General features: G+C 44.2%; 4 protein-coding genes across 4 annotated transcripts; 3 read left to right on the top strand and 1 right to left on the bottom strand.

Moving 5' to 3' along the window:
• Positions 1 to 31,627: 31,627 nt before the first annotated feature.
• On the top strand, positions 31,628 to 32,366 carry CLAFUR5_10931 (DNA polymerase delta subunit 4; the record flags this gene model as incomplete). Its single annotated transcript, XM_047910079.1, has 2 exons — positions 31,628 to 32,140; positions 32,196 to 32,366. 2 exons carry the CDS (start codon positions 31,628 to 31,630, stop codon positions 32,364 to 32,366), a joined length of 684 nt encoding a protein of 227 aa, XP_047765180.1.
• A 1,103-nt stretch (positions 32,367 to 33,469) lies between these two features.
• Positions 33,470 to 34,024, top strand: CLAFUR5_10930 (uncharacterized protein; the record flags this gene model as incomplete). The annotated part of the gene is made up of 2 exons (XM_047910078.1): positions 33,470 to 33,472; positions 33,536 to 34,024. The coding sequence occupies 2 exons, from the start codon at positions 33,470 to 33,472 to the stop codon at positions 34,022 to 34,024; spliced, it is 492 nt and encodes a 163-aa protein (XP_047765181.1).
• A 289-nt stretch (positions 34,025 to 34,313) lies between these two features.
• CLAFUR5_10929 (uncharacterized protein) lies at positions 34,314 to 35,616 on the top strand (the record flags this gene model as incomplete). Its single annotated transcript, XM_047910077.1, has 4 exons — positions 34,314 to 34,502; positions 34,561 to 35,083; positions 35,221 to 35,298; positions 35,375 to 35,616. The coding sequence occupies 4 exons, from the start codon at positions 34,314 to 34,316 to the stop codon at positions 35,614 to 35,616; spliced, it is 1,032 nt and encodes a 343-aa protein (XP_047765650.1).
• Positions 35,617 to 35,730: 114 nt separating this feature from the next.
• CLAFUR5_10928 (Putative sterigmatocystin biosynthesis peroxidase stcC) lies at positions 35,731 to 36,594 on the bottom strand (the record flags this gene model as incomplete). Its single annotated transcript, XM_047910076.1, has 2 exons — positions 35,731 to 35,893; positions 35,927 to 36,594. The coding sequence occupies 2 exons, from the start codon at positions 36,592 to 36,594 to the stop codon at positions 35,731 to 35,733; spliced, it is 831 nt and encodes a 276-aa protein (XP_047765649.1).
• Positions 36,595 to 72,089: the final 35,495 nt, after the last annotated feature.

The following is a 72,089-nucleotide window of genomic DNA, read 5'->3' as shown; positions in this document are numbered from 1 at the left end:
AGGATACCGGCTAATATCAAAGATATCCTTACGTTTAATAGCTTCTCCGGCTTTTATCGGCGCTTTATTAAGGACTATAGCAAGATAGTCCTGCCTATAGTAAAGCTAACTAAGAAAGACATACCTTAGTAGTAGACTAAAGAGTATTAAAGGCCTTCGATAGGCTAAAGTAAACGTTTACCGATATAGAAGGTACTGTCCTTATAATATTCGTTCTAGGGCGTAGAACCGTCCTTAAAATAGATACTAGCGACTTCGTCACTACGGCGGTACTGTCTTAATACGATAAGGGCAACATCTTAAGACCAATCGTATACTTATCTAAGAAAATAAGCCCGTAAGAATGTAATTACGATATCTATAATAAGGAGCTACTTACTATTATTAAAGCTTTTGAAGAATAGAGACCTAAGCTTATAGTAGGTAATATCGATAAAGAATCCGACTTCGAAAACCTATAAGACCCGAGCGGCCGCCCTATACTTATATATAGCGACTATAAGAACCTCGAGTACTTTATAAGTTCGAAATACCTAAATCGTCGACAAGCGAGATAGGCCGAATTCCTATCACAATTTTTCTTTAAGATCGTATATAGATAGATAGATGATTCATTTACCCGTTGTGGTGCCCTCCGGCCTATACGGGTTTATGTCTATATATGTTGCTGCATAAGGTAGGAAACCTGTTTCTAGGTAAAAACCTCCTCTCCTTCTCTAATAGCTTCCTTGCTATGAGTTCTTAGTTTTCCTTCCATTAGGGTGCACTAGTGTCATAGTGGTTAGCCTCTGACTACCTTGTCTGCAACCCTGGAGTTGTCCCCCTCTTCCTGCTCTCCTCCTCCTTCTTTCTCTCCTCAATCCATCTCTCTGTTTCCCTAGTAAGAGAGAACTGCTCCAAAAATCCTTAGTGGATAATCCACCTTGTAATTCTCTAGAGGTCTCCCTTATTGCTGATCATGGCTTAGAAGTTTCTATTCCTTGCCCTTGCCCTCTATTCACCTCTCCCTGTACTCCATTCTTTGCAAACCAGAAGTCTATGTTCGACATTCTGGGACAGGTAGCCGCATAGGCAACTCTTGTCTTCGATACCTGGGACTTTTCTCTGATGTAGGTATGCCCTGACTCCGATGTGTTCAGAGCGGATTTGTATTGCTATGCTTGCTTCTGACCTGGTCAGGTCTGAGTACAGTAGGTAGTTGTGGCTACCAAACTGTTGGAGTGCCTTTAGGGTTCCTGGCCTCTGTGGGGTTCTTGTCTATTCAGTCTTCTAGAGGAGTCCTGCCATCCTTTCAGCTAGAGACTGTTGCTTCTTCCCTTGGCTGGCTGCTGATCCTCTCCCTTGAGCCCTTCTGTCCTGTTCCTGCTGGGCTAGGTGCAGCTGTTCTATTAGTTCTTTGAACTTCTGCAGGTCCTGCTGCTTCTGTAGGGCTGGATTGGGTCTTGCTTGTCTGTGCCTTCTTGTGCACTAGCTCCTGATTTTGTTGACTGCCTTCTGGATTACTAGCTAGGCTGGGTATGTAGACGTCTTTCCTGCATACTGGTATCTCAACCCTTGAAGGTAGAGCTTGGCTGGTGGGGAGCCAGACTCTATTTCGACCACCCTTGTTAGAGTTGACTTGTATGCTCCAAGCACCTTTTTCAGACAGGAGGCTTGGGCTCTGCTGATGGGATCTGCAATTCTCTTTGGGATCTTGTCTTGGGCTGACCAGATCTGGGCTCTATAGAGCATGGCTGGCTTCACAATGGCCTTGTATATAACCTTTGCTTTCGCAAATGTGGCTCCCTATATAGAGGCTGTAAGCCTGTCAATTGATTGCCTGTTGTTGTCTGCTCTTGCCTATGCTTTCTTGACCTGTGGTCCCCAGCTGAGCTTTGGATCAAGCCATATTCCCAGCACCCTTAATTCACTTAAGGGTTCTGTTATGTGTCCCTGAATGGTGATTAGGGCTTGCATATTGTGTCTGTTTCTAGCTCTACTGAAGTGGATGAGTTGATACTTCTCTAGGGCAAATCTGGCTCTATGTTTCCTGGCCCATTCCTCACATTCCTTGTGTTTCTTCTACAAGATTCTGCAGTTCTCTTCTATGCTGTCTAACCAGGCTAGGATGTTTGTGTCATCCACAAACCCTGAGGCTGATGTGTTTCTAGAGTTTAGCTTTGCTGGCAGGTCTACTATAAAGAGGAGAAACAGGATTGGAGACATTGTTGATCCCTGTGGGATTCCTGTCTCTATAGGCATGCTGTCAGATTTGTATCTGCCCAGTCTTAGTCTTGTGGTTCTGCCTCTAAGGAAGGACTGGATGAACTGGACTGTCTAGTTAGGGATAGCCTTCTGTTTCAGGATTTAGATCAGCCTCTGGTGTGAGACATTATTAAAGGCTCCTGATATGTCCAGTGAGAGGAGTGTGGCTGCTTTGTTGTTCCTAAAGTGCTATAGGGTCTTGATCTGCTCTATAATAAGTTCTACAGCTGTTAGTGTTGATCTTTGTTTCCTGCCTCCTATCTGTTCTTCAGGAAGGATTCCATGTTCTTCAGCTAGGTTTGTCAGCCTTTCTACTATGATCTTTTCTAGGAGTTTGCCTAGTGTGTTGAGCAAGGCAATAGGTCTGTATGCCTTTAACTTTGTGTAGTCCTCTTTCTGTGGTTTTCTCAAGACTATAGTCAGTGACTCCTTGAAGTGTTTAGGGCAGTGTCCTTGGGCTATGCACTGTGAAAAGATGTTTGACAGTGCAGGGGAGATCTAGTCCTTGCATGTCTTGATGAACAAGTTTGGAATCCCATCTGGTCCTGGGGCCTTGTTTCCTGAGAGTCTCTTAATGATGCTCTTGATCTCTCCCTCTCCCACTATGCAGGATTGCTCTAGTAGTGTTAGATACACACTGCCCTCCAGATCCTGCAGGTCAGCTTCTACCTGTGTGCTAAAGAAATGTTTCCCTAATGCCTGTGCCTTTCCTGGGAGAGTGTGTTGGATTACTCCTTCCTGGTCTTCAATGTTTGGAAACTAGGGCAGCATGTTTCTGTCCTGTGTGGGTTGTCTTGCCCACTTTGCTAGTTTCCACATCTTCTCAGGATTCTGGGTAATGGATCCAACTGTTGACCTCCACTCCAGCATCTTGTCCCTCTTGATCTGGGCCTTCTTGTCTCTGGTTGCCTGGTTGTATCTGTCCCATGCTTCCTGGGAGTGACTCTAGGTAAGGGCTCTCCTGGCCTGCCTGGCTGCCTTGACCTTCTCTGAGCATTCCTTTGTCCAGAATGGCTTCTGGTACAGTGACTGTTTCTTTTCTCTGGTGTGGGCTGCTGCAGTTTCCTGCATTGTTCTAACCAGTTCTGCCACTGCTTAGTCTATGTCTAAGGCTGTTTCCAGTCTCCTGGTCTCTAGTCCAGCTAGCTTCTGTTCCAGGTCTTGTCTGATCTGTTCCCAGTTGGCTGCTTTCCAGGCTAGCTGAGGTTCTAGGTCTCCTTCCTGCTGTGTCTGTGTTTCAAACTCCACCTGACTTGGGAGGTGATCTGATGAGGACTCCAAGTCCTGGTTAACCTAGCATCTGGTGACCTTCTGCTGCAGATCATGTGATGCAAAGCACAGGTCAATGGTGCTTGAGCTTGCTCTCTGTGACCAGGTAGTTAGGCCCTTTAGGGTAACTAGGTGCATGTTGTTGCTTTAGGTAGTGGAGAGGAGTCTGTTAGCTAGGAAGTGATGGGCAGGTGCAAAGTCTGATCCCTATGTAGGATGGTGCAAGTTGAAGTCTCCCAGCACGATGTGTTGGGAGTCACTCTGCAAGATGTCTGGCAGCTGTTGTAGTATGCCTAGCTGGGTGCTGCTTCTGGAGCTAGGGGGTGGGTTGTATACACTGTGGATGTGGATGCTGCCTTGGTTGGTGTTGAGTCTGACTGAGGTGATGTCTCCCCCTTCCTGTTGGATTTGTTCCTAGCTGTCTGTTGCCATCTCTTTGCTGATGTACATACATGTTCTAGGGGTGCCTTGTTTGGCTAGGAGTGTGTGGTACCTTAGGTCGTTAGCAGTAGATGGTCTGTTAGATTTGCTATTAATCCAAGGTTCCTGGACTGTAATGACTAGGTGTTTCTTTAGGTCCAGTGCTTAGAGAAAGCTTCTCTGGACCTTGTGCTGGCTTTTGTTGACATTGTACTAGATAGTGGTAAGATTGGGTGTCTCAATCATGACTCATCTATGCTGGTCTCCTGCTGGTCTTCTCGTGCTTCCTGCTGCTGGCTGCTATTTGGGATTGTGGTAAGGTTGAGCCTGCTTTGTGACGGGTCTCTTCCTACAACTACAATTGATTTTGGTCTACCTATCGTAGGGTGGCCTTGGGCCTGTGTGGTCTCTTCTGTTCTGCCTCTTTTCAGAGGGTTGTAGACAGTCCTTAGGGGTTCTTAGGTGATTGTCCCTGTCTGGAATCTGATAGGGGTGTTGATCCTGGCTTCTCTTGCCCTCCTCTTTGCCTCAAACCTAGCTGTGCAGTCTTGGGACCAGGAAGGGTGTTTCTTTCCACAGCATACACATCTGGCTTCACTCTTTGGGGCTGTGCAATTCTGTACTTTGTGGCTACTAGCACAGTGGGAACAAGTGTCCTTTTGGCTTGGGCATCTAGTAGAGATATGACTATACTGTTGGCACTTGAAACATTGTAGTAGTCTGTAGGTGCTTCTATAGATTTCTGTGTCCATTCTTTCACATTCCTAGAAGATGCTCTTGTTAAGCACGGTGTTTGCCTCTTCTATAGTGCCTATCCAGAGCACTAGAGAAGACTCTCTCTTTGTGTCCTTTGTCTTTCTGTTGACCTATGCTGCTTTCGTGATCTGTAGCCCTGGGCATACAGCCTAGTTCTGGTCCTGCAGCCTCTTAAGGTCTCCTTCAATGTCAAACTTTGTGGTCATCCTATAGGCAATAACCATATTTTGTTAGTGTGAGACCTTAGCCGTCTTGCGTAGTTTGACTGTCCACTCCTTCTGTGTCTCTAGCCTCTTCCTGTCTTGCTCCTGTGCTGTGAACAGCTTAAGGACACCTCCCTTCTCTTTCCTGGCTCCAATGATGCCTTATATCCCAATCTTCTGTATGATCTCCTTGCCTAACAGGCCCTTAATCTCTTTCTGCTCTCGCTGGTCGGAAATGTAGACCTTGATAGCTGTTTTCTAGGGGGGAGGGTTTTGGGATGCAACTGCTGCCCAGGTTGGTTAGCTTAGTTTCTGGCCTTCCTATGTCCTCTTCTTTGCTACTGCTGCTACTGTCCTGTTAATGATCTGTCCTGTTTGGCTCCTTAGTGCCTTTAGCCCTCTAAGGAGCTCCAAAATCATCCCCTTAAGTGCTCTTTCTAGGTGCTCGCCATCTCCTGCCATTACCATTGTTTCTGCCTTCCTGCAGACCTCCTTCCACTCGTTACTCTCCTGCTCCTGGTCGTTTCCTGCGATCGCTATCATCGTGTCTCTAGCGAGGATCCTGACTAGTATATAGTCGTAAAATATATATAACGTGCTTCACTACCGAGCGGGCCACACCACCGAGCGGGCCACTTTTGCCAAGAACTGTACCACTTCCACTTTGATTACGACGGTATCTTAACACGACGACATCCTACAGAATCGTTACTAGGAGGACAATTCCTCTTCAGATTCTTCGCTATCTAGTAAGTCTACTTGATAGGTGCGTACGTTATGCCCCGACTCGCTATATCGCTTATAGCGTCGTAGCCTTAGTGCTAGCCGAACACTATCTAGCGACTCTCTACTCACTTCCTGCCTCCTAGTATCCTCTGGAGGTATCAATTGCGACGTATCATCGAAGGTTAGAGACCCTCTAGACTGAATGTACTTGCGCTTTCGTGCTTTTCGCTATATAAGGGCCTCGTTAGACTTACGTAGCTCACTAATCTCGCTTCGTATAAGAGCCATCTAATGTACTATCTCTCTACTCCCTTTCACAAGCTGATGCACCCCTTCCTATAACGAGTTTGGCGATGAACCTGCCCGGGCACGCATTTTGTTCGTTACTAGTATCGATTAAGAGTCGAATTCTTTTGTAGTTCGTAGTGTCTTCGACTCCTAAGGGGTAGAGTCCGGAGCTAGAGGGGTTAGCGTACGTAGCTTGACATTAAGCTTGTCTATCACTGCCTATAGATTGAATAGAACCAAACTAGCGCCTCTGAAGCTCGATAGGATATTCTCCTGTCTAAATACAGCGTCATAGGCTGCCCGGAAGGCGCGTAGGAACTCTACTTTGTCGATATAAGTGATGCGCTAGCGTACTAAGCCCGAGAGCTAAGCACCGTATACCTTCTTTAAAGGCGAATAGTAACCTACATCTAATGGCTAGAGTAAGTACGAGGCGTACGATAGTATATATAGGGCCAAGATCTTATATTCCTTATACAGATTCTAGAATGCCTTCGAGTTATAGCTCTCGTAGCTATCGATAATAAGTAGTCTCTATACCCTAGTCGTACGAGCTATAGTATACTTCTAGAAATGCTCTAGCTACCGTATACCGAACTTATTATTAGTCTAGCCGTTCTCTATTAGCCCGATTGTCTAGTCTAGACCTAAGTTGCCGTCTTAGTACTAGGTACTAATGTACTATTTGCCTATAAGGATAACGTAGGGTAGGAGCGCTATTCCGTCTATATAGATAGTCTTAATTACTACTGCCTATTCTCTATTACCCTATTAAACGACCTTCCTCTTTCTACTACGCCTTTCTGAACCCGTAACGACGCTCTAAGACGTAATGACACCTATTATAAACCCTATCTCGTCGAAGTTATAGGTGTCCTAGTTAAGGATGCTATACTTCTCCTTTATATTACGTATAAGTAAGAACTACCTCTCGATAATGTCTAGATCTTCTATTAGGGCTCGCTAACAATCGTATCTACGTATTATACGAACCTTTAGCTTACGATGCCGCCTAATGAACCTGTCTATCTAATTAAGACTAGTAGGCTTAAGACCCTTCTCTTATAGTAATAAACCGGTTATTGCTCGTATCCTAGCCTTTAATAGCGGGAAACCTCTAAGATCTAGCTCGAGTATATACTCAAGTATCACCCTCTCTTCTAGCTCTATAAGCTTCTTCGAATTAAGCTCGTAGTTACCCCGAGGAGGTCGTCTATTCAATCGATACCCTAGTATAGTTTGAGACGCGTCGTATACCTTTATAGCAAGTCGATTCGTAATTGTCGCGTCGCGTTTCGTAGCCTAGACAGCTAAGGTCAGTTTGGCCTCGTTTAAAGACAATATACGCTATAATAGTAGTTATATAGCTATATCCGTTAAAGTGGTACAGTTCTTAGTAAAAGTAGCCCGCTCGGTAGTATAGCCCGCTCGGTAGTATAGCCCGCTCGGTAGTATAGCCCGCTCGGTAGTATAGCCCGCTCGGTAGTAAAGCACGTTATATATAGGACAATTAGCTAGATTAGTTACCTTTTATAGAGTTTACCGCTAACGACTACGTCTCTAAGACTATAGGAGTAAGCCCGTTTATAGTAAATATTAGTAAGAACCTATAATACGCTAATACTAAACTTAACCTACTATAAGTATTACTACTATATAAGTAAAGGCTCGACGTATAATCTACTAACGTATTCGCTCGCCGTATAACTAACCTAAGATATAGACTTCGGGATTGAATAGTAATAGTATAAGTAAGCTAGGTAGATTATACTAACGATTACCGTACGATTATACTACGATACGAGGTCGGCGATCTACTCTACCTTAGTACGTATAACTAGCGAACAAAGCGACTATTAAAGAAGCTCGACTACCGCTACGTAGGGCTATACGCGATTATAGAAGTCCTACCGTACGATACGTATCGTCTAGACCTACTACGCTCCCTTAGTAATCTCTATAACGGGTTTAATACTAATCTACTCTAACTAGCCTACGCGCTAGTCCCTAGTTAAGTTTAGCTACCGCCTACCCTGATCGAAGTAGAGGATAATAATAGCGATAAGAGCGCGTAATAGGTGTTAGACGAGGTACTAGACGTTAAGAGCTCGCTACCGCTAGGCCTAGTACTTCGTAGTAGGAGGAAAGAGCGAAGATATAAATACCTAGTATAATAGGTAGGTTATAGTAAGCCTACTTAGGAGCCCGCTAAGGAGTTAATAGATACTACCGCCGCCTCTATCGCGGACTTCTACTATAACGATCCTACGAAGGATAGGCTACCCGGCTTTACGCCGCTACTAGGGTAGATTCCTAATAAGGATATACCTAAAGACGTCGTAAACGCTTCGTTAATAGCTACGATTTACCTAGTAACTATAGGAGGGCTATACGAATTAATTACGTAGGTACCTATAGCTCTTCTACTAGTTAATAACTACGAGCCTAAAACTAGTACTTATAAAGATCCGTAGGCGGCTACTTTAAAAAGATAACTAACGGTTAGTAAGATACCGGACTAACGAAGGAGACGGATAAGATAGAAGATGTTAAGAATATATAGGCCGTAGGTCAAGTATATAGGTATAGGTGTGTTATATAACTAGATCACGTGACTAGGGTTTACTAGCCTATAGGCTAGCAAACATCCGGATACCTAGTATCTACCTATACTAATACTAGCGATACTATATATAGATATACGCTATCCTATTAGGTCCTTCTTTGTCTTTCGTATAATCCGCCGTCTTCTACTACTACGTAACTCGTACCTATTTAATAGGTTATAAGCCCGGGTTAGTAACTCGGTATTTTACCCTCGATAAAGTCGTATTAGAGTTATTCCTCTTTAGAACAAAAGAAAGGCAGACTAGAGGCCGTACCCGCCTTATACAGGAAGCTATAGCCGTGCTATAGGTATATATAAGACGTAAAAGATCCTAGTAAGGTACTATTAGACTCCGAGTTAGGGAGCCTATACTAATACCTTAGATAAGTAGGCGAGCTTACTAAGAAGAGTCGCTCTCCGGACATCGCGTTCGTATCGATTAACTGTTTATTCTAAGAGAGTCGTAGTGTCTTAGAAACCCCCTCTACTAAGAGAGTTACGCTATAGTGTCTTAGTACTAATACGATCCTTACCGACCGACTTTCCTCCCCTTCCCGGCGGATAGCTATCCTCTCCGCTATTAACCTCGCGTTTAATTTATCCTATTTCGATCCGATCGCGTACGACCGAATACATCCTTTTACCTAAGGGTAGCTAACCTGTCCCTTAACTTATAAAAAAATAGAGAACGAGACTAGGTTCTTAAGAAAGAGAGTAGTACCTATTCTAATAAGAGAGAACTACGAAACATAGTTCAAGCTAATAAGAATATACCTAGTATTAAAGTAGGTTAACTAGGTCCTCGAAGACATTATTACGGACATTCCCGCTATAACCCTATCTATAGCGACACCCTCTATATTATCGGAGTCATCTCTTCCTTTAGATCAAGCGATAAGGAAGGCATTATATAGACGGTACAATATAACGGCCCTATATAGGATGTATATCTGTCTGTCGACAGATGATTAATAGATAATATACGAGATCCGGTATATAAAGGAGTTATAGGAATAGGCTAAAGCTAAATATAAGAAAAGACTTCTTACTACTAGAAGAAGTTTGCTTCAGCAATACACCAATTTCGTGATAATAGAGGACTAGTCTATAGATAACGCCTAGTAGGAGCTTAGCTTAATTGTAAGAAGGGCTGTTTTAATCTCGCCTTAGTTCTAAGACATTAAGACTAAGGACAGAAAGATCTAGCAACTCTTAGTAGCTCTACTAGACTCATTTAGCTCAGTTCGCGATACAATTAATGCCTCGGTGATTCTCTTACTACAAGACATCCTTATAATTCTTAGGGAGAAGCAAGAATCAATAATTTATTAAGGGACAGCTATATTCGCTAAGAAGGGCTTCTAGAGCACGCTTACGTACTATCTCTACGGTAGTGACTATTTTATAAGCAAGTGTCTATACCTTTCTATAGCTTAGTAGGCTATTAGGAATAAGGACAAACTAGCTAGGGTTACCTACCCTACTAAAAGATAACCGTTACTACCTCGTAGGAGGTCATTATTACTAAACCTTTATAATGTCCTTAAGGTAATAACGGACCTTATAAAGTAGATAAAGGAGAGCCGTAAGCCAAAGGCCGCCTCTAGTAAGAAGCCTATAAGGGCCTATATGACCTAGGAAGACGCATTAGACTCTAAGATACTATTAGAAGATAATGATATTGATAAGGTTACCTATTCTACTATAGAAGCTAAGGGTAAGTACCCCTCGTCCGAGTAGTTGCTTAACTCTTATGCTTCATTATATATAACTGACTAAGATTCACTATTTAGGACACTAAAGCCTCTTTAAAAGAGGAAGTGGATCAAGGTTAGGGGTGGCTATTTATAAGCTATATATATAGGAAGTGTAGTAATAGGTAGTCCTTCTAGAAAGCAAATTGTCTTAGAAAATGTCTTGTTTGTTCCTAGCCTTAGAGTTAGTCTTGTTTCGTAGAATTAGTTCAACTAATAGTTTGCTATCTAACTACCTAGTTTTACCCTAAAATCCTTATCTAGTAAACCCGTTGTCTAGACCAAACTTCGAGGAGGAGTACCGTTTATCTACTCGATCTCGGAGGTTTTAAGCTATAGTATACTAGTATACTCCCTTAAGAACGTGACGGCACCGCTATAGCTAATACTAAGTCCGAAGATTAGTAGGAGCTATAGTATAGAAGATATATACACCTTAGCAAGGGACTACTAAGAGACCTTTATAGAGTTACTAATAAGAAAGATCCTATCCCTATTCCTTCTAAACACCTAAGTTGTAAGGTATACTCCCTTACTAATATAAGGAAGTGTAAGGGACCTACTAAAGAGAGAAAAGGAGAAAGGCTAGCCCTTGTCTCTATTGATATCTATAGGCCTTTTCAGGGCGTAGTCTCTAGGCTAGGATACAAATATTAGCTTAAGATTATAGACAACTTCTCTAGGAAGAAGTGGGTAATCCCTTTAAAGGCTAGGAGCGACGCTCCTATAGCCCTACGGGATTAGAAGCTCTAGGTAGAACGGTAGTCAAGGTGCTTTCTATCTACGATCCGTAGTAATAGTACAAAGGAAATTCTCGCCTTACTAAAAGAGTAGGAGAAGGAGTTTAGTACTTAGATAGACACAAATAATGCCTACAACTCCCTTCAAAGTAGACCTATAGAAAGGTTAATTTAAGCCTCTAAGAATATAGTCCGGACTATACTTAAAGACTCTAGTATACTAGTTAAGTTCTAGCTAGAAGCTTTATAAGTATAGACTATAATTAGAAATAGACTACCTAATAGTCCGATTCAACAGTATTGCTCTTTTACTAGAAGAAGCCTTTACTAGCTAAGTACCGTTAGTCGACCATTTCCGCGTCTAGGGATACAAAGCTATAGTCTATATAGACCTAAGAGCCTAACCTTAAGGCTTAAGGAGAGACAAGTTAATGTACCGAGGGAAAGAAGCCGTGTTTATAGGCTACTTAGAAAACACTATAAAACAATAGCTATTCTAGGATCCCGATATAAAAGCTATAAAAGCGTATAGTCACGTCGACTAGTTTAAGAATAAGAAGGGGGGAGATATAGATCTTGATATCACCTTTACTAACTAGCCGAGTCGAGCGCTATAGCGCAATCCTATTAGGAGGAAGCCCTTTAGGGCGAAATTTTCCGATAGGGGATTATTAGAGACACCGGTACGAAGGCTAGGAGAAAATATTAAGGCGGTTTTAATACTACCGAAGGCCGATAACGGTAGATCTATACAGAACCTACCTAAGTCATTAACACTATAGTAACCGCTGTTTCTGTAACTCCCCCCTCCCCTAAAGGACATTAGGAGATACTAGAAGTTTAGAGATTAGGGTACTCTAATAAAAGAAAAAGAAGATGTCGTTCAGTTCGACCTATCTAAACACCTAGCGCTACCTTAGGTTCTAGGTAACAAGAGGTTAAGGGGGGACGGAGATAATAACTCTAAAGAGTATAAGGCTAAACACTATAAGGCTCTTATCGCCGAGATGTTCTATCTAGACCCTATAATAAGCTAGGTAGAGGAGATTCTAAACGACGTAGAAGAACATATATTGGCTACTATTAGGCAGGCTATAGCCTATTAGTAGGAAGTGCTAATCCTAAAGTCCTATAAGGTAGCCGTAGGAGACCCCGAATAGGGATATATATAGAAAGAGGTAATCGAGAACGAACTTATTGCCTTAGTAAGTAATAATACCTAGGAAGTAGTTATACCGCTAAAGGGTACGAATCTAATTACTTCTAGGTAGGTCTTTAATATGAAAAGAATGATTAGTAGAGCTATAAAGAAGTTTAAGGTAAGACTAGTTATAAGAGGGTTTTTATAGAAATATAGGGTTGACTTCGAAGAGACCTTTATACCTACTATTAGATATAATACTCTCCGAGTATTTATCGCAGTAGTATATAAAGGGATCTCGAGATATACCTAGTAGATACGAATAATGCTTTACCTAAAGTAGCCTTCTTAAAGACATCTATATAATCCTACCCCTAGGAGTTGAAGCACCTCTAAATATAGTATTCAAGGTCCTACGAAGCCTTTATAGGCTTAAGCAAGTAGCTAGAGACTGGAATAAGCTCTATATTACAAAGCTAGAGAAGATTAGATTTACCTAGTCCTAGGTAGATCTATGCCTACTTATCTATACGGATAGAGACCTTATAGTCCTTACCTATATAGATGATATACCTATCATAGCTCCGAAGCTATTAGATGTTTAGTAGTTTAAGGCTAAGCTTAGAAAAGTGTTTAAGATTAAAGATCTTAGTAAACCTACGAAGATCCTTAGAATAAGAATTATAAGAGACTAGTCCTAAGGCACTTTGAAGCTTAATTAAGGACACTATGTCTACGCTAACTTAGCTAAGATAAACATAGCTAGAGAGAAGGCTACGCTAACCTACTTACCTATAGAGAGCTACGAGTATTTAGTACCTACGGCTCCTATAGATAAGAGGTGTAACAAACAGGATTACTAGAGCTATAATAGTACCTAGATATAGCTAATGACAATAATAAGGCTAGACTTAGCATTCCCCCTTAGAAGAATTAGCTTATATATTGCTATTCCCTCGTAGTAGTATATAAAGGCTTTAAAGAAGCTCTCCCGATACCTACGGTCGTACCTAGACCTAGGTCTTATATATAGAAAGGGAGGGGCCAATCTCTAGGGATACTCGGACTCTAACTACACTATAGACAAAGTGGATAGAGTCTTAATTCTAGGATACGTATAGTTTCTTTATAGATTACCTATGTCCTAGATAAGTAGGAAGCAGAAGTCTATTATAACATTAATAATAGAAGCGAAGTTCATAGCTATAAACGTAGCCGTAAAGTAGTTATAATTTCTTACTACTGTCCTTAGGGAAATGGGGTGCCTAGAACTAGTGGGAAAGAGCTCTTTCTAGCCGAGTATAAGGGTAAGTAAGGGCACTGTTAACGAGCTAAGGCTAGTCAAGCTTATAGGTGATAACTAAGCCGCTTTAACACTTATTAAAGATGCCTATATACATAAAAGGTCAAAGTATATTAATGTTGTATATAACTATATTAGACATCTCTAGTAGTAAAAGAAGATTATAGTAGACTACTACTATATAAAGGACATAGCTACTAATAGGTTAACAAAGCCCCTTAATAGCTAGTAGTTCCAAAACTTTGTAAGGTAGCTCTAGCTTACGTAAAGGGATTGTAGGAGACTATATAGCCTAAGTAGGAGTATTAAGAACATATAGGCCGTATATCAAGTATATAGGTATAGGTATGTTATATAACTAGATTACGTAACTAGGGTTTACTAGCCTATAGGCTAGTAAACATCCGGACACCTAGTATCTACCTATACTAACACTAGCGATACTATATATAGATATACGCTATCCTATTAGGTCCTTCTTTGTCTTTCGTATAATCCGCCGTCTTCTACTACTACGTAACTCGTACCTATTTAATAGAAGATATAGAGGACGATATAGAAGATAATGTCGTATTTGTAGCGGTAATACTACGAGCTTAAGGGAGTAAGCGCGATTTAAGAGGGGGGGGTAGTATCACGGCCCTAGGCCTAGTAAATAGATAGCTAGTCTATAGATTATATAACCGCGCGTACTAGCGTAATACCTCGGCTTATATAGTCCTAGGTATAGTTTTTATAACCCCTGTTCTTCTACCTTTCCTTATTAGGAAGTATATATCTACTACTTAGCGTAGCTTATTACCTAGTATACCCTCTATTCTTAGCTATTACTACCTCGTAGCGTTCTCGTATACTCTTATATATACGTTATATATCCTTAGGTATAAGCTTAGCCTATTCTTAATAGTAAAATTAGGTCGACGACGAGAATCACCTATACGTAGTGTCCGCTACGAACCTCTCGTCTAGCTACGAGAGGGCTAAGTATTCTTACGCTAGAGCGTCGTAGGCGCGACGGGCGCGTAATATAGGCGAAGCCGCGGCGAATAGAGGACTACTAGCAAAACGGGTATAAAAACTATCCGACGAGCGTGTACTCGTGTCGGGAGCGAGTCCCTCTTCTTTCTACGTGTAAGAAGGGCGCGGAACCGTAGCCTATACGCTCGATAGGACACCTCTAGTATAAGTATAGAATTTTCACCTCCGGAGACCGTAAACCGAGCGGGCTAAGCGACGAACATTAGACGAGCGGACTATAGAACAACAACTAAGCGGACTATATAACGGCGTCGAGCGGACTACGAAACAATCTAGTATTTACTAGCGGGCAATACGGTAGGTAGGTAGATACGCGACGAAGCCTATAAGGGCCTATTAAATACCCGGTATAGGAACGAGGGTTTTGCCTAAGGCACTACCTATCCCGCTACATAACGCACCTAGTCTAATATAGTAGATTACGACGAGGAAAAGACGATAGCCTAAGCAAGGAAAAGACGGCTATTAGGACGGGGAAAAGACGTATAATACAAGTAGATTAGTTCTATAATCGGGGAGGATCGAGGGTAGGGTAATAAGGAACTTTATATTAGTTAGTAGGTAGAAACGTAAGGAGTACGCTACCCGGCGTAGTATGTGCCCCGAGCAAACCTACGAGGTATAGACGGCCGCTTTCTAGAGATAGGCTACGGTAACGCGAAGGGCGTCAAAACCTAGGGCGTAGTATATACTAGTAGCGACGGCTGACACTGTCTATATAGCCCGAGAGGACGGATACGTATATCGGTCAATAGAGAGCACTAAAGGGCTTAGGCCTATAGAGGTAGATATTGGCTTAAGGAGTAAATAGGGAGGGAGGGCGTAGAGGGAAGCTTTTGCTCCGGGCTAACCTCTCGAAACGAGGCTACACGGTAGTACTAGATAAGTAGGAAAGCGCGGTTAAGACTTGTTACCTTATCTCGTAGCTAGCTTACTAAATACGATTCCTTCCTTACCCTAGGACTAAGGGAGTTCTACCTTATTTAATCTAGATAGCTTAAAGCTCTCTTTACCCTATTTCTTCAGCTCTAAACGCCGCGGAGGTGCCTAGCTACATTAGGCAACTCCTAGGTAATAGTAGCCTAGGCTACGGTACTAAGGGCGCCTACGGCCCTATAGGCGAAGCCCCCCTAAGACAACTAGTAGCAACTTATAGAGGACGTAAAAAGTATAGAAACTGTTAAACAGGTACGAGTTGCGCAGCAGTGGAAGACGGCGGATCACACCAAAGACGAAGAAGGACCCAATGGGATAGCGTGTATCTACATACAGTATCGCCGGTGTTGGTGTAGGTGTTTCAGGAGGGACAGCTGTACTCAGGACTTGACTAGCAAGCCCTGATTACTAATCCCCCTAAGCACTCAATGTTGACCCTATGACCTGCATATTCTCAACACTCCCACTCAGGTCAGAAGGTCTCAAACAATCCCTTATACAAGCTAGAGCTGCCTCACAAAGTTTTGAAACTGCTGGCCATTGAGGGGCTTAGTCAGCCCATCAGCAACTATGTCCTTTGTGTGGCAGTAATCCACTGCAATCTTCTTTTGCCACTAGAGATTCCTGACATAGTAGTATGCCACATCAATATGCTTTGACCTGTCATGGACATGGGCATTTTTGACAAAGGTCAAAGCTGCTTGGTTGTCACCCATAAGCTTCACGGGTCTCAGCTCATCAACAGTACTGCTTGCCTTCATCCTAGGTTGGAATGAACACTCTCCAACCAGGTCAGGACACCTCATCTCTCTAAGGACTGCAGCAAGAAACTGTGACTACTTAGCTGCTGCATTCATGGCCATGAACTCAGCCTCCATTGTTGATGTGGCAACAGACTTCTGCTTCCTACTCATCCAGGACACAGGTGATCCACAAAGGAACCACACATGTCCAAGGATTGAGACTCTGTCTGCCTTGTCTATGGCATAATCAGAATCTGAGTATCCCTGGAGAATACCTCCTCCTCTTCTGTACATCAAGCCCAGGTCTGGGTATGATCTCAGATATCTGGAGAGTTTCTTCAAGGCTCTAAGATGTTGCTTTGAAGGGTCAGCAACATATGAGCTGATTCTTCCAAGGGGGAAAGCAAGGTCTGGCCTTGTCATTGTCATTGGCCACATCCAGGTACCATTGCAACTCTGGTACTCCTGTTTGTTGCACCTCTCATCCATAGTAGCTGAAGGTCTCAGATCCTCATAGCTGTCCATAGGTGAGAGTGTGGGTGTGGCCTTCTCTGGAGAGATGCCCATCTTGGCAAGGTTAGTTTGGATGTAGTGTCCTTGATCAAGCTTTACAGTACCTTGGGACCTGTTTCTTGTAATCCTCATTCCAAGGATCTTCTCAGGTTCCCCAAGATCTTTGATCTTGAACACTCTTCTAAATTCAGCCTTGAACCACTGAACATCTGACAGCTTTGGAGCTGCAATGGGGATGTCATCCACATAGGTGAGGACCATGATGTCTCTTCCTCTGTGGATGAGTAGGCATGGATCCACCTGGGACTAGGTGGATCCAATCTGTTCTAGCTTGGCAACACAGAGCTTGTTCTAATCTCTAGCTGCTTGCTTCAGTCCATACAGGCTTCTAAGGACCTTGAAGACCATATTTGGTGGAATTTCGACACCTGGGGGTGGGATCATGTAGATGTCTTCAAGAAGGCTGCTTTCGGTGAAAGCATTGTTCACATCCACCTGGTGCATCTCAAGATCTCTCTCACATACTACAGCCATGAAGACCCTAAGGGTATCATGCCTAACAGTAGGTGCAAAGGTCTTTTCAAAGTCAACACCATATTTCTGTGAAAACCCTCTTACAACCAGTCTTGCCTTGAACTCTTCAATGGCTCCACTGATCATTCTTTTCACATCAAAAACCCACTTAGATGTAACCAGGTTTGCACCCCTTGGTAGTACAACTGGATCCAAGGTGTTGTTGCTTCCTAAGGCAATAAGTTCTTTCTGGATTGCCTCTTTCCACATATGTCCCCAATTGGGGTCTCCCACTGCCTCCTTATAGGACTTTGGGATTGGCACTTCCTGCCGGTAGGCTATGGCCTGCCTAACAGCAGCAAATGCATATCCCTCCACATCATTCAGGATTTCCTCAACCCAGCTCATAGTTGGATCAAGATGAAACATCTGAGCAATCAATGCCCTATGATGCTTGGCTTCATGCTCAGCAGAGCCATCATCTTCATCCCCCCTTGACCTCTTGTTGCCTGCAAGCTGAGGTGGCTGTTGAGGTTGATCCTCCTGAACAAGTTCCTCTTCCTTTTCTTTTCTTGGAGTCCCCTCTACTCCAATCTTCTGGTACTCTCTAATGTCTTTTGGAGGTTGGGGAAGTTGCACAAACACTGTTTTAGCAAGGAAAGAATTTCCCTTGCACCATCACTACGGATTGCAGATAGAAAACACCTTGAGCTGTTCTCTACCTGAACCTTCCATTCCTTTAGAGCTGTAGGAGCATCACTCCTAGCCTTCAAAGGGACTACCCACTTCTTCCTCAAGAAGTTGTCTACAATCTCAAGCCAGTACTTGAAGCCAAGTCTTGAGACTGCACCTTGAAAAGGCCCACAGATGTCAATAGAGATGAGGGCCAGCCTCTCTCCTTTCCTCTCTGTGGCAGGTCCTTTGAACTTCCTCATGTCTGCAAGGGAGCAGACCTTGCAGTTCTGGTGTTCAGAAGGAACAGGAATGGGATCTTTCTTGTCAGTGACTCTATGCAGGTTTCTTAGCAGTCCCTTGCTAAGGTGTGCACATCTTCTATGCTATAGCTCCCACTGGTCCTGGGACTCAGTGGCAGTCATAGCCTGTTCCAATTCACACTCAAAATGTGTACCTAACTTGGACAGATCCAAGTCATGCTCCTATAGAGAGGCATATGCTTGAGGCATAGCTTCAAGCTGCTCTGAAACACTTTGAATGAATGGAACACCCCCTCTCAGCTTTGTCTGGACAACAGGTTTTCCAGGAAGGGATTTGAGGGTGAAACTGGGCGGTTGGACAGCAAACTGTTGGCTGAACTGATTCCAAGAGACAAGGCTAACTCCAAGGCCAGGAACAAACAAAACATTCTTCAAGACAATCTGCTTCCCAGAAGGACCACCCATCACTGCACTCCCCTCATGTGTGGCATGTAGGTAGCCACCCCCAACCTTGATCCACTTCCTCTTCTGAAGAGGTTTCAGGGTCCTGAAAAGTGAATCCTGGTCAGTCATATGGGATGAAGCACAAGAGTCAAGCAACCACTCTGAGGAGGGGTACTTGCTTTTGGCTTCCACAGTTGAATGGGCAACCTCATCAACTTCATCATCCTCTGATGGTGTCTCAGGGTCTGATAAGTCTTCCTGGGTTGCACAGGCTCTTCCTTGTAAGGTCCTTCATCACCACTAGGATGTCCCTCAGGCTTGGGGATGGGGACCTCGTTCTCGGTGGTGATGATTGTCTCTTTGCAACAGAGGTGTTTCCTCTGTTGAGCTTGTCCTTCCTGACAGCATGCTTGGCTCCAGAGAGGTGTGGGCAATCCTTGATCACATGATCACCATCACAGAGATGGCAGGTGATCTTGCCCTGGAAACCTCTTCCTACAAACATTGCTGTTTCCTTGGATGCAACTTCCAGCCTGGATTCATGTGACTCAAGCAGTTGTAGACAATCTTCATATGACAGTCCTGGCTAGGCCAGGATAGTGTTCTTGGTCCCAAGATACACCTCAGGCAGGGCTTGAAGCAGATGCTTCAGCTTCCTTGTAGGCTCTCTGTAGTGAGCCTCTGCTGGGTCAACTTCAGCAATCCTTCTTACAAGATTGCCAAGGTGGACCCAGGCCTGTCTGATGGTCATGCCATCTATCATTCTGAAGTTGATCAATTCTTGAACAACTGTCATTGCATATGCAGCATGAACCTTGCTGTACTTTGCCCTCATCTTGAGCCAGATCTCTCCAGCTTGTCTCATCTATTTGCTTTCCTCCCAACTGGACTGTATCTTGACTCTTCAAGTCCAGGTAAGGGATCTGATGACTCAGATGGTGTTGAGGAGCTGGGTGTGCTTGATAATAGATGGCCTCCATCTACAACCCAAAGCACATCTTGAGCTTCAAGATGGTCTTGTATCAATGAGAACCATGTCCTCTAGTTGTCCTTGGTTAGGATAGGTGCTGCTCTCCTCCTACCAAGGGTGCTGTGTCCGGTTTCCTCCATGCTTTTATATATAGGACAGGATGGCTGCCTACAGAAGAAAGGTATTCGTTCGTACGCGATCGGATCGATAGGAGGTGAACCGAACGCGAGGTTGATAGTGGAGAGAATGGCTGTCCACAAGAAAGCGAGGAAAGTCGGTCGTAAGGATCGTGTTTCTGAGACACTGTCTGTAGCTCTCTCAGGGGAGGGTGTTCTGAGACACTACGGCTCTCTCAGACGGAACAGTTAGTCGATGCGAACGCGATGTCCGGAGAGCGACTCTTCTCAGTAAGCTCGCCCACTTGTCTGAGGTATTGGCACAGGCTCCCTGACTCGGAGTCTGACAGTGCCTCACTAGGCTCTTTCACGTCTTATATGCACCTACAGCGCGGCTGTAGCTTCCTGTGCAATGCGGGTGCGGCCTCCAGTCTGCCTTCCTTTTGTTCTGAAGAGGAATAACTCCAATACGACTTTGTCGAGGGTGAAACACCGAGTTGCTAACCCGGGCTCATAACCTGTTAAACAGGTACGAGTTGCGCAGCAGTGGAAGACGGCGGATCACACCAACACCGGCGATACTGTATGTAGATACACGCTATCCCATTGGGTCCTTCTTCGTCTTTGGTGTGATCCGCCGTCTTCCACTGCTGCGCAACTCGTACCTGTTTAACAGAAACTAACGATTAGCTCCCTTACCGGTCTCTATAGGTAATGATCACTTAGCTACCTACGGCGCTTATACTGTCGCATCACCGAGGGTAATAAGAAATAAGGACGACGTCCTAGGCGATTAGCAAGGCCACCCGGAATTAACACCCCTATAGCTAGGCATCGGTCGCGGCATCAATACTAGGCCCCCGCCTAACGCACGATATAGTTACGATCCGTATTGTAGCAAAGGAAGACTAGGCCGAAGTTACGAAGCTATCGAACAAGGAGCTCGCCTAACGAATCAATTAACTAGGGGTAGTCGTAGTGAACTAACAGTCTAACGGTACTCTATAGATCTATACTAGCTCTACTACTACTAGGAGGCACCTAGAGGCATAGCTATAGTAGGCATCTAAGGTTACGGCATTAGTAAAGGTCTTAACGAAACAATTTACGATCCTAGTCTACGATATGCCTAAGGAGTTTGACCTAACTAACTAGGGTCACCTACGCGCTCTCTAAGAGGACAACCCGGTCACTCTTAACTCTCTAATCTAGAAGGCGACTTGGCTCTATAGGAAATGGCTAGAAGGCAAGAAGGCCTCGGCGCTAATAGTATAGCTATAAGACGCGAAAGCGGTAGATCTAGCGATAGAACAAGGCCTGATCTAGTAATATAGCCTTAAGATAGTAGAAAAGCACTCCTTATCCTTTCGTGTCCTCTAATACTTCAAATGCTAACAGTATAGACACTAAACCTACACGTACATAAATAAGTAGGCCTACTCGAACTATATAGGAGACTATATGTCTAGGGACTATATATCGACTACGAGACGGTACGCGAACTATCCGGGGCACTACCTATCGTATAGTACGGAATGCCTATAGCGGAAACTAGCGAAAAACAAGGCAATCATAAACAGAACCGTCGCCCTAAGATTCTACGGCGACCGTAAGGCTAGCCTATACCGGAACTAACTAGCGGCGGTCGGGTATAAGCGCCCTAGGGCCGAGAATAATATAAAGGATACGTAACCTAGGGCGTACGGGAGGCTACGTGCTCTACTAGCTACGGCGAGGGAATCTAACTAGGCCCGGCTCCCCTTTAGTACATAGCCGATAGGCGTAGACTAGGACGTATAGGGTAGTAGGACATAGGACGATATAGAGGAAATGATTGTCGATACTAATAACTAGCCTCGATACGCTTAGTATTATCTAGTATAACGTCAACTATAGCAAGGATATAGTCTAGAACCATTTCCTATACGAGGCGGACCCGCGCGTCTACTATGTCCTTACAATCTAGGAGCTATAAATTAACCCGTACTATAAGAGAATAACGACCTATAAGTCACTAGGCTATACGACATATCTACGAGGCGACGGCAGACCCCGTACGTGCTTCTATATTAGCAAGGACATACTAGAATCCGACTAGGAGGTAGTGTACTACGTAGACGAAGAAGGCGGGGGCGATATTACCTCCCTCTACGTAGGTAGTACCTAGATATACAACCTATATATATAACCGCTAGCCTCGAGGTCTAGCCGCGACCTAGGGGTCTGTAGACACCTAGATAGTACGCTTAAGAGACAAGGGTGCCACATCGTAGTAGGAGACTTTAATATATACTACCCTTCCTAGGAAAGCCTTATATAGCCGTACCCTATAGCCGACGAAGTACTCGACTTAATAGCGAGTAACGTAATTGCCCTTAATACCCCGAAGGACCTAGGCACCTAGAAGAGAGGGGGACTCTAAGGCACGATCGACCTCTCCTAGATCTTAGATAGCTACTACTATATAGTAACCTACTATAGGATCGAACATAAACTCGAGGCGTCGTTAGACTATATACTAGTTAGGACCTCTATTACGACATAGATATAACGTATACTAGCGAGAACCCCTAAGCCAAACTAAGGAAAGGCCTACTAGGCTAATATCTAGGCGTACCTTAATGACTCTAAGAGGCTAGTCTAGATCGCGTAGCAGCAATATAATAGTAAAGACGAGATAGACGAAGCAGTCTAGGGGTTAATAGACGAAATAAGAAAAGCGACCTTACTTTACGTTCCGCTTACCTAACTAACGATATAGTCTAAACTATACTAGACGCCGGAGTACACTACGGTAGTAAGAGAAGTAAGGAGAGCCCGCCGGGTGTGGACGAGTAGCTATAGCGAGGAGGCCTAGAACGTATATAGGGAGGTATACTAATAGAAGAAAGCTATAATACGGAGGGAGAAAGTAGTCGGCTAGAGGGCTATAGTAGAAGAAATCGCCGGTAAGCTAGAGAGGATGTAGAAGCTAGCGAAATGGGCCCGACAGGACCCTATATAGGGCCCCTCCTTCTCTATCCTAGCGCTATAATCGCCTAGTAGCCCGGTTAGCGACCCCGAGGCTAAGGCGCGTCTACTAGCTAGCAAGTTCTTTCCGCCCCTAGTCGAGGCTAATCTAAGCGATATAAATAGCTCTACTCCCCTAGCCCCTAGCATCGCGGTCTAATAGGAGGTGTCCGAGGGAGAAGTTGCTACTATACTAAGGAAGTTACCGGCGAAGAAAGCCCCGGGGCCGGATAGGATTCTAAACGAGCTACTAAAGAAGTGTAGAGATCAACTAGCCCTAGTAGTTATAGCGATCTTTAACGCCTACCTATAGACCGGATACTACCCGATAGCTTTTAAACAATCGACGATAGTAGTCCTACGTAAGCCGTAGAAGGAAGACTATACGTAGGTAAAGTCGTACCGCCTAATTGCGCTCCTTAACACTCTTAGGAAGGCGCTTAAGAAGCTAGTTATAACGAGACTCTCCGAGGCGGTAGAGGAACACTCCCTACTCCCGGACACCTAGATAGGTACGCGCCTATAGCGATCGACGCTATCCGCGATAGAACTTATCACCTCTTAGGTAAAGGCTATCTAGTATAAGAAGAGGGACAAGGTAGCTTCCTTACTTAGCCTAGATATATCGGGAGCCTTCGACTACGTATTATACCCGCGGCTACTCTATATCCTAAGGTCGAAAGGACTCCCTAAGTGGCTTATTAACTTCGTACGGTCCTACCTCCTAAACCGTAGTACGTCGATCCTAGTCGGCTAGTATAGAAGCCTATTTCAAGTAGTCTATACTAGAATCCCGTAAGGCTTAACGCTAGTACCTATTCTGTTCCTCTTCTTTATAGCGACGCTACTCCTAGCTCTAGAATCCTAGAATACCGCTACGAGCGGCTTCGTAGACGACACAAACATCCTAGCGTAGTCTTCCTCGACTAAGGAGAACTATAGGCTACTAGAAGAGAAGTACAAGATCTACGAGGACTAGGCTAGGAAGCACGGGGCTCGGTTTGCCCTAGAAAAGTACAATCTGATACACTTTACGCGCCGGCCACGGTTCTATAATATATAAGCGTCTATCTAGATATAGGGGCACACGACTAACCCGGCAAATCAGCTTAGAATCCTCGGACTATAGGTAGACCCGGCGCTACGGTAGAGGAAGTACGTATAGGTAATATTACGGAAAGCTAAACAGAATATAGCATCATACTAGAGGCTTACTACGTCTATATAGGGGGCGGACTTCCGGTAGTTACGACTTCTATATACGGCTATTATACGGCCAGTCCTTACCTATAGTAGCTAAGTATAGTCCTTAGGCGAGAGGGCCTACCTATCGAAGGGACTCGTCGCGCCGCTAGCGAAGATCTAAAACCAATGCCTAAGGAAGGTCACCGGGGTATATAAGTCAATACTAACGAGGATACTTAAGTATAAGACCGCTATACCGCCGATCGACCTATATATCTAGGGACTACGGACCTCCTACTTAGGCAAGTCGGTATAGTACCTAGTATAGAAGGTCATCGCTAGTACAGTCGTAAGGGCCCGCGAATTAGTACTAGCGTATAAGGGCATTCGACCCGGAAACGAGCCGAACTACCGGGTAAGGGACGAATAGCTAGTAATATAATAGGAAGGTAAGAAATCGTTTGTAGAGCAACTATAGAAAGAGAGATAGAACAACTAGGTTGTAGGGCATAGTAGACGCCCTTAGCTAGCGGGACAACCTAAGGAATAGTTAGCTACAAAATCCGCGGTTAAGTACCCCCCGAAGCTTATCTACTACCGCCTTACGAGGGTATAGAGTAGTATAGTAACCTAACTACGAAGCGAATATATCGGCCTCTAGGGGTACCTATTATAGAGGAAGGTTCTAGGATACACGAATACTAGCTACCCCTACGGCTATCGCTCCTAGAACGTACGGTACGTACTCCTCGTCTATCTAAGGTAGTCGCTAGGAAGGGGGGAGTAGATAGTAAAGGCGAGGAACCGGACGATTAGGGTACTTCTTAATAACGCTAAGGACCTACGGCGTATTACGAACTAGATACTAGAGAAGGGCTGGCTAGAATAGTACCGCCTAGTAGGAGTAGTATAGGAAGAGAGGACACGACGTAGCGCGACGAGACCGGCTAGGAGCGGGGGCTAACGGGGTAGTGATATAGACTACGTACGTTTAGAGGGAAAGCTAATCTAGATAAGGAGTAGTTAGGGGCGGGAAGGGTTTCTACCTATTCGGGTTTCCCTTTATATATAACAATAGATATATACCTATATAGGCCGGATAGGGTCCTAGAACAGGGGAATGACAAATCTATCTATCTAATAGTGAGATTAAAGGTAGTAACACCTTCTAAGATAGATATAGATAGCCGGAAGTAGTTAGCGTAAATATAGGGGCTATAAAAACTATACCCGGTGTTGAGAACATACAGGCCGCAGGACAAGCATGTGAGTGTGGGTGTGTCATGTGACTAGATCACGTGACTAGGGTTTGCCAGCCCATGGGCTAGCAAACATCCGGACCCCTAGCATCCACCTACACTAACACCGGCGATACTGTATATAGATACACGCTATCCCATTAGGTCCTTCTTCGTCTTTCGTATGATCCGCCGTCTTCCACTGCTGCGCAACTCGTACCTGTCTAACAGGTTATGAGCCCGGGTTAGCAACTCGGTGTTTCACCCTCGACAAAGTCGTATTGGAGTTATTCCTCTTCAGAACAAAAGGAAGGCAGACTGGAGGCCGCACCCGCCTTGCATAGGAAGCTACAGCCGTGCTGTAGGTGTATATAAGACGTGAAAGAGCCTAGTAAGGCACTGTCAGACTCCGAGTCAGGGAGCCTATGCCAATACCTTAGACAAGTGGGCGAGCTTACTGAGAAGAGTCGCTCTCCGGACATCGCGTTCGCATCGACTAACTGTTCATTCTGAGAGAGCCGCAGTGTCTCAGAAACCCCCTCTGCTAAGAGAGTTACGCTACAGTGTCCCAGCACCAACACTATCCTTACAACCGACTTTCCTCGCTTCCTAGTGGACAGCCATTCTCTCCACCATCAACCTCGCGTTCGGTTCACCTCCTATCGATCCAATCGCGTACGACCGAATACATCCTGTTACCTGAGGGCAGCCAACCTGTCCCTCAACTTACAAAAATGGAGAACGAGACTGGGTTCACAAGAAAGAGAGTAGCACCTCTTCTGACAAGAGAGAACCACGAAACATGGTTCAAGCTGATGAGAATACACCTGGTATCAAAGCAGGTTGACTGGGTCCTCGAGGACATCATTACGGACATTCCCGCTACAACCCCAGCGACACCCTCTACATCATCGGAGTCATCCCTTCCTTTGGATCAAGCGATAAGGAAGGCATCGTACAGACGGCACAATGCAACGGCCCTGTATGAGATGTACATCTGTCTGTCGACAGATGACCAAGAGATGACATACGAGATCCGGCATGCGAAGGAGTTGTGGGAATGGGCTGAAGCCAAATACAAGAGAAGACTTCTCGCTACTGGAAGAAGTTTGCTTCAGCAATACACCAATTTCGTGATGACAGAGGACCAGTCAATAGATGACGCCTGGCAGGAGCTTAGCTCAATTGCAAGGAGGGCTGTTTCAATCTCGCCTCAGTTCCAAGACATCAAGACTGAGGACAGAAAGATCCAGCAACTCTTAGCAGCTCTGCCAGACTCATTTGGCTCAATTCGCGATGCAATTGATGCCCAGGTGAATCTCTCACCACAAGACATTCTTGCAATCCTTAGGGAGAAGCAAGAATCAATGATTCATCAAGGGACAGCCATGTTCGCTAAGAAGGGTTTCTAGGGCAAGCTCACGTGCCATCTCTGCAATGGTGACCATTTTATGAACAAGTGCCCACACCTTTCTGCAGCTCAGCAGGCTGTTAGGAACAAGGACAAACCAGCTAGGGTTACCTACCCTGCTAAGAGACAACCGTCACCACCTCGTAGGAGGTCATCATCACCACACCTTCGTGATGTCCTCAAGGTGATGACGGACCTTGCAAAGCAGATGAAGGAGAGCCGCAAGCCAAAGGCCTCCTCTAGTAAGCCTGCAAGGGCCCATGCGACCCAGGAAGACGCATCAGACTCTGAGATACCATCAGAAGATGATGATGTTGATGAGGTTGCCCATTCCACTGTAGAAGCCAAAGGCAAGTACCCCTCGTCCGAGTGGTTGCTTGACTCTTGTGCATCATCACATATGACTGACCAAGATTCACTATTCAGGACACTGAAGCCTCTTCAAAAGAGGAAGTGGATCAAGGTTGGGGGTGGCTATCTACAAGCTACACATATGGGAAGTGCAGTAATGGGTGGTCCTTCTAGAAAGCAAATTGTCTTAGAAAATGTCCTGTTTGTTCCTGGCGTTGGAGTTAGTCTTGTTTCGTGGAATCAGTTCAGCCAACAGTTTGCTGTCTAACCACCCAGTTTCACCCTAAAATCCTTGTCTGGTAAACCCGTTGTCCAGACCAAACTTCGAGGAGGAGTACCGTTTATCCACTCGATCTCGGAAATTCTTGAGCCACAGCATGCTGGCATACTCTCTCAAGAACGTGACGGTACCGCTATGGCTAACACTGAGTCCGAAGATCAGTGGGAGCTATAGCATAGAAGATGTGCACACCTTGGCAAGGGACTGCTAAGAAACCTGCATAGAGTCACTGACAAGAAAGGTCCCATTCCTGTTCCTTCTGAACACCAGAATTGCAAGGTCTGCTCCCTTGCAAACATGAGGAAGTTCAAAGGACCTGCCACAGAGAGGAAAGGGGAGAGGCTGGCCCTCATCTCCATTGACATCTGTGGGCCTTTTCAGGGCGCAGTCTCTAGGCTAGGATACAAATATTGGCTTGAGATTGTAGACAACTTCTCTAGGAAGAAGTGGGTAATCCCTTTGAAGGCCAGGAGCGACGCTCCTGCAGCCCTACGGGATTGGAAGGTCCAGGCAGAACGGCAGTCAAGGTGCTTTCTGTCTGCGATCCGCAGTGATGGTGCAAAGGAAATTCTCGCCTTGCTAAAAGAGTGGGAGAAGGAGTTTGGCACTCAGATGGACACAACTGATGCCTACAACTCTCTTCAAAATGGACCTGTGGAAAGGTCAATTCAAGCCTCTGAGAACACAGTCCGGGCTATGCTTGAAGACTCTGGCATGCCAGTTGAGTTCTGGCCAGAAGCTTTGCAAGCACAGACTGTGATCAGAAACAGACTGCCTAATGGTCCGATCATTGATGGTATTGCTCTTTCACCAGAAGAAGCCTTTACTGGCCAAGTACCGTCAGTCGACCATTTCCGCGTCTGCGGATGCAAAGCTGTGGTCTATGTAGACCCAAGAGCCCAACCTCAAGGCTTGAGGAGAGACAAGTTGATGAACCGAGGAAAAGAAGCCGTGTTTGTGGGCTACTCAGAAAACACCACAAAACAATGGCTGTTCTGGGATCCCGACATGAAAGCAATAAAAGCGCATAGTCACGTCGACTGGTTTGAGAATGAGAAGGGGGGAGATATGGATCTTGGTATCACCTTCACTAACCAGCCAGGTCGAGCGCCACAGCGCAATCCTGTTGGGAGGAAGCCCTTTGGGGCGAAATTTTCCGATAGGGGATTATCAGAGACACCGTTACGAAGGCCAGGAGAAAATATTGAGGCGGTTTCAACACTGTCGAAGGCCGATAACGGTGGATCTATACAGAACCTACCCAAGTCATCAACACCACAGCAACCGCTGTTTGTGCAACTTCCCCCTCCCCCAAAGGACATTGGGGAATACCAGAAGTTTGGAGATCAGGGTACTCCAATGAAAGAAAAAGAAGATGTCGTTCAGTTCGACCCATCCGAACACCTAGCGCCACCTCAGGTTGCAGGCAACAAGAGGTCAAGGGGGGACGGAGATGATAACTCTGAAGAGCATGAGGCTAAACACTATAAGGCTCTTATCGCCCAGATGTTCCATCTAGACCCTACAATGAGCTGGGTAGAGGAGATTCTGAACGACGTGGAAGAACATGCATTTGCTGCTGTTGGGCAGGCCATAGCCTATCAGCAGGAAGTGCCAATCCCAAAGTCCTATAAGGCAGCCGTAGGAGACCCCGAATGGGGACATATGTAGAGAGAGGCAATCGAGAACGAACTTATTGCCTTAGCAAGCAACAACACCTAGGAAGCAGTTGTACCGCCAAAGGGTGCGAATCTAATTACTTCTAGGTGGGTCTTTGATGTGAAAAGAATGATTAGTGGAGCCATTGAGAAGTTCAAGGCAAGACTAGTTGCAACAGGGTTTGCACAGAAATATGGGGTTGACTTCGAAGAGACCTTTGCACCTACTGTTAGACATAATACTCTCCGAGTATTCATGGCAGTAGTGTGTGAGAGAGATCTCGAGATGCACCTAGTGGATGTGAATAATGCTTTTACCCAAAGCAGCCTTCTTGAAGACATCTATATGATCCCACCCCCAGGAGTTGAAGCACCTCCAAACATGGTGTTCAAGGTCCTACGAAGCCTTTATAGGCTTAAGCAAGCAGCTAGAGACTGGAACAAGCTCTGTGTTGCGAAGCTAGAGAAGATTGGATTTACCTAGTCCTAGGTAGATCCATGCCTACTTATCCATACGGACAGAGACCTTATGGTCCTTACCTATGTGGATGACATACCCATTGCAGCTCCGAAGCTGTCAGATGTTCAGTGGTTTAAGGCTGAGCTTGGAAAAGTGTTTAAGATTAAAGATCTTGGTGAACCTACGAAGATCCTTGGAATGAGGATTACAAGAGACAGGTCCCAAGGCACTTTGAAGCTTGATCAAGGACACTATGTCCACGCTAACTTAGCCAAGATGAACATGGCTAGAGAGAAGGCTACGCCAACCCACTCACCTATAGAGAGCTACGAGCATTTAGTGCCTACGGCACCCATGGATGAGAGGTGTAACAAACAGGATTACCAGAGCCACAATGGTACCTGGATGTGGCCAATGACAATGACAAGGCCAGACTTAGCATTCCCCCTTGGAAGAATTAGCTCATTTGTTGCTGATCCCTCGCAGCAGCATATGAAGGCTTTGAAGAAGCTCTCCCGATACCTGCGGTCGTACCTAGACCTAGGTCTTATGTATAGAAAGGGAGGGGGCAATCTCCAGGGATACTCGAACTCTGACTACGCCATGGACAAAGTGGATAGAGTCTCAATTCTGGGATACGTGTGGTTCCTTTGTGGATCACCTGTGTCCTGGATGAGTAGGAAGCAGAAGTCTGTTGCAACATCAACAATGGAAGCTGAGTTCATGGCTATGAACGCAGCCGCAAAGCAGTCACAATTTCTTGCTGCTGTCCTTAGGGAAATGGGGTGCCCAGAACTGGTGGGAAAGAGCTCTTTCCAGCCGAGTGTAAGGGCAAGCAAGGGCACTGTTGACGAGCTAAGGCCAGTCAAGCTCATGGGTGACAACCAAGCCGCTTTGACACTTGTCAAAGATGCCCATGTGCATGAAAGGTCAAAGCATATTGATGTTGTATATAACTATGTCAGACATCTCTAGTGGTAGAAGAAGATTGCAGTGGACTACTGCCATACAAAGGACATGGCTGCTGATGGGTTAACAAAGCCCCTCAATGGCCAGCAGTTCCAAAACTTTGTGAGGCAGCTCCAGCTTGCGTAAAGGGATTGTAGGAGACCATGTGGCCTGAGTGGGAGTGTTGAGAACATACAGGCCGCAGGACAAGCATGTGGGTGTGGGTGTGTCATGTGACTAGATCACGTGACTAGGGTTTGCCAGCCCATGGGCTAGCAAACATCCGGACCCCTAGCATCCACCTACACCAACACCGGCGATACTGTATGTAGATACACGCTATCCCATTAGGTCCTTCTTCGTCTTTCGTGTGATCCGCCGTCTTCCACTGCTGCGCAACTCGTACCTGTTTAACACCCGGGACTATATATAGCCTCGGCGTACCTCGCGCTCCTCTTTCCTACGTACCTAGCTACTTTGTATTAACACGACTATGAACCGCTATATAAATTACTATAATTACTTTATATCTATTAACTAGCCTTAGCGCTTAGGTAGACTTATTAGTAGGTACCTAAACTTCCTAGCCTAGTAACGACTATAGTAGTATTAGTAGTAATAGAGAAGTAAATAAGGTCTCTATTGTAGTATCGACTAAGTAGTAATTTATTCTGCTCGCGTGGCACAAGGCTTTGTTCTAGCATAGGGCTGCTTTTCAGCCGCACCTAGGGCTCAACGGCCACAAGCCATATTTAGATGTTTGGCCTGCCTTAGCGCCAACAGCAGATCATTGTCCAACGGATGGCCGACCGAGCCTACCGCTTGCTAGCACTTCATCAGCTTCGCCGCTCTTCAAGTGTTCGGAGCTCTCAGGATGTGGATCACTCCGGTATACTCCCTTCTCAAACACCTAAAGGCCTGCGAATGCTTATCGATAGTAATAATGACACTGGCAGCGAAGTTTTCCTTGTGTACTCTGGTCTGGCTCGTATCTTCAATGCTACTAAGCTCTTCCAAGGAGGCCCATTTGGAGAACGACCTCTGTAGCATGAGGCGTGGCGAATTAAGATGAAAAGGGCGGAGACGAAGATGAAGAACGACGCTCGTTACGTCCTTGCGGCGGCGTCTCATTACCTCAGACGCGCCATCTTTAGGGTATGGCATTGACGATATAGTTTCTCGCGGCTTGCAACAGAATATTCATTCATCGTTGATGTGATGTGAAAGGAAGAGGAAGCTGTTCCTGCCTGACGCGAAACATGAACCCATCGCGCCGTTGTTTCCATGACGACGTCAGAGCTCGGACATTTCTAAAGTGCTTGCAGCACAACCAATACCCATGACAATTACATCTCCGACTACAGACATTGGTTGCACTTATACACCACATACTCACCTCAGCATACCACCTAATAGCAGCAGAAATCATGCCTCCCAAAAGCCGCGAAGCCACTCGCCAATCCTCTCAACAATCCACACTCTCCTTCCACGGCAAAGATCGCAGCAAGGTCACCAAACCAGCCTCACCACGCAATGCGAAGGCTTCCAAGAAAGATCCCGCCCTCTTCGAAGATATCTCGCACACCGATGTCAAGACAGAAACAGACCCCGACGTTGATGAACCTACGACTGCAGAGGAAGTGATCAAGGAGCAAGCAGATGAATCTGTCAAAGACCCGATATCAACAAATGCCGCAATCAAGACAGAAGACGTCCTAGGAGGCCGCGCAGCAGAATCAGAGGTCGGCGCAACAGGTGGCGCATTAGGAGCGGGCTGGGAAGGCAATCAGGAAGCAGAGGCGAGGAAGATCACAGAAACGCAGATCAAGAGGTACTGGCGAGCGAAGGATCAGGAGCGGAAAGCGCCGAGAGTACATCAGGAAGATCTTACTGTGCATGAGAAGATCTTGAGAGAGTGGGATATGAGTGGACAGTATGGCGTAAGTTCAATGCATAGCATCCATCTGTGGGTGTTCGAGCTGACAATGATTATAGCCATGTATCGGCATAGCACGACTGAAGCGCTGGAAGCGGGCGAATATGCTGGGGCTGAAGCCACCGATGGAAGTGCTATCGGTGCTGTTGAAGAATATGGACGATGGAAATGCGAAGTCGCAGAGGGCGCATGTGGATGAGTTGATGAGCTCGCGGTTTGTGGAGACGTGAGGATTGGAACGTCGTAGTGATTTACGATGCACGAGACGGAGTTTTGAGGCGTTCAACGCACTGGCTACACAGAACAATGGTTGGATGATGGCTTCACAGACGGCGTTCATTCCGGGGCTTGGGCACTCTGTGTTCATAGGACGGTGTGCGAGTATTCAATCCAACTTGCTATCACGACTCGAATATGGCAAATCAGCTATGTCTTTCAACTGTCTCTTCCGTATTTGCGAAAGTCGTCGTCAATGGCAATGATCATACTTCTCTCAGTTGGCCGTCGACCGCCGCGCAAAAGCTCGGCAACAATTGCCCCGTCTGCCCGTCTTGCTTCACCTGATAAATGGTTCACGAAAATGATCCAATGATCACATTCGACTGACAGTCTGCCACGACTGCCACGCTTCCAAGATCGTCGATGAAGATCGCATACCTCGTGGGACACGATGCTCGTAGGCTCATACCCAATCTACAGATAGGTGGTAGACTTTCCTCGATATTAATTCCCTCACGCCATTAACGTTGCCCTGGCAGTAGTACTGATTGAGTAGGCCTAAGTTCAGTGGAGGTGTGCACAACGTGCGACTGTGCACCACGCGCAACAAACTTCTAATGCAGGGAGCCCTCCTGCCAGAACTAGCTTCAGCTTCATCACGTACGGGAACGAAGCCGAAATCAAGCAAATAGCTCAGACTCGCAAGGCATTCAGATCCCATGTAGCACGAGTACAGCACCGCGCAGCTCGACTGGCCCGACGAGATGCTTTTCTTCGAAACCAGAGCGTCTCAGCTGAGGGCAAGGGATCACGCGAAAGAGGCGGCAACATGGCAGAAGGAGGCGGGTCTGGATCGTTGCCAGGAGAAGGTACGAAGGGAGATTCCGAGCACACCTGCCAGCTCTGAGTGTATCAGCCGCGGGGACATCGAGTGAAGGCGCTGGAGCACATGGAACACATGAGCATTCGAGAACTCCACTACAGATAGTTCGGAGTGCCACTCCTAGCGCAGCACAATTGGTGCAAGCTGGAGCTATAGAACGGAGAGCTGTACGGGAGACTATGCTTGGCGACAGCGATCCTCGGACGTCTCCAACTTGATCTTCCGACGGTCATGGTAAGAACGAGCACTATTCAACGAACCCTACGATAAAGCTCTGGACCAGTAACAGGAAGGCAGGAACATTCCAAATGGATCGTATGGGCACAGTCGCCCGACTGGCAGCGCATCTTTGCGCCGGAGCTCGAACAAGGCACCGGCTCTTCAGAGCTCCTTGGACGCCTTTCAGAAGATCCAGCCCTTGTCGCAACATCAGCTTTGATCTCCACAGGCCACATACTCACGATCCGTCACTCACGTATGAGTCCTCTCATTGCACGCTGTATCTGGGAACTGCGCAGCTTCGTAACTCGGACAATCAACGAAGCTCTCCGAGACCCTGAGCGCGGTACATGCGACGCTCTCATCGGTGCGGTCCTGATCCTAGCCAAACACGAAGGACTCCAGGGCAAAGCTGACAGCTACCATATCCACATGCGAGGTCTTGTTCAAATGATCAATCTCCGTGGTGGACTTGTGAGTCTGAACAGGCGGCAGAAGTATCTGGAGAGTATGGTGAATTGGCAGGATGCGAATGTCTCTGCCGTGATGGGAAACACAAACACGTAATATTCGCTCTGCGACAATCCTTCGACTGATTTGCCAGAGGTGACGCTTTGTCCTGCGCTCTGGCCGCTTACGGATTATTCTAGCATTAAGCACCCGTCGGATGACTGAAACATGCGGGCCATGTGGAGAGGTACAAAATCTGAGCAGCTATGATCAAGCTTTGGAGTTTGACCGTAGAGATGGGACAACTTAGAGGACGCAACTTCACGCGCCATAAGTACCAACTCTTCTTGACAACATTGTCCAATGTCTGGCACGATACACTGGCTGGACATCGAAAACAAAGACTATGGCTTCTCCAATCTTGGTGCAGCCGGATGTTGCTCAGAGACAGCCTCACCTCGAACTCCTGCCGGCCGAAGTTTTCGAAATGGTTGCGGAAGTGGCAGATGAGAAAGACTTACTTGCACTGCGCTTGACTTCCCGTCAGTGCGCAAGCAAGATATTGAAGACGTACACCAAAGTCCATTTCACAGAGGTCGGTTCCCTGTTCCGTTATAACATCAAAAAAGTACGACTGACTGAGGGACGCACAGATCTTATTCAGGCCTCGAGACCTCGCCAGCCTGATGAAGTGCTTCCGCATCTCCGGGCATCCAGTCTTTCGCCATGTCGTGCGAACCATCACGATATCGATAGATCGCTGCGATCGCAAGGAGGACAATGTTTGCCAAGTCATGCATGACTCTGACTTTGAGAGAAAAGGGCTTGGCCTCTTGTTCGAATGCCTAGCGCGCTACACCAAAACCACCGCACTCCGTATCGTTGCGCGAGAGCACCCCGTGGCTACCTCTGATCCCCGAGATAGTGGGGATGTGCATCCCTACTATCCCGACTGGAATTTGAATATGACATGCAAGAGGGTATTCGTAGACATCATGCAAATTCTGCAATCGACACCGCTTAACATCACATCTCTGGATATTGCCACTGGGACAAACTGGGGTTTGCCAATGCTCGAGCTGAATGACGCTGAGATGGACTGTCTGATTAGCTTGTTGGCACCACTGGAAAGGCTGTCGCTGACTGTGTGGCGGAGTATCTGCTTGATAGGACAAGGTGAGTCAAAAAATCCGAGAGGGGCCCTTGGACAATTGGTTAGATTGCTGACTGCTGCAGACTGCGAGCCGGTCAATAAATTGCTCAAAGTACTTGGGAACTCCAAGTCGCTGAAGGATTTATCGATACATGTTCAGAGTATGAGGAGATCGATCCTCTCGAGCTGATTCTGGATGATCTGCCGTTCGTCGCTCTGGAGCACTTCCAACTTCAAGGTAAGAGCCCCTCATGGCACGAATCCACCTGCCCACACCTTGAAGGATTGATTCCATGGCTTATTTTCCACTATAGGTAAACGCATGGAGGTGTGGACAGAAGTTGAGGATCTCGCCTGCTCCTTAAGTTCACACAAGAAGACCCTCGCGCCACTCCATCTGCGGGACATAGCCGTGAGTGACCGCACTTGGATCATCGATGAAGACATGGCGGAGCAGGGCGTTGCGGCGATTATGGCAAAAAAGTTCGGTTGCGATCGGATTATGGCTGACGCCGAGACGGATGAGGTGTTTTGGGATATTGTAGTGGGTAGATAGGGGGCTCGGGTGAGGGTCAGAAGATGGCATGATATCAGCACGTGGACTGTGAAGGCCTGGAGATATTGTTCTTGAACTATGAAGGGCCGACCGCATATCTATGAGGAACGTTGCTTAGCATGGACGAGCCAGCGCACATGTTGCATTCCTCAGAATACTCGTGACAGGATTAAAGCCTGCGATAACATCTCTGTACGCTCCAATGGTGAGAACCTCCAAACCCTCAGGCAGTGGCTCTGGGCTAGCTCCGTACAGTCTGAAGATCATGTTCCCAACACTGTTCAACGTCGTCTGCTGCGTCGGTGGTCACCAGCCCTCCTTGTAGGGTAATCGCTCCTGCTCGAAGAAAGTCTTGATGTACTTGACCGGAGCCACACCACTTGTGGGATCACCAAGCACACTCAAGTACAACGCCGCCTCGCCGTTACTGAGCAGGAGTTCCCTCGGTCCATACGTGCAGTCCGGGTTCCTCTTCTGACTGTCCTGCACACGAGCATACTTGGCCTGCCAAGTGACCGGGATAGTGGCGTTCTCCATGCCCTTGTAGAAAGCCAAGACCTCATTGAAGATCGTTCGGTTGAAAGGTTGATTGTTGCCGAAGAAAGTATCCTGTCGAGACAACGAAACATCATGCTCAATGGGGAAGTTGTGTCGATTCAACATGTTAAGGTCGAAGCTGCCGAGGAGAAGTTGCGGTGCGCTAAGAAGTCCGCCTGCGAAGAGGAAGTTGGCCATGTCGGGGCCGATGTTGAGGGCATCTGCGAGGCCTTTGGTGACGATGGGTTGAGTAAGGCCTTTGCCGCTGGGGGGGATGAAGCCATGGTTCGCGAGGGAATTCATGGCTGGGCAGGGAGAGCGGACGTCTCCTGCACCGGGAGGAGACCATGTTGTGAAGTCGCGCTCGCTAAGGGTTGGTAGGGCCAGTGTTGGAGCACATACGGCAGCCGAGACCAGGAGTATCTTCTTGAGGGATGCCATGGGGTCTGTCCGTGGTAAATCAACATTTCTCTTGGAAGAAGAACTCACCTATAGGTAGTTCTTCGTGCGATCGACACCCAAAGTGTAACTGGTATAGAACAGCCGAAGCATGATACCAATGTCTTAGCTCTGGCTTCCACCTCTCACTTTGATTCGACGCCGTTGACAGCGTGCGGCATAGTCTATGCAGCCATGCGTTACGGCAGAATCATGCTTAACATGATCCAATCGAGACTTCAGCATTATCTTGTAGGTGGCTTGAACATGGAATCTGCCTTGCGCTGTCAACTTTCACCGCGGAGTCTGCACTTTCGCGGTATTCAACCGTTCGATCAACCGATATTGTTGTAACTTCTTGAGGCAGGTGTTGAGCAACATGCTCGGCGAATGCTCGGGGCTCGACCAGCAAACATAGTGCCGTTCTCGATGGCTATAATGTATTTTCCGGAGCACTCAATGATCGACGAGACGCAAGACGCGTGGTTTCGAAGGAGTGAAATCCGGGTTGTGCCTGCTTCAGAAGCCGTTGTTCACTTCTTGGCCCCAGTGTCTGCGGGCGGTGCCCTCGGACAGTGCCCTCCGGCTATGGAAGCCCAATGCGGACGAGCTTATTTATCACGTTATTTGTGTGGGAAGCTATTGTACGGGCTCATAAAGGGTGTTTCAAAAGCAGAGTGTGTATTGCATGTGTCTATCTAGAATAGACAAGTGTTGCTCTTAAAGAGGCTGTAGGTGACTAATTAGTCACCTGATTCTTAGCGTACGTGGCCTCAAGTTCTAATAATAGGCTGTTGCCTATATGCACGCTTAGATCGCGACAGACCCCCTTAGCTCGTGCGCTAGAGTGAATGAGCTAATCCTATATAATCGTATACACCCTATTAGAACTACTCCCCTATCTATAGTAGTAACGTTAGGCCCTCGGTATCACTACTACTATAGTAAGAGTAAGTTAGTTATATAAAGTAAAGTAAGCTAAGGTAAGTAAGGTAAGCTTTATACTCCTTCTTTATTTCTTTATATCTCACTTTTACCACTACTATTATTACCTATATAATAAGGGATAGATTATATAACTATTACTAGTAAGATAGCTTAGGTAATAGTTCTATTATACTGACTTTTACTTAAGTATGTTAAGATGTAGCATCTCAAAGGGAGTCAACAATCAGGAAGTGATCTGGCAGCCTGAGGCATCCACGATGACTCAGCTTGTAGGGAGATACCTTCTCTCCCCTTTAGCTTAGATAGACATCCAACACAATCAACATATTGGTTCCTGATATATTGCTGCATGCTCGTGCTATTAGTCAGTTGAAGATTGATCTCTTACTCCACTCCGCTGCCATCCACCCGTACCTGTTCAACAGGTTATGAGCCCGGGTTTGTGCAGGAATAAGAGCAACCTATATCAGTACAGGTTACTTGTATCCCTTGCTATCGTAGCAGAAAACATCTGGGAATCAGAAGTCTACCCCGTCTATCCTGTCAAGGAGCTTAGTTCGATACTAAGTGATAGGTAACCTAGACAAGGACTCTGTGCGGCTTACTCAAAGCCAATACCTTGAAGATACTCTGTAGGCAGAACTGCATCGAGATACTATCAAGAAGGACTTCAAGTAAGTCATTTGAAGCTCTGCTAGGAGAGACAGACCTGTGTCCTAGCCCCGAGACCTCACACCGCTCCTTTACTTTACCAAGCAGGCCTTAGTATCCACACCTACGAACTTTCCTATTCTACACCAGAAGCCTCAGCAGGATCTGAGCCACCACTTTGGAACATACACACCTTGTTTCATTACATCCAATTTATTATGGATCCATACCAAGAGAAGACAGAGGAGAAGGGAGGCAAAATCCCAATTCTTGGGAGGGACAATTGGAAGAGATGGTTTAACCTTCAGAGATACAAGATGGAGAGCCAATCAGCATTCTTTGCAATTGATGACCTAATGGACGTGTCTTTTGACAACATCAAGGGCAAGACTCTGAAACTCCAAGAAGAGGCTACAACCAAAGAGATCCTCAATACGCCAACATAGACAAGACACAATGCAGTATGCAACTTCAGTATCCTTAGTAGGATCACAGAAGAAGATGAATTTGAGCTTGAGGGCTCATGTGAATCTGGAAGAGCTGCTGAGAAGTGGGTGTATCTCTGGAACAAGTATAGCCAGGTGCTACCAACCCATGCACATGAGCTCACAAAGCAATTTGTGACCTTTGAGATGAGTGAAGAGTTCACCATCAGATCTGCATGGACACACCTGGTTTCTCTTGGAAAAAGGATTGCTGATGTTGACCCAGAGGGTCAGCATTACAGGAAAGCTGATGTGAGGATGACCCAGCTCTTAAGCTCACTGCCACCTGACTACCATGTAGCCAGGGATACTATCATGGCTCAGCCAAAGATGGATCATGAAAGGACCTTAAAAATCCTTGAAGCTCAAGAAGCCAGGTTGGATCTCTCTAAGGCTGAGTATGGCATGGCAGCCACCTGGGTCAAGCCCTCAGGTCTAGCAAGACCACTCTCCTGCCTTCTCTGTGAGAAGGATCATCTGATCAAGGACTGCCCTAGTTTGCCTGAGGCAAGAAAGGTCCTTAGATCTCATTCCTAACCACCATCTTCCCAGAATACAACACATGTCAAGAAGAAGAGAACTCCACCACCCACTTCAAGGAGGACACCAAGAGAGAAGTCCTCTATGGAAGAACTTAAGAAAATGGTGAAGAAACTCAGCTCTGACATGCTGTCACTCCAGAAGAACCAGGCTCAGTCTTATACCTCTAAAGCAAAGAAGACTGGAAAAGGTTTCTCCGCCCAAGAGTCACCATGCAGCTCATCCCCAGAGACAATGTCTGATGATGATGAGTATGATGAAGTGGCTCACTCAACTGCAGAAGTCCAAGGCAAGTTCCCCTCGTCAGAGTGGTTACTTGACTCCTGTGCTTCATCCCATATGACTGACCAAAGCTGCCTCTTTAGATCTATGACTCCCTTAACAAGGAAGAAATGGATCAAAGTGCGAGGTGGGTTTTTATTGGCCACTCATATTGGGAATGCAGAGATGAGTGGGAGAGCTGGCAGAAAAGTTGTTTTGGAAGATGTCCTGCTTGTACCCAAGCTAGGAGTGAACCTGGTTTCATGGAACCAGTTTAGCAAGCAGTTTGGTGTGCAACCTCCATCATTTTCTCTTGTTTCCCCCTCTGGTGAGACTGTTGTCCAGACAAAGCTCCTTAGGGGGGTTCCATTCATTGATGAGATTTCTCCTCTCCTACAAGAACGGGCACATTACTCATCATGTGCACCACCAATGGAGAATGCCTTTGTGACTGCTCAATCAGAGACCGACCTGAAGCAGTGGGAGCTTTGGCATAGAAGATTTGCACACTTTGGGAAGAATTTGCTCCAGAATCTTCACAAGGTAACAGACTTGAAAGAACCCATTCCTATCCCTAAGGATGGCTTTCACCAGTGCAGAGTATGCTCAATAGCAAAGATGAAGAAGTACAAAGGCAAAGTTACAGAGAGAATACCTGAAAGACTTGCTCTTGTATCTATTGACATATGTGGCCCACTACCAATCTCAAGACTAGGATTCAAATACTGGCTTGAGATTGTTGACAACTTCTCTAGGAAGAAGTGGACCTTTCCTCTTAGGAAAAGAGAAGATGCTCCAGTTGCTCTCCAGAACTGGAAGATCAAAGCAGAGAGGAAATCATCAGCGCAGCTGAAAGCAGTAAGACTTGACAATGCAAAAGAACTTATTGCATTAGTGAAGCAGTGGGAGAAGGATTTGGGGATTGGGCTCGAGCCGACTGAGGCATGCAACTCTCTACAGAATGGACCAGTTGAGAGGTCAATACAAACCTCAGAGGACTCTATAAGGGCAATGCTTGAAGAGGCTAAAATGCCGGTTGAATTTTGGCCTGAAGCACTAGAGGCCCAAACTTATATGAGGAACAAACTGCCAAATGGCCCAGATTACGATGGGTTCAAGGTTTCACCAGATGAGGCTTTTGATGGTATCAAACCGACCATCAACCATTTGAAAGTTTGGGGATGCAAAGCTGTTGTCTATATGCACACAAGATCCCAACCTCAATGGGCAAGAAGTGACAAGCTAATGAACAGGGGTAAAGAAGCAGTGTTTATTGGGTATGTTGAAAACACAGCTAAAGCCTGGCTCTTTTGGGAACCAGACATGAGAGCTGTTAAACAACACACACATGCAGACTTCTTTGAGGACCAGCCTGGAGGTGATATGGGTCTCAATGTTCCAACATTGAATCTACCAAGCAGTGCACCAGCTAGGAAGCCCTTAGGAAGGCCGAGGAAGAACGTATCCTTAGGACAATCTACCTACCATCCAGGCGTCCATCAGAGCCCCCCCGAAATAGATCAGCCAATTGAGAGCCCTAAAGTCGCTCAGCCGAGAAAGCTGTTTGTGCAACTTCCCCAGCCTCCGGAGAACGTAGGGGAATTTCAGAAAATCGATCAGCCAATTGAGAGAAGCTCCCTAGATCCCCAGGAAATAGACGTTACTAGGTCACAAGTGACGGTCCCTAAATCATCCCTTGGAAAGAGAAAGGCTGACTATGATGTTGAGGGCTATGACATGAAACAGAAAGCCCCAAAATCCATGGTCCCTAAGCCCGAACTAACCACTGAAGTGGGAGAAGCAATGGACCTCTCAGAGAACCTTGCTGCTTTTCACCAAGCTTTCTTTGCAGCCATGCAATCAGTGGACAGTTCAATACCATGGGATAGCGAATTCCTGGAAGAAGTTGAGGAAATGGCCTTTGCAGCAACTGTAGAAGCCATTACATACAAGCAAGAGGTCCCAATTCCAAAATCCTACAAGGATGCTGTGAATGACAAGAAATGGGGACATCTTTGGAAGGAAGCAATCCAAAAGGAACTAGATGCTCTACAGAGTAACAACACCTGGGAAAATTCTGTTCCACCAAAAGGAGCAAATCTGGTTACATCAAGATGGGTCCTTGATATTAAGAGAAGCATTAGTAGAGCTATTGAAAAGTTCAAGGCTAGACTAGTTGCAAGGGGCTTCTTACAGAAGTTTAGTGTTGACTTTATAGAGACATTTGCACCTACAGTAAGACAGGACACCCTTAGGGTGTTTATAGCTATTGTGTGTAAGAAGGATCTTCATCTTCACCAAGTAGATGTGAACAATGCATTCACAGAAAGCACCCTCCATGAAGACATCTTCATGTTACCACCACCAGGAGTTGAGCTTCCACCAAACATGGTGTTCAAAATCCTCAAAAGCTTGTATGGACTTAAGCAAGCAGCTAGAGATTGGAATCAACTCTGTGTGTCAAAGCTCAGAGAGATTGGATTCACACAGTCAGAAGTGGATCCATGCCTACTTATCCATAAGAAGAGGGAGATCATAATCCTTATACATGTGGATGACATTCCAATTGCTGCACCAAAGTTGACAGATGTTCTCTGGTTCAAAAGAGAACTTGGCAAGATCTTCAAGATCAAAGATCTAGGTGAACCTGAAAAGATCCTTGGCATGAGAGTCACAAGGGACAGGAAGAGAGGAATCCTGAAACTTGACCAAGGACACTTTGTTAGGGACAGCCTAGCCAAGATGGGAATGAACCATGAGAAGGCAGCACCTACACACTCACCCATGGACAGCTATGAGGCCCTCAAACCTTCAAGCCACATAGATGAGAGGTGTGACAAGGCAGAGTACCAGAGTATTAATGGTACTTGGATGTGGCCAGCAACAATCACAAGGCCAGACATTGCTTTTGCCCTAGGAAGAATGAGCTCATTTGTGAGTGACCCATCCACCTACCACATGAAGGCTTTGAAGAAGATCACTAGGTACCTAAGATCATACCCTGATCTAGGACTTCAGTTCTCAAAGTCTGGAAAAGGACACCTTATTGGATACTGTGATTCTGATTATGCAATGGACAAAGCAGACAGAGTCTCAATCCTTAGGTATGTCTTCTTCCTATGTGGGGCACCAGTTTCTTGGATAAGCAAGAAGCAAAAGTCTGTAGCAACATCCACAATGGAGGCTGAATACATGGCCATGAATGCATGTGCGAAGCAGTCCCAATTCCTAGCTTCACTGCTAAGGGAAATGGATTGTCCAGAGTTAGTGGGAGACTGTTCCCATCAACCAAGAATCACTGGAAACCAGGAGACTGTATCAAATTTGAGACCAGTCCAATTAAGAGGTGACAATCAAGCTGCCCTCACCCTAGTGAAAGATGCACATGTTCATGACAAGTCGAAGCACATTGACATTGCCTATAACGCTGTTAGGAAACTTTGGTAGAGGAGGCTTATTGCTGTTGAGTACACCCCAACCTCTGAGATGGTTGCAGACGGGTTTACAAAACCAAAGACTAGTCCACACTTCCAGAGGTTTGTAAGCCAGCTGAACCTGTCATAAAAAGGTCCAAGTACTATTGACAGGAATTGAGCAGACTGTAACCTCCCATACGAGATGAGTGGGAGTTTAAGATGTAGCATCTCAAAGGGAGTCAACAATCAGGAAGTGATCTGGCAGCCTGAGGCATCCACGATGACTCAGCTTGTAGGGAGATACCTTCTCTCCCCTTTAGCTTAGATAGACATCCAACACAATCAACATATTGGTTCCTGATATATTGCTGCATACTCGTGCTATTAGTCAGTTGAAGATTAATCTCTTACTCCACTCCGCTGCTATCTACCCGTACCTGTTCAACAAAGTATATAATTATCTTACTTGCCGGTAAATAGTAGAGGTCCTAAGTTCGGTCTAGGGGTAGCCTCTAGTCCTATCGTATACTTCTAAATATATTATTATCGTCCGCTTAACTTTATTAAATTGTCCGATAATATTAGATAGATAGATAGATTTGTTATTCACCTATTCTAGGACCCTATTCGGCCTATATAGGTATATATCTATTGTTGTATATAAAGGGAAACCCGAATAGGTGAAAACCCTTCCCGCCCCCGACTTCTCCTTATCTAGAGTAGCTTTCCCTCTAAACGTACGTAGTCTATATTACTACCCTATTAGTCCCCGCTCCTAGCTATACTTATCGCGCTACGCCGTATCCTCTCTTCCTATACTACTCCTACTAGGCGGTACTATTCTAGCTAGCCCTTCTCTAGTATCTAGTTTATAATACGCTATAGGTCCTTAACGTTATTAAGAAGTGCCCTAATCGTCCGGTTCCGCGCCTTTACTATCTACTCCCCCCTTCCTAGCGACTACCTCGGATAGACAAAGAGTACGTACTATATATTCTAGGAGTAATAGCCGTAGGGATAGCTAGTATTCGTATATTCTAGAACCTTCCTCTATAATAGGTACCCCTAGAGGCCGATATGTTCGCTTTGTAGTTAGGTTACTATACTACTCTATACCCTTATAAGGCGGTAGTAGATAAGCTTCGGGGGGTACTTGACCGCGGATTTCGTAGCTAACTATTCCTTAGGTTATCCCGCTAGTTAAGGGCGTCTACTATACCCTACACCCTAGTTGTTCTACCTCTCTTTCTATAGTTACTCTATAAACGATTTCTTACCTTCCTATCGTATTACTAGCTATTCGTCCCTTACCCGGTAGTTCGGCTCGTTTCCGGGTCGAATACCCTTATACGCTAGTACTAATTCGCGGGCCCTTACGACTGTACTAGCGATGACCTTCTATACTAGGTACTATGCCGACTTGCCTAAGTAGGAGGTCTGTAGTCCCTAGATGTATAGGTCGATCGGCGGTATAGCGGTCTCGTACTTAAGTATCCTTATTAGTATCGACTTATATACCCCGGTGACCTTCCTTAGGCATCGGTTTTACATCTTCGCTAACGGCGTAACGAGTCCCTTTAATAGGTAGGCCCTCTCGCCTAAGGACTACACTTGGCTACTATAGGTAAGGACTGGCCGTATAATAGCCGTATATAGAAGTCGTGACTACCGGAAGTCCGCCCCCTATATAGACGTAGTGAGCCTCTAGCATGATGCTATATTCTGTTTAGCTTTCCGTAATATTGCCTATACGTACTTCCTCTACCGTAGCGCCGGGTCTACCTATAGTCCGAGGATCCTAAGCTAATTTGCCGGGTTAGTCATATACCCCTATATCTAGATAGAAGCTTATATATTATAGAACCGTAGCCGGCGCGTAAAGTGTATTAGATTGTACTTTTCTAGGGCAAACTAAGCCCTATACCTCCTAGCCTAGTCCTCGTAGATCTTATGCTCCTCTTCTAGTAGCCTATAGTTCTCCTTAGTCGAGGACGACTACGCTAGGATGTTCGTATCGTCTACGAAGCCGCTCGTAGCGGTATTCTAGGATTCTAGGGCTAGGAGTAGCGTCGCTATAAAGAACAGGAATAGGATAGGTACTAGCGTTAAGCCTTACGGGATTCTAGTATAGACTACTTAAAATAGGCTTTGATACTAACCGACTAGGATCGACGTACTACGGTTTTAGAGGTAGGACCGTACGAAGTTAATAAGCTACTTAGGGAGTCCTTTCGACCTTAGGATATAGAGTAGCCGCGGGTATAATACGTAGTCGAAGGCTCCTAATATGTCTAGACTAAGTAAGGATACTACCTTGTCCCTATTCTTATACTAGATAGCCTTTACCTAAGAGGTAATAAGTTCTATCGCGGATAGCGTCGATCGCTATAGGCGCGTACCTATCTAGGTATCCGGGAGTAGGGAGTATTCCTCTACCGCCTCGGAGAGTCTCGTTATAACTAGCTTCTTAAGCGCCTTCCTAAGAGTATTAAGGAGCGTAATTAGGCGGTACGACTTTACCTACGTATAGTCTTCCTTCTACGGCTTACGTAGGACTACTATCGTCGATTGTTTAAAAGCTATCGGGTAGTATCCGGTCTATAGGTAGGCGTTAAAGATCGCTATAACTACTAGGGCTAGTTAATCTCTACACTTCTTTAGTAGCTCGTTTAGGATCCTATCCGGCCCCGGGGCTTTCTTCGCCGGTAACTTCCTTAGTATAGCGGTAACTTCTCCCTCGGACACCTCCTATTAGACCGCGATACTAGGGGCTAGGGGAGTAGAGCTGTTTATATTGCTTAGATTAGCCTCGACTAGGGGCGGGAAGAACTTGCTAGCTAGTAGACGCGCCTTAGCCTCGGGGTCGCTAACCGGGCTACTAGGCGATTATAGCGCTAGGATAGAGAAGGAGGGGCCCTGTATAGGGTCCTATCGGGCCCATTTTGCTAGCTTCTACATCCTCTCTAGCTTACCGGCAATTTGTTCTACTATAGCTCTCTAGCCGACTACTTTCTCCCTCCGTATTATTGCTTTCTTCTATTAGTATGCCTCCCTATATACGTTCTAGGCCTCCTCGCTATAGCTACTCGTCTATACCCGGCGGGCTCTCCTTACTTCTCTTACTACCGTAGTATACTTCGACGTCTAGTATAGTTTAGACTATATCGTTAGTTAGGTAAGCGGAACGTAAAGTAAGGTCGCTTTTCTTATTTCGTATATTCACCCTTAAGCTACCTCGTCTATCTCGTCTTTACTATTATATTACTACTACGCGATCTAGACTAGCCTCTCGGAGTCTTCGAGGTACGCCTAGATATTAGCCTAGTAGGCCTTTTCCTAGTTTAGCTTAGGAGTTCTTACTAGTATATATTATATCTATATCGTAATAGAGGTCCTAACTAGTATATAGTCTAACGACGCCTCGAGTTTATATTTGATCCTATAGTAGGTTACTATATAGTAGTAGCTATCTAAGATCTAGGAGAGGTCGATCGTGCCTTAGAGTCCCCCTCTCTTCTAGGTACCTAGGTCCTTCGGGGTATTAAGGGCAATTACGTTACTCGCTATTAAGTTGAGTACTTCGTCGGCTATGGGGTACGGCTATATAAGGCTTTCCTAGGAAGGGTAGTATATATTAAAGTCTCCTACTACGATATAGCACCCTTGTCTCGTAAGCGTACTGTCTAGGTATCTATAGACCTCTAGGTCGCGGCTAGACCTCGAGGCTAGCGGTTATATATATAGGTTGTGTATCTAGGTGCTACCTACGTGGAGGGAGGTAATATCGCCCCCGCCTTCTTCGTCTACGTAGTACACTACCTCCCAGTCGGATTCTAGTATGTCCTTACTAATATAGAAGCACGTGCGGGGTCTGCCGTCGCCTCGTAGATATGTCGTGTAGCCTAGTGACTTATAGGTCGTTAGTCTCTTATAGTACGGGTTAATCTATAGCTCCTAGATTACTAGGACGTAGTAGACGTACGGGTCCGCCTTATAAAGGAAATAGTTTTATACTATATCCTTACTATAGTTAACGTTATACTGAATAATACTAAGCGTATCGAGGCTAGTTATCGTTATCGACAATTATTTCCTCTATAATGTCCTATGTCCTACTACCTAGCGCGTCCTAGTCTACGCCTATTGGTTATGTACTAAAGGGGAGCCGGGCCTAGTTAGATTCCCTCGCCGTAGCTAGTAGAGTACGTAGCCTCCTATACGCCGTAGGTTACGTATCCTTTATATTATTCTCGGCCCTAGGGCGCTTATACCCGACCGCCGCTAGCTAGTTCCGGTATAGACTAGCCTTACGGTCGCCGTAGAATCTTAGGGCGACCGTTCTGTTTGTAACTACCTTATTTTTCGCTAATTTCCGCTATAGTATTAACGAGCTAAGGGCCTCCTTTAGAGCTAAGGGCCTCCTTTAGACCCTAAAATTTACGCGTCTAATCTCGTTAACCTTTAAAAGTTAATTGCGTAGTAGGGGTATATAGGGGTACTACTAAGATATATATAGTTAGGAGGCGACCTTAGTAGGAGGCTAGGACTTACGAAGAATCTCTCTATAAGGCGAAAATACGGGAATCTAAAATTTTTAGATTTATTATCTTTTAGGACCACTATTTATATTTTACGGCCCGTAGACCGATAAGTATATACACCTAGGCATGTCGATAGGAAGAAGTACTCCGGACCGGATACACTGTCTCGTAAACTACCTATAGCTTAGGAGCTTACGGAACCTAACGATAATATTAATAAGATAATTAACGACAAATTCTTCCGTTACGCCGAGCTAGTTAATACTTTCCCCGTTATTCTAGAGCGTAAACGACTCCTCGAACCCTAGTATAGTAACAATTCCGAGCTTATAGCTTACATTCTAGTATATCGAACACGACCGGAAGGAGTCACCCGGTCTAAGTATCAAAACCTCGTTAAGAAGAGTCCTCGGTACTACTTAAGAGACAAGCTCTTATTTCATTAGCGGCGAAGGGGTATACCAATATAGCTAGTAGTAGACGATTATAATACTTAGAAAGAGATCGTAATACACTATTACGAAAAGTATAGTCACCGGAGTATAGAGCTAGTATATAATCTTATTACTAGCCGGTATTACTAGGAGGGCTACTTCTCCGACGTATCGAATTAGGTAAGGACTTATACTCCTTATAACTTTCGCGAAGGTAACTAGAGAGTAGGAGAAATGTACTTATCGACTTAGTAGGTTATAGGAGAGAGGTAGTACTGCGATCCCGTCTACGTATATAGAAACGGGTACTTACTTATCGCCCGAGAAGCTCTAAGTAGGCAGATTAAGGCGAAGGTCGTACGGAAGCCTCTAAATTTACGGGCGATTACTAAGTTCCTATACGAGATAGTGTTTAGCCGGTATAGATACTACGTTAAGATTATGCTTAATTACGCTAGTATTAATAAAGGGGAGGTAGAGAGGATACTTATTAGTATATATATTAAGTATATCCGGATCTTACCCTACTATCTATAGTTAAATATAACTATAGAAGTAGGACATCGACCTGTTCTAGCTATATTAGCTAAGCTTACTAAGAACACCTATAAGTCCTAGGAACGATAGATTACTACGGTACTTTAGGCTAATAGAACTACGGTATCTAGAATTACGGGTATAACGCCGGCGGAGGTTCTATATAGCTATCGTACTATTCTCCCGATCGAGGTAGAATACCCGATATAGGCGAACTATTAAACAGGTATAGTATATATATACACGGAAGTTAGGATACGTAATAGGGAAGGAGGAAGGACTAATATAGTATACGAAGGTATATAGTAGAACAGTATTTAGTACTAAAGGTATCTCTACTATCGGTATAGAGACTACGTCTCTTATACCTATATAGAGGAATATTACTCTAGTCCTAGTTCTGTTTCACTACGCCTTATCGGTTTTACCTATATCTTATCCTACGACGGCAGTTCCTCTAAGTCGCTCCTACTATTCGTACGGTATTATAGTAGTATTACCGTACTATTGTCTCGACTAGCTTAGTATATACTAAGTTAGTCTTAGTACCGTACGATATACCTACTAACCTATATTTGTAATACTCCTACTTAGGTCGTAAGGTAAGGAACGATTATTCCTAATATACTAGCTATAGCTATTATACAAAGGTCTAGAACTAGGGACCGGCTAGCGGTTTGGTCAAACTATCTACTACTATCTCCTTAGTATAGCAGTACTCTACTTTAATCTTCCTCTACGACTAGAGGTACCTAATATAGTTATAGGCAACATTAATATACTTAGATCTTTCGTAGATATAGGCGTCCTTAACTAAGGTTAGAGCCGCCTAGTTATCCCCTATAAGGCGTACTAGTCTTAGTTCGTCGACGGTACTCTTGTCGGCTAGGACTATTAGTTAGAAAGAGTAGTCTCCTACTAGCCCCGGGTATTTTATCTCTCGGAGGATAGACGCTAGGAACTAGGATTGTTTCGCGGCGGCGTTTATCGCTATAAACTCTACCTCTATAGTAGAGTTTACTATAGACTTTTGCTTCTTACTTATCTAGGATATAGGCGTACCGTATACTAGCTAGACATGTCCTAGAATTAAGACCCTGTCTACTCGATCTATCGCGTAGTCGGAGTCTAAGTATCTAGTTAGGGCACCGCTACTACGTCTAAACATTAACCCTAGGTCGGGGAACGATCTTAGGTATCTCGAGACATCCTTTAGTACTTTTATATACCGCTTTGTTAGATCCGCGACATATGTACTAGTTCTCCCGAGTAGGAAGGCTAGGTCCGGTCTCGTTCTAGTTATTAGCTATATCTAGGTCCTATTATCGCTCTAGTAGTTATCCTTACTATATCTCTCGTCGTTCGGGGCTATAGGACGGAGATTATCGTAACTATCTATTAGCGAGAGTGTTAGGCTTGCCTTTTTCTTTGCTATATCTATTTTAGTAAGGGCCTTACGGATATAATAGCCCTAGTCGAGTTTTAGGGTACCGTTACGCCTATCGCGAGTGATCTTTAGTCCTAGTAGTTTCTCCGGTTCTCCGAGATCCTTGATCTTAAAGTATTACGCGAACTGCTTCTTAAACTATTAGATATCGGCTAACCTTAGTACTATAATAGGTATGTCGTCTATATAGATAAGTAGTATAATATCTCTCTTAGTATAAGTTAGGAGACATAGGTCTACCTCGGACTAGTAGAATCCTATTTTAACTAACGTAGCGACATAGAGCTTGTTCTAGTCTCTAGCTACCTACTTTAGGCCGTAGAGACTCTAGAGTACCTTAAGGACCGTGTTCGGTAGGGTTTCGACTCCTAGTAGAGGTTTTATATAGATGTCTTCGGCTAGGTAGCTTTAGGTAAACGCATTATTAACGTCGACCTAGTATATCTCGAGATCCCGCTCGTAAACTACTACTATAAAGACCGTTAGGGTGTTATAGTATACTATAGGTACAAATGTCTCTTCGAAGTTAACGCCGAATTTCTATAAAAACCCTCTTACGATAAGTCTTGCCTTGAGCTTTTCGATTGCTCCGCTAATAAGTCTCTTTACGTTAAAGACCTACTTAGAGGTAACTATATTCGCCTACCTTAGAGCGACAGCCGTTTCCTAGGTATTATTACTTAATAACGAGAGTAGCTCGGTATCGATAGCGTCCTTCTATAAGTAGCCCTATTTAGGATCCCCTACCGTAGCCTTATACATCTTCGGGATAGGTACTTCCTATTAGTAGGCGATACCGGGTCCGAATGTAGTAAAGGCGTATTCTTAGACTTCGTCGAACAGTTCCTCTACCGTAGCTATAAGTATACGTTTGTCGGTATTAGTAAGTCTATTACTTACCTATAGCCATTAGTAGAACAAAGCTATTATAGGTTTGTAGTGCTTAGCCTTATAGTCCTAGTCCTAGCCGTAGTTACCGTTAGGATCCCTAGTCCTTTTCCTCCGGACGATTAGTTCCGGTAGCTCCGGGGTTTCCTCGATCTTCTTATAGTCCGCGATATTATCTAGTCTACCGGGAAGTTAGATATAGAGCGGTCTTAAGACAGTTAGTCCTTTGTCCTTAGCCGTAGCGGGTTCGGTCTCTACGTATAGAGCGGGGATTAGCTAGGTCGGTTCTTCTATAGAGGACTCGGCTACTTTAGTAGTAGAAAAATAGGGTATTTTATACCCTATCTCGCTTACATTACTCTCGTTAGGCCTAGGTATTATACTACCTAAGGATCGTAAGATTGCTATCGGGGTATCCGCTAGTCGCTAAACTAGTAGTAGTCGCGAGACCGCCGGTAGTCGACCGACTAGCCTTCGTTTAGGTACCTTACTAGGTTAGTTTATAAAGGAGATACCTAAATCTAGATCTCCCCCCTTCTCGTTTTCGAACTAATCTACTTAGCTATACTACCTAATATCACGTTAGAAGTGTAGGAAGTTATTATACGGGCTTATATAGAGTGTTTTAAAAGCAGGTTATATATTGTATATATCTATCTAGAATAGATAAGTATTGCTCTTAAAGAGGCTATAGGTGACTAATTAGTCACCTAATTCTTAGCGTACGTAGCCTTAAGTTTTAATAATAGGATGTTGCCTATATATACGCTCGGATCGCGACACACCCCCTTAGCTCGTACGCTAGAGTAAATGAGCTGATTCCTATATAATCGCGTGTACCCTATTATAACTACCCCCCCCCTACCTATAATAGTGACGTTAGGCCCTCGGTGTTACTACTACTATAGTAAGGGTAAGTCAGCTATTTTAAGTAAAGTAAGCTAAGGCAAGTAAGGTGAGCTTTATACCCCTTCCCTTATTCCTTACTTTTACTACTACTATTGTTACCTATATAACAAAGTAGGTCGACGACGAGAATCACCTATACGTAGTGTCGGCTACGAACCTCTCGTCTAGCTACGAGAGAGCTAAGTATTCTTACGCTAGAGCGTCGTAGGCGCGACGGGCGCGTAACGTAGGCGAAGCCGCGGCGAATAGAGGACTACTAGCAAAACGGGTATGAAAACTATCCGACGAGCGTGTACTCGTATCGGGAGCGAGTCCCTCTTCTTTCTACGTATAAGAAGGGCGCGGAACCGTGGCCTATACGCTCGATAGGACACCTCTAGTATAAGTACAGAATTTTCACCTCCGGAGACCGTAAACCGAGCGGGCTAAGCGACGAATATTAGACGAGCGGACTACGAAACAATCTAGTGTTTACTAGCGGGCAATACGGTGGGTAGGTAGACACGCGACGAAGCCTATAAGGGCCTATTAAACACCCGGTATAGGAACGAGGGTTTTGCCTAAGGCACTACCTATCCCGCTACATAACGTACCTAGTCTAATATAGTAGATTGCGACGAGGAAAAGACGATAGCCTAAGTAAGGAAAAGACGGCTGTTAGGACGGGGAAAAGACGTATAATACAAGTGGATTAGTTCTATAATCGGGGAGGATCGAGGGTAGGGTAATAAGGAACTTTATATTAGTTAGTAGGTAGAAACGCAAGGAGTACGCTACCCGGCGTGGTGTGTGCCCCGAGCAAACCTACGAGGCATAGACGGCCGCTTTCTAGAGATAGGCTACGGTAACGCGAAGGGCGTCAAAACCTAGGGCGTAGTATATACTAGTAGCGACGGCTAACACTGTCTATATAGCCCGAGAGGACGGATGCGTATGTCGGTCAATAGAGAGCACTAAAGGGCTTAGGCCTATAGAGGTGGATATTAGCTTAAGGAGTAAATAGGGAGGGAGGGCGTAGAGGGAAGCTTTTGCTCCGGGCTAACCTCTCGAAACGAGGCTATACGGTAGTACTAGATAAGTAGGAAAGCGCGGTTAAGACTTGTTACCTTATCTCGTAGCTAGCTTACTAAATACGATTCCTTCCTTACTAACGACATAGTCTAAACTATACTAGACGCCGGAGTGCACTACGGTAGTAAGAGAAGTAAGGAGAGCCCGCCGGGTATAGACGAGCAGCTATAGCGAGGAGGCCTAGAACGTATATAGGGAGGCATACTAATAGAAGAAAGCCATAATACAAAGGGAGAAAGCAGTCGGCTAGAGGGCTATAGTAGGAGAAATCGCCGGCAAGCTAGAGAGGATGTAGAAGCTAGCGAAATAGGCCCGATAGGACCCTATATAGGGCCCCTCCTTCTCTATCCTAGCGCTATAATCGCCTAGTAGCCCGGTTAGCGACCCCGAGGCCAAGGCGCGTCTACTAGCTAGTAAGTTCTTCCCGCCCCTAGTCGAGGCTGATCTAAGCGACATAAACAGCTCTACTCCCCTAGCCCCTAGTATCGCGGTCTAATAGGAGGTGTCCGAGGGAGAAGTTGCCGCTATACTAAGGAAGTTGCCGGCGAAGAAAGCCCCGGGGCCGGATAGGATCCTAAACGAGCTACTAAAGAAGTGTAGAGATTAACTAGCCCTAGTAGTTGTAGCGATCTTTAACGCCTGCCTATAGACCGGATACTACCCGATAGTATTTAAACAATCGACGACAGTGGTCCTACGTAAGCCGTAGAAGGAAGACTATACGTAGGTAAAGTCGTACCGCCTAATTACGCTCCTTAACACTCTTAGGAAGGCGCTTAAGAAGCTAGTTATAACGAGACTCTCCGAGGCGGTAGAGGAACACTCCCTACTCCCGGACACCTAGATAGGTACGCGCCTATAGCGATCGACACTATCCGCGATAGAACTTATTACCTCTTAGGTAAAGGCTATCTAGTATAAGAATAGGGACAAGGTGGCTTCCTTACTTAGCCTAGACATATCGGGAGCCTTCGACTACGTGTTATACCCGCGGCTACTCTATATCCTAAGGTCGAAAGGACTCCCTAAGTAGCTTGTTAACTTCGTACGGTCCTACCTCTAAAACCGTAGTACGTCGATCCTAGTCGGCTAGTATAGAAGCCTATTTCAAGCAGTCTATACTAGAATCCCGTAAGGCTTAACGCTAGTACCTATTCTGTTCCTCTTCTTTATAGCGACGCTACTCCTAGCCCTAGAATCCTAGAACACCGCTACGAGCGGCTTCGTAGACGACATAAACATCCTAGCGTAGTCTTCCTCGACTAAGGAGAACTGTAGGCTACTAGAAGAGAAGCACAAGATCTACGAGGACTAGGCTAGGAGGCACGGGGCTTAGTTTGCCCTAGAAAAGTACAATCTAATACCTTTACGCGCCGGCTACGGTTCCACAATATATAAGCTTCTATCTAGATACTAGGGCACACGACTAACCCGGCAAATCAGCTTAGGATCCTCGGACTATAGGTGGACCCGGCGCTACGGTAGAGGAAGCACGTATAGGCAATATTACGGAAAGCTAAATAGAATATAGTATTATACCAGAGGCTCACTACGTCTATATAGGGGGCGGACTTCCGGTAGTCACGACTTCTATATACGGCTATTATACGGCCAGTCCTTACCTATAGTAGCTAAGTGTAGTCCTTAGGCGAGAGGGCCTACCTATCGAAGGGACTCGTCGCGCCGCTAGCGAAGATCTAAAACTAATACCTAAGGAAGGTTACCGGGGTATATAAGTCGACACTAACGAGGATACTTAAGTACGAGACCGCTATACCGCCGATCGACCTATACATCTAGGGACTACAGACCTCCTACTTAGGCAAGTCGGCATAGTACCTAGTATAGAAGGTCATCGCTAGTACAGTCGTAAGGGCCCGCGAATTAGTACTAGCGTATAGGGGCATTCGACCCGGAAACGAGCCGAACTACCGGGTAAGGGACGAATAGCTAGTAACATAATAGGAAGGTAAGAAATCGTTTGTAGAGCAACTATAGAAAGAGAGGTGGAACAACTAGGTTGTAGGGCATAGTAGACGCCCTTAGCTAGCGGGACAACGTAAGGAATAGTTAGCTACAAAATCCGCGGTCAAGCATCCCCCGAAGCTTATCTACTACCGCCTTACGAGGGTATAGAGTAGCATAGCAACCTAACTACGAAGCGAACACATCGGCCTCTAGGGGTACCTATTATAGAGGAAGGTTCTAGGATACACGAATACTAGCTACCCCTACGGCTATCGCTCCTAGAACGTACGGTACGTACTCCTCGTCTATCCGAGGTAGTCGCTAGGAAGGGGGGAGTAGATAGCAAAGGCGAGGAACCGGACGATTAGGGCACTTCTTAACAACGCTAAGGACCTACGGCGTATTACGAACTAGATACTAGAGAAGGGCTGGCTAGAATAGTACCGCCTAGTAGGAGTAGTATAGGAAGAGAGGACACGACGTAGCGCGACGAGACCGGCTAGGAGCGGGGGCTAACGGGGTAGTGACATAGACTACGTACGTTTAGAGGGAAAGCTAAACTAGATAAGGAGTAGTCGGGGGCGGGAAGGGTTTTCACCTATTCGGGTTTCCCTTTGTATATAACAATAGATATATACCTGTATAGGCCGGATAGGGTCCTAGAACAGGGGAATGACAAATCTATCTATCTATATAATAAAGTATAGAATGTATAACTATTACCGGTTAGATAGCTTAGGTAATAGTCCCGTTATACGGACTTTTACTTAAGTATATAATCATCTTACCTACCGGTAAACATTAGAGGTCCTAAGTTCAGTCTAGGGGTAGCCTTAGTCCTATCGTATACTTAAACATATCTTGTCGTCCGCTTAATTTATCAAATTGTCCGATAATCACTCTATACTAAGTTATTTCGCTCTAGCAAATAGTAAGAGAGCCCGCTCTGCCCCTAGGGAGTATAAGATACTAGTTAGTAGCGCAATATACTAGGCTGTCTACGACAGAGCTTATTCTATATAAGGTATAATAGGGCTCTAATAGGTAATACCGGAGTAACGGTATCGGAAAGTTAAAAAGGCACCTTCGTAGTACCTTACTTTCTATACTTTTAAAGGTTATTACCTTAGGGTAGTGACACCTTTTTGTTTTGGGCAAGTATGTACTATATATAAGGTACGAAAGTAGCGGATAATATAGTAATAAGGTGGTAGTGTAATTACTAGTAGCAAGTTAGAGTTGTTTCTCGCTTTCTAATTAGACGCTCTACTTTTGTCGCGCGCGTACGCTACTACTAGTAATAGGGGTGTTTCTCGCCCTTACGCTATTAGCTAATAGGAGTCCGAGAAACACCTATTAATAATAGTACTAGGGCCGTACCGGTAAATAGTAGATACTTTGCCCTAGCTTCGTTATCGTCTATAGCATTAGTAGCTACTAGTGGCCGTGTTTTGCGCCTACTAGCGCTTCTAGAGAGGTGTCCGTAAAGATAAAGCCGTTCGGTGTTCGTTTCGAGATAAGGTAAGGCCGCTACTACGGGCTTCTTAGGCGTCTATTAGCCCGTTACCTCCTAATACGGCTATAGAGGGCACTAAGGTACGTAGGTCTACGCCTTCCTTAGCTATATTAAGTAGCTTGACGAAGTGCTTATACTTCTATAGTAGAAGTAGCTTAGTTAGCCCGTCTATAGGCATGTCGTTAGTACTAAGATACTTAATCTCAATGTCTCCGCGCTAGTCTCGCTATTAGAGCTAGTAGTAGTAGAAATTAACGTAGCGTAGCTTTGTATTAAGCTTTTGCCCTTATTAGTTAATAAGGCGGATAGTCTACGTCTTATCGTAGTATATGTAGGTACGCTAATTGAACTGAAGGTGTATCTTAGCGAAGACTCGTTCCTACTATATAAGCTCTAAGGCGGCTTACGAAAGCCCGAGTAGCTTAGCCTTTACTAAGGACTTAGTAATAGTGATTTGTTTAGATACCTTATAATCTACTAGTCTACCGAACAGTATAAAGACCTAGCTATTTGAGCTAGTCCTATTATTATTTATACCGTAGGACGCGTCCGATGCTCTAAAGAACTCGTAGTTACTACCGAGGTGCTCTAGTTAGCTATAAAGGCTAGTGATATGTTTGCTAGCGCTATATATAAGGTAGAGGTTCTTAGTCTCTAGGAGATAGCGTAAGTACTAATCTATAAGCTTAAGGTATGTCTTAGTTAGCTTAGTTAGATACTACGATAGTATAGATAAGGAAAAGGCGATATTAGGCCGCGTATATATAGCGGCGAAGTTAAGGGATCCTATACGTTATTAGTACGTAAGGATAGCGATAGAGGTAGGTTAATGACCCTCTAGAACGGTCTAATTAAGGTATTAATCTACTAGTACTGTCGTTTTACGTGTATTCGTAGATATACTAAATTTGGCGGCTAGCTTCTTAATATAGTCTTCTTAAGAGAGCTATAGTAAGCGCTTGTTTCTATTACGCGTAACCTTAATTCCTAGGAACTAGGAGAGATCACCGAGCTCGTATATCTCGTACTTAGTAAGCAGCCGCTACTTAATATTAGTAGTATAGGCCTTATACTTATAGTAGTAGAGCATAACTAGGTCGTTAACGTAAAAGAAGAACATAACCTTGTTATTATAGTAGATATATTCGGAGTCCGATAGGGGTACTAGTCTAAGGGAGGCTAGCGTCTCGGTTAGGGAGTTATACTATAATAAAGGGGACTCCTTTAGACTGTAGAGGGCCTTAACTAGCTTAAGGGCGTGTCTATAGGATGGCCTGTCGATTCTAGGAGGTGATTATAGATATATAGTATATAGTAGGTCCGAGTTTAGGAAGGCATTAATAATATCGAATTGTTCGGCTTCTAGGTCGAAGCTCGTAGCTATAGTATAGTAGAGGCGGAACATACTTACTAGTAGTATAGCGGCGTATATTTCTAAGTGTGTTCCTTATAAATCGCCTCTTACGTATAGCCTAGCCTTAAAGCTCTTTAGTATACCGTACTCGTCTAGTTTATATTTATATACCTACTTAAGCGGTAGTAGTAGCTAAAGTCCCTCCTCTTACTAAGCATCCTAATCCTTCTCTTCCTTTATTACCTATCTAAATGTGCCTGTTACTAGGGCTTTAGCAAACTCCTTAGCTATAGCTTCGATCTACTATTAGGAGAAGCGGTGTTTTATAGCGGCTCGGTAGTTAGAAGGTTCGGGCGGAAGGTCATCGCGGTATATAGAGGTAGTAGTATTAATACGCCTTAGAGGGCTATTGCCTCTTTGTATAGGGCTTCGATCGCTCTTGTCGCGATAGGCGCGTATTCTAGGTCGTATACCGGACATCTAGCCGATAATTATATTAGCGACTATAATCTAGTATAGTATATAGTAGAAGTAGGCCTTTCGTAGGCGCTTTCTATTCTCTATAACTATATAGTTAGACTCCTCTAGTATGTAGAGCTCTAGCTCTAGGGGGAAGAGTAGTATATTAGACGCGTTATATATTAACGCGTCTTCTAGTAGTATAAATATGAATAGATATAGCTCGCGATTAGGGTCCGTATTGCCTATAATCTCCTTACGGTCTTCTACGGTAAGGGCATCTATTATCTACTACTATAGGGTGTCGTAGTAGTTAGTAGTGTTATATACTAACTACTATATATTGTCTTGAGTCACGTGATCTGTTACGTACTCGATTTGCCGGTCTTTTTAGTTATATATTACTAACTCGCGGTGTTACGGCTAGTATAGTTCTTACCTAAGGAGCTTTTAGTAGGCGTCTCGAGGTTATTAGGTATACGGCTACTAAGCCTATTCTTCTACCCCCTCGGCCTATACTATATCTTACTCGTAGTAAGCGACATATAGGTCGTAGTATTATTTAGGCTCTTTAGCCGGTTCCGCTATTACAATGTTCTCGATAGGGGTCGTATACCCTACTATTAGGCGTAATAGGTTATAGAACGTAGTCTTATCGAAGAGGACGTTCTTGACTCGTATAACCCTATCTTTTAATAGGTCCTATACGCGGTAGATGTTAGTAGAGTCGTATCCTATAAGGTAGCCTATAAGCGCTCTCTCTTAGAGTTTCTCGCTCTTACTAGGCTAATCTAGTCTATAGATAAACACGTATATAAGGGAGCTATATACTACTACATAACCTACGTTTGGAATTCGTCCTATTACTAATTCGAATAGGGTCTTCCAGCCCTTTAACTAGATAGGAGATCGCTAGAGGATATATACCGCTAATATAGTACATTCTAGCTAAAGCTTTTCCGGTAATCGTACGTAGATACGAATAGTTCTACTTATAGTAATGATTTGAGCTCTAGCTCTTTCTACTAGGTCCTACGTAGGCGCGTATTCCGCGGTTACGTGCCATTTAATCTTATTATTATTGATAACTAAGCGAAATACCTTCCTAATAGCGGGCTCGTTATTACTATAGAAGTATATAAACCTACGACTAATAAAGTTGATAAAGCTTAGTAGGCTATTAAAGTAAGCTAATACCGATTACTAATCCCTATTCTTAATAGTGAACTAGAAGTGTCTATAGGTATCTAGATCGTAGAAGTAGATAAGGTACCTATTACCGTTATAGGCGATAGTAAATTCTGCTAAGTCTATAGCTATATAGCCGTATAGGGTCATCACCCTAATAGGCTAAGACCGGTTATACACCTTATAAGCTTTACTAAGCCTATATACTCTACAATGTGTAGTAAGGGGTACGCTTAGACTATCGTTAATAATCACCCCCTTAACTCTAAGCGGTAACTACTTAATACGTTCAGCGCTAATATAACTAAAGATTTGATACTACTAGCGGCTAGAGAGCTTTCGGTATTTAATAGGGGTCCTACTAGACGTAGCTATACCTTTAGTGCCCCTAGTACTGTTTATGACTACAAGAACGGTACGGTTACTATCCTCTTAAGCAGTTAGAGATACTACGCTGTTAGTAGGTTTATTGCCGATGTTTATACCCCTACTAATAGTACTAATAAAGTGCGCGTTACGTATCTTTTTAGTAACCTTCGGTAGTACTAGGCCCTCTTTTATAGGCTATTAGTAAATAATAGGTGACTTGGGTAGTATAACTACCTTAAAGAAAGGGATTATACTAGTAGGGCGGTATAGGTCTATCAATTTAGTGTCGTTGTGCCACATTGAATCACTACGTCCGTACTACTAGAGTCCGGCTCTTTCTATACGTATATAAGAGATGACGTTTATATAAAAGCCTAGGCAGTAAGCCACATCTAGTAAGGTGAATAAATGGCCCCTAATTGATATATAATCACGCCCTAACGCTACAATTGGAAAGGTGGTTATTCTAGCCTAGATTTCTAAGGTGGTAAGGCGCTCTATAATGAACTCTATACCCTCCTAGTCATAATAATTGATTATATAAGTGTCTAAATAGTTTTTATATACCTAGTAATCCCTAAAGCTGACGCTTAACTTGCTAATTAAGCTAGAAAGAACAGTAAGGCCAATAAAGCCCTTATCGCTTAGTGATGCCCTCTTCGTATTAGTAATAGCCTTGTTACGTTCCTAGTCCTTACGATTGTTACGATTTAACACGCTAAGCAGACGCTCGCCGTCGTCGCTTAAGTAGTAGTCAATAAAGTTTTTCTAGTACTTCTTCTACTACTCTAAGCGCTAATCCTTTACTAGGCGCTTATCGGGGTTGATTATATCGTATAAGAACAGGCCCTTATAACAGGTGTCCTTAGGCTCGCCGGTAATATTCTAGTAGCCGCTTAGCCTATTATTATCCTTGTCTTTGTTCTTATCGCCGCGGCTACTACTACGACCCTTGTTACCGCGGCTATTACTACGGTTATTATTACTACGGCTACTACTACAGTCACCCTCCTTTTAACTAGTACCTATAGGTACTATTTTATTCTCTACTAAGGTTTCTCCGGAGAAGGTTACGAAGACTAATCGACCGTTAGTTATTACTAGTACGGTGTCGCGTATCTATTTGAGGTAACGCTTAGTAAGCTTTTGTAGTAATATTTAGTCACGCTTCTACTCGTTATATAGAGAAGCACCGTAGGTTAGAGCCTACTTCTACTAAATAGTAAGTAGGAAGTGTCTACTAAGGTCGTCGTACTCGGCGTAGTTATACTTAAGTATCTTAGTCTATAAAACTAACTAGTCTAAGTACTAGTTATTAATTCTATATACGCTAGCCTTCTAAAGCCTAGACAGCTTAAGTATAAGCTACCGCTTACGTAGCATATCGTCTAGACTATACTAACCCTTAAGAGCCTAGTATTTCGCTCTAAGGGTGTTCTAGCCGTACATTAGCTCTTACCCTAGCTCTATCGTCGTACGGATAAGGTAGGTAATGAGCTTTCATTGCGTAGTAGTAAAGATGTCGTACATCCGTTACCTTCGGTCTACGTCTATTTGTCGTAGCTTAATAAGGTCTCTTAATATAGCGTCTCCTACCGTATACGCTTATTAGATTTTCTTAAACGTTAAGTAAGTAGGCTCTATTAGCTCGTTACTTAGTTAGTAAGGATCTACATACTTCTAGACATTTAAAGACTCTACGTAGAGCTCTAGCTAACGGTCAAACTTGTCCTATTAGTTATAGCTCTTTAGAACTACGGTACCCTAGGGTAGGGTACCGGTAGTTACCGGTGTCTCGGTAGTAGCTATAACTATAAAATAGGTTATAGGCTAGTAAAAGTTCTACGCGGGTTTACTAGGCCTAGGGGATACTACTGTACTAGTTGTAGTAGTAGTGCTATAACGATATAAACTCTACTTTAGGGCTTCCTTATCGTAGCGAATATTAGTAAGCGCTAATTAGGCTTATAACTATTACGTTAGAAGTGTAGGAAGTTATTATACGGGCTTATATAGGGTGTTTCAAAAGCAGGTTATGTATTGTAGATATCTATCTAGAATGGACAAGTGTTCCTCTTAAAGAGGCTATAGGTGACTAATTAGTCACCTAATTCTTATCGTACGTAGCCTTAAGTTTTAATAATAGGATGTTGACTATATATACGCTCGGATCGCGACACCTAATAGCTCGTATATCTAGCTCCTAGAACAACTATTACTTAGTCGATTGACCGTATCTAACGGAAATAGCTTCCTTACCCCGGTTTATTAACTTATCCTATCGTAGCCCTTTTAGATATAATTTCGGTTCTACGTAAACTACTACCCTATAACCCTATACTCTTAGGTGATCTACCGTCGGTACTTTGCTAGTAAATGCTTCTTCCGGCGAAAGTTAGATACCGTTAAGTAACGGTCCGTTCGGTAGTAGGATACGTATAACCGCCTATACCTCTAGCGCTTTAGGCTAGAATTCTACCGGTATCCCCGATTCCTCGAGTATTACGCGGATCGCGTTCTCCGATACCTAGATTGACCTTTCTACCACTCCGTTTTATATAGAGTTGTAAGTAGCCGTCGTATTGTATTAAACCCCCGATTATTTCTCCTATTCTTTTAGGACTATTAGTAGCTTAGGTACATTGTTACTCCGTACTACTCTTACGTAGCATTTCGATACTTTCTCTATAGTTAGCCGCTATTATCGTAGTGCTTACGGTGCGTCGGATTTGTTCTTAAGCGGGATTACCTACTTCTTTCTTAAGAAGTTATCTATAATCTCTAGCTAGTATTTAAAACCAAGCCTAGATATCGTATTTTCGAAGGTTCCGTAGATGTCGATAGATATAAGCGTAAGTCTTTCGTTCTTTCGTTCTACGATAGCGCCTTTAAACTTCCGTATATTCGTAATAGAGTATACCTTATAGTTATACTCGTCCGGGATAGGAATCGGGTCCTTCTTATTACTTACCCTATAGACGTTCCGGAGTAATCCTTTACCTAGGTATACGAATCTTCTATACTAAAGCTCCTACTGATCCTCGGTAGTTACCGCGGCTAGAGCTTCTTTATATAGCACCTCCGGTAGTCTGTTATCTACCTAGTCTAGAGAGTCGGATATCGAAGATACTACTAGTACCCCCCCTCGTAGTACTGTTTATACGATAGGCTTTCCGCTCTTATACTTAGGTATAAAGTTTAGAGGTTCGATATTGAATTACTTACTAAACTGCCTCTATAAAACTAGATTAACTCCGAGATTAGGAATAAATAAAACTTTCTCTAGCGTAATTTAATTCCCCGTTAGGCCTCCTATAGTTACTATTCCTTTATAGAATATATCTAGGTACCCCCTACCGACTTTAATTACTTTCCTTCTTACTAGTTTCCTAGGCGATCTGAATAGAGACTTGTTATTAGTTATGTATAAGGAGGTATAGGAGTCTAGTAACTATTCGGAGGCGGGAAACTTACCTTTTACTTTAGTAGTAGAATAGGCGACTTCGTCGTCGTATATTTCCTCGGTATCGCTTTCTCGTAAGGTATAGGCTCGTATCGCCTTTACCTTTGTCTTGTTATCGGATTGGCTTCTCCTATCCTTCTACTATTTCTTAGACTTCTTAAGGGCGTTTTAGGCCTTCTCTAGATCCCGGACTAGCTCTTCGTAGAACTTCTTTTCCGGTTACTTCTAGGTGTTCTTCTTTTTAATAAACTCCTTTACGGAATCTAGTTCCGGGCACGATATAACTAGGTAGTTACTATCGTAGATAAAGTAGCCGCTCTTACCCCCTTACCTCTAGGAGTATAGAGCGGTCTCGCCCTTACTCTCTTAGATCCGTAATTCGTAGGATTTAAGTAAGGTTATAGCGGATTCCTAGCCTAGCTAAACCTAGCCTAGGATAGTGTCCCTAGTACTAGCGTAGACGTCCGGAAGGCTACTTAGTAGGTACTTAAACCTCCGGATAGGGTCCTTATAGTAGGTCTCTTTACTATCTATTTCGGCAATCTATATAGATAGGTTACCTAGATATGTCTACCCTTATCTAATTATCTAATCGTCCGGTAGCTTAAACGACACTAGCTATTTGATAAGCGCTACTTTATATACCTTATAGACCTTACTATACTTCTTCTATAGAAGTTTCTAGATCTCTTTCGTATCTCGTATATCTAAGATTTCTTAGTTATTCTCCTCGGACAAATATACTAAGATAGTATATCTAGCTATACCGTTCGCCTTCGAAGTGATCTTAGGCGTAACGGATTCTAGGAGATTAGCCGACGAGTCGTCGATAACCTAGAATACCTCCCGGCTTTCGAGATAGTCTCGTAGTATAACAAACTAGCGCTTCTAGTTCTTACGAGTAAGGGTAGGGCCGACCTTCCGGGGGCCCTCGTAACTCGTTAAGTCTTCTATAGCGAAGGTAGCCTTAGATATATAGCAAGCTCTACTTGACTATAGTAGTTAGAATAAGCTTAGACTCCCCGAGTCTATTAGTACGCTACCGTACGGATTCCGGGTATAGGGTATAATACCCTACGTTATACTTTCTTAGTATATCGATGTCCTATTAAGCAAACCCGGGCTTATAACCTATTAAATAGGTATAGTATATATATATATACGGAAGTTAGGTATAAGGGCGCGCGTACTATAGGGTCCGAATAAGAGAGTTGTTGTTCTATAAAGCTATAAAAGAGGAGCGCGAGGCGCGGCGAAGTTATAAAGTAAAGCTAAGCCGCGCTAACCTAATACGGAAGGTCCGCGGTTCGACCGGGCCGACGTAGCTATAGTAAGGGGTCGCGGGCTACCCGTAATAGTACCCCCCCTCTTAAAATGCGTCTTAGTCCTCTAAGCGTTATCTATCTTATACGGCTACTTACCTATACTACTCTATAACCGTACGAAAGTCTAATTATCCTCTAATGCCTTATTATTGTCTAGTAACATATCTATATCCTGTCTATCTATAACTAGCCTATCCGCGACCGACTCCCTTCGAGAAATATACTACCTAGTTAGCTAGCTTACCCTAGACCTAAGTCTATCTTTGGCTAGTACTCGCGTATAATCCTTATAGCCTAGGTTAGGTATTATCGTAGGCTCTATAGGTTTTACTCGAGTATCGGTATAACTACCGGTACTATCGTAGAGCTAAGGGTAGTAGGTAATACCGGAGTCCTTAGTTAAGATAGTAGGCTTTCCCGTAACCTAGCTAGTATAGCGGTACGTAGCAAATATATACTAAGTAGATTCTATTAGAGGTATAGCTCGAGACAACTTATTTATAACGGTGTTACTATTAACCCTAATCGTATTAAGCCCGAGGACCTTATTACTTAGGAGGACCTAATTAGATAGAGCTACAAAGCCTATAGGCGTAGACAACTCCGGCCGGTTATAGTAAAAGTCTATAATAGCGGCGGCCGCGTATTTAAATATATTCTTAGCCGGTTACTAGGTCTTACTATCCTCCTTATTCTAATATCTAAGCCATTTCACCTTGTACTAAGTGTCTACTTTACGCTTCTGCCCCTTCTTTACTTTACCTACTCGCTTACGGGTATATATATTAAGGATCTTTTCTACCTCGTATATATACGTAGGTACTGCTACTATATCGGCTACTATATTAGCCTCGGTAGTATTAGGTTTGATAGTTATCGGTAGTAGCGGCGCTAGATACTATCCTTTAAGTAGTAGGAAATCGGGGTGGTCGGCTCGTTATAGTAGTAAGGTATAGAAGTAGTTATTAAGTCCTACTAGAGCGTCTAATAGTTTTAGTTAATAAGAGAGTCTAGCCGGTATGACTTCCGTAATCTAGTAAGGGCCGGTATATCTCCTATCTAGCTTCTTAGATAGTCGAGTCGTACGGATGTTCTTAGTACTAAGATATACCTAATTACCTACCTTATAGTCTAGAGGAATGCTTCGGTAGTAGTTTACTACTTCTACTTAGAAAGCTTATAACATTCGTATATTCTCTTAAAGGTACTTATAAAGCTCGTAAATTCGACGTATAAAGGTTTCTACTAATCGCGTATCTAGTCGCTAGAAAGTAGTTAGGCCTCCCTCCTTTCTAGCGTTTAGGTCAACTCGCTCTATAAACTTAGGGTCGTAGCCTAAGGTAGCGTAGAACGGCGACATACTAGTAGTCTTAGATAGGTGATTATTAATCGCGAACTAAGCAAGGTATAGCTATTCTACCTAGTCATCCTATACCTTATTAGTAAATATACAAAGATACTATTCTATCGCCTAGTTAGTACGTTCTAACTATCTATTAGTTTCTAGGTAATACGAAGAACTGTTACTATACCGGCGTATATTTACTTAAACCCGCGGGTACGTACCTAGACCTCGCGCCCGCTAACTAATCCGACTAGCGGCTTAGCGCCCGTATATAACTCTCGCGCCCTCTACGCCTCCCTTAGATAGAGTATCTATTCGACTTGTACCTTACCCGACTACGTACTTATACCTACTTATAACACTCCGAATAGATCGTTACTAACGTATAGAGAGACACGAGAAGCTATATTCGGGAGATTATAGAGAAACCGCGATAGTATACGAGGAAGTACTAAGATTAGGTGTCGTACTCGCTAAGTTATACCTTAAAGTAGATTATAGCTAATATAGTAATAATAGCGAGACAGACCGGCACCGGCGTACTAGGCGTAAGTATAGAGAATACTAATAGACGCGTTTATTACGCGTCCCTTAATAGATTATCCTTCTTTACCCTACTATCCGATCTACCCGATAACGACAGCGCGAACCCGGCGATATAGACTTAAGGACGTGAAGAGGATATCGAAAATAGGCTCCTCGACGAGAATAACTAGTACTATAAGTAGTATAAGAAGGTGTTCGGCTAACTTAAGGCAATTGAGGAAGAGAAGGTCGAGATAGAGCTAAACTTAGCTAACCTATATAGGGCGGAGTTTATTAAGGATAAGATAAAAGATAAGGGTACTAAGGTACCGAGGAAGAGGAGGGTTACTATTAACAACTTCTAGGAAGCCTTCGACTCGTTAAACGGGTTAAATGTAGACAAGTTCAAGAAGACGGTCAATAATTATCCCTAGTAGATCTATAAGATCCTCTATAATATCGAGTCCGATTACCGACGTACGTATAAACTTAATACTACGCTCGATATAGCTAATCGTATTAACCTCTATAAGGCGTAAGATACTAAGGACTAGATAGACCGACTCGAGGATATAATCGATACGGAATAGGCGACTAGACAGTCCCTAGAAGAGGAGGTTACGCGAATAAAGGAGGAGATTGCTAAGCGCGATAATACTATCGTTATCGACCTAGACGAGCTTACGAGGGCTAAATATATAAAGAAGGTATATTATACGTAGTATAAGGTAGCGGAGAGCAAGCTAGTATAGACCGAGACTAAGCTTGTTATAGCCGAGAAGCGTATTACTAAGCTTAAGAAGTAAGAGAAGGACCGTAGCCGGTCTACAGAAAAGTAAGACCTACTATCTTAGCGAACCGAGTCTAAAGAGTTACTAGAGCGTCGACAAAATAGAGGTAAACCTAATAAAAAGAAGTCGGACCCGGATTTATCGGACTTATTAGACGACGAGGACGACGGTAATAAGGGCCGTAAGAATAGTCGTAAGGGTAGGAAGAACTGCCCGAGTACCGACTTAGATAGTAACCCTATCTCCGTATATATAACTTACGACGCTAATATAACTACTAGTATTAAGTCCTCTTACGAGCCAAAGGCCCCTACTAAGTTCGACCTAAAGAGCGACGATATTAAGTTCTAGGAGTAGTAGCGTACTACCGAAGCTAGGCTCTAAGCCTCGAAGTACCGTACTATAAAGGACTCTCTTTAGAACGTCTAGAGCTAGTTAAAGAACGGTATATAGACCTATGTCGACTTAAAGATCCCTAGTCTTACTAAGTCTACGGAAGGTACGACTACTTAGTACGCTTCTATAGATAAGATAATAGAAGATCTAGCCCGGCGCTACGGTACCCGGGATACCTATACTAATACTATAACTAAGCTTAATAGTCTATAGTAGGGTGACAAGGATAAGTTTAGTAACTTCTACCTATCCTTCTATAAGAACGCCGACATCGTTAACCTTAATAACGGCTTAAAGGAAAAGAAACTCGAGAAGGACTTCCTACTCCGTAAGTTGAACTCGCGCTACGACAACCGTATTATAAACGAGGACATAGTCAATATAACCCTTAAGTAACTCGTGTCTACGCTATATAACTACGAGGACAAGTTTAAGGCGTTCGACCTTAAGTACGGTTAGACCGGTTATAGTAATAAGACCTAAGGTAACAAGAAGACTACTAAGGGTAACGACGATAAGAAGGATACGGCTTCGAGTAGTAGCGGCAACAATACTAACCCGAACGCTAAAACTAAGTAGGCTGATCGACCTTAGGCATTTTAGTATATCTAACCTTTAGATACTACTCGCGCCTAGGAATATATCGATTAGAATCGGTGCTTAAAATGCGAATAAGAAGGTCACCGCCGTGTCGATACCGATTAGTACCCCCTTCGAGATGTCGCCCGCCGCCTATTTACGCTAGGCTATAACCTAAGTAACAACCGCCGTAACGGTAGTAATAGTAGTAACGCTAATAATACCGGCGGCGCGGGAAACGCCTAGTCTACTCCGTAAGCGCAATACGTAGTAGACCGTACGAGTCAGAGTTACGAGAAAACGAGAAAAAGTATAAACATAAATATAAGCCTCCTAAGGGAGGTAAGGTTCTAAGTATATCGGTATACTCCCTACTAGCTATAAACTACTCTATAGATAAATATAATCCGGTAATAGCTTCTTATCTAGTTATGCTATATATAGTAAATAGAAAGATCCCTACTCAAACCCTTTATAATAATAGTACTAACTCTACGTACTTTGATATCGACTTTACGTATAAGGATAACCTTAATATAATATAGCTACCTAATCCGTTAGGGCTAATATTAGCAGATAGCCGACCTACTAGTAACCTTATTACTTATAGAATAACGGCACAAATTCAGATCGGTAACTACGTAGAGACTAGATCTAGCTACTACGTATTACTAGAATATAGTATAGTCCTCGGCCGTCCCTAGTACAACGAGCATTAACCTACGTTCTACTATACGTTAGGAACTATAACTCTATTCTTACTATATTGTCGACAGAAATATTCACTCGGAACTGAACTAGTATACGTATAGTCTATTAACGACAAGGGTATTATACTAAGAGGCGTTCTTTAGACCGAGATACTAGTACTAGAGAGTTCGCGACCTTAAGCCCTATCTAATTACGCTAAACCCTACGTAGAGGATAAACACGAACCTATAGTAGTATAGGAGACGTATACGACGAAAGTAGTAATGCGACATGCCGTCGATACCTACGATAAACCGGAACCGTCTTACTACGTCCGCTAGCTACTACCCGCCGATAGGGTTGAAACACTTAAGCGCCTAGCGCGTCGAACGAAGAAAGAACTAAAGGTCGAGACTGAGCCGGAGATCGATATCAAGCCTATTAATATAGAAGCACTTCGGCGTATAAGCCGGAGGAAGGGCTATAAAGTATATATAATATAGATGTTTAACCCGAAAGAAAATCCTAATAAGTAAGTCGTACGAGACCCGCTATCCGCGTATATACTAAAGGCTTTCGGTATAAGAGCGAAGCCTATACTAGGAGGCAGCGCGGCGATATTAGTAGATACTAACACTTAAGAAATAATAGATAGATAGGAGGAGCCCCGGTGTGACTATATCTAGCGGTAACTTAACGCCTCTACTATATTAGCTAACGACTATTAACGTTTTATGAACGGTAAGGACAAAGACTAGGATTCTATCCCTTTGTTACTAGTAGAGTTTAGGGAAATGGCTAGGCTATTTAGCCGTAAGGAAGCAGATAAGGTCCTACCGCGACGGCCTAGCGTAGACTATAAGATTAAGCTAAAGAATAGTTAGACACCGCTATTTCGAAGACTATACTCCTTCTCTATACGAGAGAACGAGGTGATTAAGAAGTGGATCGACGACTAACTTAAGAAAGGTTTCATTTAGAGAAGCGTGTTACTAGTAGTAGTACCTGTTCTAATAGTTAAAAAGCCGGGTAGAGGGCTACGAGTATACGTAGACTATAGAGCTCTAAACGCGCTTACGACGAAGAGTCGCTACCCGATTCCACTATTTTAAGAGACCTTAGATCGTACTACTAGCGCGCAATAGTTCAATAAACTAGATGTTATCGCTACGTTTAATCGCATCCGTATTATAGTAGGAGACGAGTAGAAAACGGCCTTTACTACTAGATATAGGCAGTTTAAGTACGTAGTTATGCCTTGTGGACTATATAATACACTAGTAGCGTTTTAGTTATTTATAAACGACATACTAAGGGAGTTTCTAGATAACTTCGTGTTATATTACCTTAATAACGTACTTGTCTTTAGTAAGACAAGAGAAGAGTACATCTAATATGTCCTAAAGGTCCTACGAAAGCTAGATACCGCCGGGCTCTAGTTAGATATTAACAAATACGAGTTCTTAAGACACGAGACCACGTATCTAGGTGTTATTATCACAAATAAGGGCATTAAGATAGACCTAGCTAAGATTAAATCCGTTAAGAATTAGCCTATACCCGCGAATATCACCGACATCTTATCGTTTATAGGGTTTACTAACTTCTACCGCAGGTTTATTAAGGATTTCAGTAAGATCTACTTGCCTATAACAAAGCTTACGAGGAAGAATGTCCTATAGAACTAGTCTCTAGTATATTAATAGGCGTTCGAGATATTAAAGTAAGCATTTATCGATACGCCTACCTTAAAACACTTCTACCTAGGGCGAGAGACTATTCTAGAAATAGATGCCTTAGATTACGTAATAGTAGTAGTACTCTTATAACGTGACGAGCGGGGAGCGTTATATCCTATCGCTTATATATCTAAGAAGATAGATCCCTAGTAATATAACTACGACATCTACGATAAGAAGCTCCTAGCTATTATATAAGCTTTCGAGGAATAGCGACCGGAGCTAACTATTAACAAATACGGCACCGACGATTATAAGAATCTACTAGACCCGGAATCTAAGGACAAGCCGACGCTTAAATACTCCAATTATAAGAACCTCGAATAGTTTATAAGCACGAAGTAATTGAACCGTAGACAAGCTCGCTAGGCCGAGTTTCTCTTATAGTTCTTCTTTAAGATCGTCTATAGGCTAGGAGTTCAAGGTACTAAGCTAGATAGCTTAACCCGACGTTTATAGGACTTGCCGAAGCCTAGAGACCTAGATAACCTACGTAACTAATAGTAGTATTAGGTATTACTAGGCCTAGATCGCATCCTAAACCTATTATCTACTAGTGTATTATCGGTATATAATAATAACGTTATGACCCTACTTACGACCGCTATTCGAGGACTCTATACGTAACTAGAGGCTAAGGAAGCCGTTTAATAACTAAAACGAGATGATCTATACACCTTACTAAGGAAGCGACGTATCGAAAACCGTTATATAGTCCTAGTCGGAGGTATAATATATATTAAGAATATATATAGTAGTTATAGCCTATTCGTTCCTCCGGAGTTAGAAGACAATCTAGATAAAGATGAAATCCCGGTACGCACTCGTATTATATAGGCTTTCCACGACTATATAGTAGCTAGTTGCTTAGGGGACGAGAAGACGTATAAATTAGTAGCTCGTAACTATACCTAGCTAGGTATCGCACGATTTATTAAGAGCTATATACGTACCTACCGCGCTTACCGTATAAATAAGAACACTAACATCTAGTACCTAGGGCTATTAAGACCGCTACTAGTACTATTTAGCGCTTAGGAGGATATCTCTATTAACTTTGTAGTCAAACTACCGAAGGGAATAAGCGTAGTCGACGGACAAACGTACGAGAACATTATAACCGTTATATACCGCTTAACGAAGGAGCGACATATCATTCCTATTACCTCGATAATAGTAGAGCATTACGTACTAGTATTCCTTAAGTACGTATTTAGTAGACATAGGCTCCCGAAGTCTATTGTCTCGGATCGTAGTACGTAATAGGTTTCCGTATTCTAGCGTAGGATATACGCGCTACTTAGTATTAGTCGAAAGCTATCTTTGTCGTTCTACCTAGAAATAGATAGATAGTCGGAGAACACGAACAAAGTAATAGAGCAATACCTACGTATCTTTATTAACTATACCTAGGACGACTAGCTAGATTAGACTCTATTAGCTAAGTTTATAGCAAATAATATAGTGTCCGTAATAATAGGCGTCTTACCGTTCTATACTAATACTAGGCGTAATCTAAGGTTCTCGAAGTTCGACTTAGACTTGCCTATACCACTAATACTACAGAAATAGCGACTAGACGCCGAGTCCGCGGATAAGTTTACGGCTAAGATATAAGAGATATACTAATACTTACTATAGTAGATAGCCTTAGTATAAGTAG

This window comes from Fulvia fulva, chromosome 8, assembly GCF_020509005.1.
Source record: "Fulvia fulva chromosome 8, complete sequence".
Lineage (NCBI taxonomy): Eukaryota > Fungi > Ascomycota > Dothideomycetes > Mycosphaerellales > Mycosphaerellaceae > Fulvia > Fulvia fulva.
This window is presented reverse-complemented; position numbering and strand designations above follow the sequence as displayed.